The following is a 72089-nucleotide window of genomic DNA, read 5'->3' as shown; positions in this document are numbered from 1 at the left end:
TACATTTGCAGCATCTTAATAAAGCAAGCTAAATATTTGATCATTTCTCAAGATTTAAACATTTTTATTTTTTTTTTATCCCATAAATCTGTAACTTTAAAGAAACAAAAGTAAGAATTTACAAATTTTACTTTTTTGTTATTAGTCAGTACTGGTTTTACAATTACTTCTATTTAAAAATGAATTCCAAACTAGTAATTACGCTTAAGGACAAAATCCATTTAATTGATTATGAATGAACGACATATACAGGGACTGACCACAGCAAACTTTACGTGACAGGAGAATTAACTTGCACGGGATCCTTTCTCATTTGTCTTAATCTTGCAGTGTTAAAACTGAGATACCAATAATAAAAACTTACTCAGCTTTTCGTGTCTTGGCAATGTCAGCCTGTACAGTAATATACATGGTTTGCACATGAATGTTTCACTGTGCACTGCTGCTAAATTGCACCTTAATATAGCTGAAAAGTAGCAATATATGTATTTTAATAATTCAGTGGCTGGCTGAAAGACAGACTATTAATAGTGCCTGAAGGCATAATACCATCCACTCTGCAGGCTTATAATTGTAAAAATCAGTACTGAAACAATACCATTTCAAGTTCTAAAACAAAATATAGTGACATTTGAATGAAGAACTGAAAATTCTTTCCATAAATTGTTCAAAGAGTTTAAATCCCTCCCCACTTAGCCACTCCCACCCCAGCAGAGAGCAAGGTTAAATAGCTTGACTTCTATGGGAACAGATGTGACAGCGACAAGGCTAGTGTCACTCCTACCTTGTGATGTTGTTGCAGCTGAGGAGCAAATGCTGGAGGCCGGGCAGACAGTTGATATCTCTCTGCAGAGAAACAAAGAGAAAGTAAAATGCTCTGGCTCATGTCAGGAATCAGTAAAAAGCAAAAGGAGAGCTGCAGTGTCAGTTATGCTAATTCTGCTTGTATCAAAACCCTCCACACCTGGCAGTGTGAAGCCAGTACCATTTTCTAATTCATCACGTCTTTCGCAATCATTCCCGTTTAGCACACAGCCTTATCCTCTCTGGTGCTCTGTGATGCTGAGTAGGGAAAAAAAAGAATGGGGGGAGGGAGGAAATGTGAAATAATGCAGAAATACTCTCTGTAGGAGCTGTCCTCTGCTGTTTGCCAAATGAAATACAAAGACAAAAGGAAAGAAGCAATGAAGGAACTGAAAATTAAGGAGAAAATAAACACTAACAGGAGCGAGGTAAAGAAACATTCAACATAATATTATAAATTTAGTCAGAAAGAAAAAAGGACGAAAGGGAGTAGGATAAAAATAGCTTAGATGGATGAGCAATAAGATGAATAGTGGAAGAACTAAAGTAGTAAGCCATGAAAAATCACAACAAAATAAAATACAATAAGAAAATGTTTCAAAAAGTGGGAAACCAAACAAACATCTAAATCAACCTGAAAAAACAGGGACACTACAAAAATAAGATTTAATAATATTAGAAAGTAGGTGTACATGCATTTTCAGAAAGACCCAGTGTGGGCATGTGTATTAGTGAGCCCTGTGAAGGACTTGCATCCCTTTCAGTGTTGGTTCTTGTCTTACTCCCAACCTATCAGGATAGGCTCTGACATTCTACAGCCTAAAACTGGAATAAGTAGGTTAGATGATTGCTGGATTATTTTCCTAAACATTTAAACTTGGTAGCAGGTTATGCCCATAAACAACAGCAGATGTATACCCTACAAAAGTGTCCCTCCAGTTCAGTCCAGGGGGCCCAATGAAGTTGCAGGTTTTTCTTCCAACAAGTTTGACAATCAATGTGTCATTTTTACTTTCATTTTTTTTTTAACTTTACTTGAAGCTACTGTTTAATTAACTGTTCTTTTATTTATGTCTTCTCAGATAAATGCATTAGTGTTAGATTTATATTTATAAGTAAATAATATTTGTATATATTTTGCCATATGTTTTCATGCTTAACTTTGTCATTTTCTTTTTAATTCAAAGTTTCTATGCCATTCACTCCTTTAATTGTATGTGAATGCTGACAATTAATGACCAGTCTAGCTGACATGCCTAACAGCGGGCAGGGTGGCGACTCTGAGGCTAGGGATCTGCGAATCCTGTAAACGCCAGAAGTGACACTACTCTGTTGGGCAAGGCCTTTAACCTGTGATTGCAAGCATGTCTTCCAACTTAGAGGGAATACTTGGGGGTCAGTGGCAGGATTGGCATCCAAGCCTCCTGAGAGTGTTCCAGTGTGGTGCTGAGGTGTCACCCGCTGGTCCCAATCCAGGCGGTTCGACGTGTGGTGAGTGTGGCAAGTACTATCAGCGTATGCTCCCAACCTAGCAGACACCACGGCAAGCTATGCAGACTGCTAAAGGGCAGCTATTTTAATGTTACTCACTTGTGTGCTTATTACATAATATGATAAATAAAAAGAAAACTAAAAAGAACAAAATACCAAAAAGCAAAAAAAGAATTCTTGTACATTTGCATTCCTGCTTCACATAACCAGTTTGCGCATTTGGGATTGATACAAAAACACAAACTGGGAAGTAACCCCTTGCTTGATTAATGTGGCAGTTCAATTAAAAGAAGAAATTAGTTGGAATGAAAGCCTACGACCACAAGATGGATTTTCCAAGACTGAATTTGATAACCACTGTTGTAAAATAATGTTTTTGTTTATGCTGAGTAATGTAAAAAGATTTTATATAATTAAAAATCTCACTCTTCTTTGTACATATAACAATAATAACACTATAAGTGTATAACAGACTGCTGTATTTTTAATGTTGTTACAGCAACCATTGCTTAATTTTGTTTGTAGTGCCATTCAGTGCTAGTCAGTCTACATTTTATTACTGATTTTTACATTTTTATTCATGACCATGCAGGATTCCTGTTTAAAATCCCACGATTTCAGTGATCATTCCATTAAAATTTAATCAACCAACTTTCACAAACGTAAGACGGCAAATATATTTGTTTTGATGTCAGGAATTTGCTTTATCACTACTTAGATTAAACATAAACAAATCAAATAACCCAGAGGGAGTAAGCAGAAGTCCAATGACATGCAGAAAAGAGGACTAAGAAACTGCTGCTGTTTTTAATGATAACAAGAACAGAGGAAAAAAGAATACATTCATCCATCCATCCATTTTCCAACCCGCTGAATCCGAACACAGGGTCACGGGGGTCTGCTGGAGCCAATCCCAGCCAACACAGAGCACAAGGCAGGAACCAATCCTGGGCAGGGTGCCAATCCACTGCAGGACACACACAAACACACCCACACACCAAGCACACACTAGGGCCAATTTAGAATCGCCAATCCACCTAACCTGCATGTCTTTGGACTGTGGGAGGAAACTGGAGCGCCCGGAGGAAACCCACGCAGACACGGGGAGAACATGCAAACTCCACGTAGGGAGGACCCGGAAGGCGAACCCAGGTCTCCTAACTGCGAGGCAACAGCGCTACCACTGCGCCACCGTGCCGCCCAAAAGAGAATACAGTACATCCAAAAGGTCTATTTGGATATTCAATCCAATTCAATGTACCCTGATAATCAAATATTTGAAAAACATCTCACTTTTAAAAAACAGCCAGTGTTGATTTCATGTTTATCTGCATTAACAATCTAGTGATCAACAGGTGAAATCATCTGAAAACATGGTCAATATAGTCAATTAGGTTTGAAGCACTATATAGGGAACAAAGCACCAACCTTTCCAAACGTTACATGAGTAGATCATTTAAGATAAATGGGATCTCTACTGTGCACTGGAGCATTTCACAGCTGGCGATGGTGCAGTAGAAGTGAGGATTAGAGGTTATTGTTCTTTCTAAAGAAAGAGTAGCTTTCAGCTTTGTGTAGTCGAAATCACATATAAGAAGTAGCAACTGTTTTGCTGTAATTGTACTCCAGACAGTAGTGGTGTAACGGGAGCTAAGCCCTTGAACAAATCTCTTCTCTTGATTTACTGACTAGTCAATACCCACATCTTCACTTATGGTCACAAACTCTGATATTATGAGTACAAGTGGCCAAAATTATGTACCCATGAACACTCTCCAATGAAGACGGGAGGTCAATGCAACAAAGCACGAATGGACTGAGCTACCTACAGCAGAAAAAGACACATCTGCCATCAAAAGCTTGATTATACAGTACATTTAAAAGTTCTTCTTTTGTTTGACTACCTAATATGGTTGTTAGCTGCTGTTTGCACAGAGGGCAGAACCTTTGTTTACATTCCTGGTGCCCAGTGGGAGCAATTTGTGACATTACAGTACAAAGCAAGCCTGAGTACATCAGCAGTACATGGGGACCTTAGATTAGAACCTGGTGCTTCTCCGTATTGAGATGAGTCATTTAAGGCAGTTTAGGCATGTAGTTAGTATGTCTCTGGAGTACTTATCAAGGAGGAGTGGGATATACTAGACACAGCCCAAAGAGGAAAGACATAGTGGAAGATCAAGGACTTGCTCTAGGAATTATGCTGTATATAGAGTGCCCTGATCTCTTTAGCTCAATATTTTCTCATTGCAACTCATGACAGAAACAGTGTAGTAAAGGTGAAGCCATAAGTTTTTTCCCCCAACTAGGCTTAATTTTATTGTAATATTAAAAAACAAAACTCGATTTTTAGCACATCAGTAAAGTCAGGTTACACACTAATGTTAGTTAATTATATATACACATCTGAGGTGGTCAAGTTTGTCAAACTTAGCATCAAGATCAAGAAGAATGAAAAGTGAAGCTGTTCTAGATGTTCTAGCTGTTTTAGTCACTGCTTAGCAGAAGGCACTGCAAGGACAGGATCCTCCAGTTCCCACCATTTTTGAAATATAGAAAATGAACAGAGAAGTGGATGGTTGGTATTGTAAATTGTTACAGGTGCAAAGCTAAGGGCTTAGAACCCATAAAAAAAGATTTGACAGACATGTATTAAATATTGGACAGTCTGACAGAACTAATTAATTACAAGAATTAAAAAAAAAAGTATTTTGAGATGGGACAGATTATATCCATAACTAAAAAAAAAACTTTGGAGGTGGTCTTTTGAGTATAATTTCTTTTTCATTCTTTCAAGTTGGAGTATGGCAAGAACTGAGTCAGAGTAAAGGGACAGATTGAGAGGTTTTACAATGAAGACATGACAGGTCTAATGTAGCAAAAGGATACAGAATGCAGAAAGTAGGTGAACAATGAGAAAGAAAGGAAAGGGACATCATGTAGACTTAAAAATGTAATAGTGACAGAGGCCAAAGATATCAGATAAAATGTCTTTCAGATTTTTTTCAGCTTTTCTTGCGGTACAATACTTAGAAATGGAAATTTCTAAAATGGAAGACGTGCAAAATCATGTGACAGATTGCAAGAAGCTGTGGGTTCTGTGGGGAATTGTAAAAGATGTCTCAGCAGCTAACTTAATGGCAGGAAACAAGCAATTTGATTTGATTTGATTTCTAGGAAGGAGACCTTTTGCAACATCTATCATGGTGGTGTGGTAGGGTCTGAGTTAGAATCTAGAGGTATGAATTTAAGTAAGTGACCTAGTAAAGCCTAAAAGGTAGATAGGCAATTATTTCCATAAAAACAGCACAAAACCTAGGCAAGCTTCTATTTGGAAAGAAACAGCATGAGTGCAGACAGCACAGTATAAGCAACTTAATGCAATATTCCTAAAATATATAAAATTAACTTTTCATTAAAAGTAGAACATTCTACAGGATCAAATTGAATGAACCTAGAACTTGTAGAATGCTAATCCTTTATTTGTTATTATGTTGGCATTAAGAAGACAAATAGTATAACACTATGTAACTTACACAGAAGTTTAAAGTCCATTACGGTCATTTCATTATCTAGTTGTCACAGTTATCTCATCAACCTAGTGTTTAAATGCTAGCAATTCATCTACCCTGAATAGACTACAGTGAGGTCCAGGCTTTTTTGTTTCTTCTCTTAATTCAATCTGTATTTCTGAGTATGTTTCGTTTATTTTCTATTTTTTACCATTGAACAGGAAACAACAAGATTTTGTAGCACACATCCAATGTTCATAGTTTCTGAAGTCCAGAAAAGAGTAATGCAGATTTTATCTGAGTTACCACAAACAGGCTTAATTCAAAGGCTAAGTAGGACATACTGAATGTATGAACCTTGCAAAAAACAAGGGTGTGGTGAGACCTTAAAGGCGACATTAGAGTCTAACTACCACTGCTATATAAGCAAAAAACAGAACATGAAACAGAATTTAAAAAGGAATTGCAATTCAGGCAGTGAAAAAGGGACAACCTCTTTAACCACATTGTTTTGCATTTTTATATTGTCCATCTATTTCCTAAACTCCACTTATTCCAAAGCCAAAAGCAGTCACAGCCTATCACACATACTTATGGTGGGTCATCTTAGATTTGCAAACAACCTAACATGTAGGACATGGGGTGTCAGAAAAAAGTAGAGCACCCTGGGGGAAAAAAGAAGACAAAACTCCTGTCTGGGATCTGGACCCAGACTCTTGGAGGCAGCAGTTCTAATCACTGCTGCAATGTGCTGCCCACCTCTTTAATAAACCTGTTGAACTAACAAGCTATGGAAGTGAAAACATATTATGGTCTGGACTACTCCCTTATACCAAGTCATGTTTGGTCGCCTGATAAATTAATCCTGGGTAGCTGAAAAAGAATTCTCTGCAAAGTGACACATGCAGGATATATTATTTTTCTCTTTCTTTTTATGAGTATGCAACAGTAATCATATGAAGACAAAATTATTCTTTTATAAACATGTAAAACAGGATCTTGTTCACTCAGGAATAAGAGTGACAGTCAAACTGGACAAAATTTGAAAGGAGGCACATAATAAAGCAGACAGTCATTAACACAGGTTTAAAGTGTCTTCATTTATACTGTCTAGAAAAACTGGTCATAATCCACATTAGCCACAACATCCCTGCTACCCTGGATGCTCTACAGTTTGCATAGCGGTGCAACAGCTCAATGGAAGGACGCCATCTCCCTCACCCTGATAAATGAAGAACACTCATCCGATGCGTTTGCCTTTTACACCACTGTGCCCACCAGCAAGCTGGGTATTTGAGTTTGTGATGAATAGGCCCCAGTCAGTAAGGAATGGCAACAGGAACTCCTCCACACTGTTCACCAACATCGGCGTTCCACAGAGTCACTACCTTTGCTTACTGCTATATAGTCTTCTCACTTATGACTGTGTAGCAAAGCACAAGAACAACAGCATTACCAAATGTGTGAAAGACACCACTGTGATTGCTGCCTGCAGTAAAAGACCTGACTGTATGGTGCCATGACTACACCGAGAAAACAAACAAGGTCAGTGTTGACTTCAGAAAGAACAAAGGAAGCCACGCTCCAGCCCATATCAGTGGCTCCCGTATCCAAAAAGTTAGCAGCTTCAGGTTCCTGGGTGTCCAATTTACTGACTGTCTTTTGTGGTCTATCAAGACCACCTGCATCCTAAAAAAGGATCAGTAAAGGCTCTTTTTCTAAAACAAACTAAAGAGCAAAACCCTGGTGAACTTCTACCACTGCACTATTGAACGTATTCTGACCGTATGCATCACAGTGAGGTTTGGTGACCTAACAAGCTCCCCCAAGGGAATTTATGTACTGTTTCTAAAATAACTTGGGCTAACCTTCACAAGCTCCATACCATTTACTTTACCCAATATCTGACAAGGGCTTAATCCATAATCTCTGATGGCAGTCGTCCAGCTCATCCCCTGTTTTCATTTCTTAGCACATCGTTCACCTGCTTCAAGGGAAGTTTCATCCCTCAGGCCATAAGCTCACTAAATTCTTGGTAACCTGATCCTTCCTGCCCTGTACTGAATCCATCTGCTGGTTTATGTCTAATTCTACTGTACGTTACATATGTAGTGCCATCTGTACTGTTAAACTGTGCAAACTATATGTCTTTACAGTTCTGTTTTGTACTATGTACAGAACATTAGGCCATTCTTCTGTGGCCTTTATTTTTTATATATTTATTTATATATCATCTTATTGCTTCTATATGGTTCCCTGCACCACCCATATATATGGTTTCTACAAAAGCATACTAAAAAATAAAATTAAACCTACAGTATATGATAAATACACATATTTTAGGCAAAAATAATCATTAAACTGTTGAAGAAGTTTTTTTTGAAGAAAACAGTGCAACTCTAAAAACAAATCCCTGATACCATGTTTCAAACCAAGTTACAGTAAGGGATGTGGTTACAGCTTTTCATCTTTTGTCACAAATGACAAACATGAACATCAAAATTTGTATTCAAAATTACATTCCAGTGTATAAACACTGAATTCCTCACACTCTACCCTGATTAACATACATTTACCATGTACACCGATCAGCCACAACAATAAAACCACCTGCCTAATATTGTGTAGGCCACCCTTGTACCACCAAAACAGCTCGGACCCATTGCAGCTTGACTTGACAAGACCTCTCAAGGTGTTCTGTGGTATCTGACAACAAGATGTTAGCAGCACGTCCTTTAAGTCCTTTGAGTTCCGGGGTGGGGCCAAGTCAGCGCCCTGAACTAACTCTTTGTTATGTTCTTCAAACCATTCCTGAAGAATATTTGCATTGTGGCAATGTGCACTATCGCATGAAAGAGGCCACTGCTATCAGGGAATATCATTGCCATGAAGGAATGCATGTGATCTGCAACAATCTTTCGGTAGGTGTAATGTGCCAAAGTAACATCAGCATGAATGCCATGACCCAAGGTTTTCCAGCAGAACATTGACCAGAGCATAACACTGTGTCAGCTGGCTTGCCTTCTTCCCATAGTGTATCCTGCTGCCATCTCTTCTCCAGGTAAACGCTACACCTGGCCATCTACATGATCTAAAAGAAAACATGATTCATCAGACCAAGCCACCTTCTTTCATTGCTCCATGGTCTAGTTCTGACGCACACATACCCCCCGTACTCATTTTTGGTGGTGGACGGGGATCAGCATGGGCACTCTAACCGGTAAGCGGTTAATCAGCCCCATAAGCAGCAAGCTGAGATGCACGGAGTGTTCTGAAACCTTTCTCTCATGGCCAGCATTACATTTTTCAGCAACTTATGTAACAGTAGCTCTGCTGTTGGATCGGACCAGATGGTATGTATACCCTTTGCTCCCCACATGTAGCAATGAAACATGGGCACACATAACCCTATTGCCAGTTGACTGGTTGTACCTCCATAGACAGTTTTGGTAGGCCCTAACCACCACATATCTGGAACAAACCACAAGACCTGCCGTTTTGGAAATGCCCTGACCCAGTCGTCTTGCCGTCATAATTTGGTCCCTGTCAAAGTCGCTCAGATCTTTACATTTGCTCATTGTTCCTGCTTTCAACACATCTCCTTTAATACCTGGTTGTTCACTTGGCTGCTTAATGTTTCCCACTACTTGACAGATGCCATTTTAACAAGATAATCCATGTTAGTCCTGTCAGTGGCCGATCGATGTATATAATCCTGTGTATTTCATCCATCCATTATCCAACCCGCTATATCCTAACTACAGGGTCACGGGGGTATGTTGGAGCCAATTCCAACCAACACAGGGCGCAAGGCAGGAAACAAACCCACCCACACACTCACACACTAGGGACCTAACCTGCATGTCTTTGGACTGTGGGAGGAAACCCACGCAGACATGGGGAGAACATGCAAACTCCATGCAGGGAGGACCCGGGAAGTGAACCCAGGTCTCCTAACTGCGAGGCAGCAGCGCTACCCACTGCACCATCGTGCCTCCCCCTGTGTATTTCATCTGCATAAATTTCTCTATGATGCCAAAAGAAAAGAAGACAAAACCTCCAGAGTTTTTATATATTGTTTGCAACAAAATACTAAAATATATAGATTTTAAGCATTCATCCCATTTCTGCCATGACCTCTCTACGGTGTTTGTCCCCCTTTCGCCTTCAGAACTGCCTTAATTCTACGTGGCATTGATTTAACAAGGTGCTGAAAGCATTCTTTAGAAATATTGGCCCATATTGATAGGATAGCATCTTACAGTTGATGGAGATTTGTGTAATGCACATCCAGGGTACAAAGCTCCCGTTCCACCACATCCCAAAGATGCTCTATTGGGTTGAGATCTGGTGGCTGTGGGGGCCATTTTAGTACAGTGAACTCATTGTCATGTTCAAGAAACCAATTTGAAATGATTCGAGCTTTGTGACATGGTGCATTATCCTGCTGGAAGTAGCCATCAGAGGATGGGTACATGGTGGTCATGAAGGGATAGACATGGTCAGAAACAATGCTCAGGTAGCCCGTGGCATTTAAACGATGCCCAATTGGCACTAAGAGGCTTAAAGTGTGCCAAGAAAACATCCCCCACACCATTACTACACCACTACCACCAGCCTGCACAGTGGTAACAAGGCATGATGGATCCATGTTCTCATTCTGTTTACGCCAAATTCTGACTCTACCATTTGAATGTCTCAACAGAAATCGAGACTCATCAGACCAGACAACATTTTTCCAGTCTTCAACTGTCCAATTTTGGTGAGCTCGTGCAAATTGTAGCCTCTTTTTCCTATTTGTAGTGGAGATGAGTGGTACCTGGTGGGGTCTTCTGCTGTTGTAGCCCATCCGCCTCAAGGTTGTGGGTGTTGTGGCTTCACAATGCTTTGCTGCATACCTCGGTTGTAACGAGTGGTTATTTCAGTCAAAGTTGCTCTTCTATCAGCTTGAATCAGTCGGCCCATTCTCCTCTGACCTCTAGCATCAACAAGGCATTTTCGCCCACAGGACTGCCGCATACTGGAAGTTTTTCCCTTTTCACACCATTCTTTGTAAACCCTAGAAATGGTTGTGCGTGAAAATCCCAGTAACTGAGCAGATTGTGAAATACTCAGACCGGCCCGTCTGGCACCAACAACCACGCCACGCTCAAAATTGCTTAAATCACCTTTCTTTCCCATTCTGACATTCAGTTTGGAGTTCAGGAGATTGTCTTGACCAGGACCACACCCCTAAATGCATTGAAGCAACTGCCATGTGATTGGTTGATTAGATAATTGCATTAATGAGAAATTGAACAGGTGTTCCTAATAATCCTTTAGGTGAGTGTATACTGTAACTCTAAAATATGAATAAAGTCAACCTGTGGGCAAGTTAATTGACTGACAAGATTGAAAAAGAAGTGTGCCTATCTATTGAAGATCCCAGATTTAAAAATGAATTTCAGAGATAAGTGGTTAACAGATAAAGCTGCTACCTGTGCAACCCTGTAACATAACTGCATGAAGGGATACATTTAAGCACAAATAAACCAGATGATCAGACAGTTACTTCATTTGAAAATGAAAAGAATTCAGAATCAGCCAGGCCACACAGCCACACTGAACAACCAACCAAGAAGGAACTTTGTGACAAAGTTCTGAAACTGTAATGTAAAACACTCTACGATATGCATCAATAAAAACCAACTTTTTACCTACATGCAAAGAGTCATGCTAATTACCAGGTAAAGTCTACTACTTTGGAACACCAGAACAATTGGGAAGCATGATGGTGGAAACCTTTTTGACAACATGATTATTTTCAAGGACAGTCAGAGCATCTAAACACAGCCAGATCCTCAAGGAGAAACATCTTGAGTCCAAAGAACAGGACAACACTTCACATTCCAGTAAGGCAATGACCCCTAGGAACCAGTGGAGTGGTTTCAGAATGCGATGGTCACTGACTGTCGAGTTGGACAGAAAAACACACTATTGAAAAGTCTGCTCAATCATATGAATAAAGCAATTTATTAAACAATTATTGTTAAAAACATCAATAATAGTGATGAGTACTTGTTCATATTTAACAAAGGAGGGTGTATAGGAAGATTACTCAACATTGCATCCAGGTCTCCTTGACCACTTTGGGATGAGATGATAGTCCTTATGTAATTTGTCATTTAAGAGATACACTGCTGTTACCATTTACCTTTGTATATAACTTGCACATTCCATTGATCCAAACATAAGATTAACTGTCAAAAGAAACTTTAATTTCAATAAAATTAAATGAACCTGTGAAACTGTAATATACATTTATTCGATTTTTAACATTTGGTGTGTTGATAGAAGTATCAATATGAACACTGATGTTGAGATCTTTGACTCAATATATGAAAAAAAATTAAGATGCCTAGATTAGCTTTTTAAGGTAAAAGGTAGAGATGGTACAGTAGACATGAATGCACTGATGCATTCCCTGCACCATATAGGTGACGTCTTCACTTCTGTCATATTCGAGCTTGTTACACCACTAAACTACCAAGGCAATATCACATATATAGCAACTGGGAATAAATATTTTAATTTTCTCTCCTGAAATCTCAGATATTCTACATCCACCCCTTTATAACCTAGTTATCTATTTTACTGTACAGCATGAAAATATTCAAGGCTGAATAATCTTTTGAGATATATTCAGAGGCCCACAACACAACTAAAATGCCAAATAAGCTAAAATAGTATTAAAGCGGGTGTTACAAATACAGGATGTGATCTCCTCTTTTAAATTTCCATTTCATTTATTTTACGTAGACCTTGCCACATTCTGAAAGGAATTTATTATTTATGTGGCTTATATTTTATATTATACTCCAATTCTAGCAATTGCTAATGTTTTTATATTGCCATATGAACTGACAGAAATGCAAGTGCGGTGGTTTTGTAAATATTTTTAACTTAGCTAATGCAATCCTGGCTAAGCTAGTGTTAAATTTAAATAAGAACATTCAGAACATGCACGGAGGTATTGACCACTCAGTAACTGTTTTTAATTGTTAGTTGGCTGAGGCCTTTATCCAATGTGACTTACAACATTTGAGAGATACAATTGGTTACATTTTTTTTTTTTTTTAAAGTTGGAGCACAGGCAGGAAAAGTGACTTTTTCATACAACCCACAACCCCAGGGTTTAAACTCTTAACCACTCTTTATGATAAATAAACGTTTCTTCAAAACTAAAATGATACTGTAACTAGAATTTGAGTCTAGTTTTCCTTTCATAGTCCAAACAGAGGTGGACAGATTAGATTGAATGAAAAATTTGCTTTCTACTATTTGTGGTGACATTTTGCACGTTGAATAGCCCATGCAGGTTAGAATTTCACTATACTTGACTAGAATGACCCTATTAACCTATTTGTGAGTGTAGGCGTGTGCACAAATGTGTGCTCCGGCACTCTTTGGGGAATGGCAGGTAAATTTGGAGCAGTCACAGAAAATCTCACACAAATACAAGGAGAATATGTCAACTGTAATGAAAGAGCAACTGGGCCAGAGGTTCACTAGCCCTGGCTACTGGCTCAGTGAGGCAGAACTGCTATCTAATACATCGATTGCAATGCCACCCAAAAAGGACAGTTATCACATAAAACAACAAGAAAGGCTGAAGCATTTTCTGATAGCTGTCACTTCTTACTTAGTCATGTTTTCTCACATTTTAGACTGGCTCTGCTCGTGTTTATTTTATTCTCTGATTCTGTGATTTCTTTACTCTGGTTCATACAACTTGTACTACTTGTCTGTTCCAGTCTACTATCATGTTCACTTCAGTAGGTCATAACATTTTTCTGCATTATTTGGTTTTGCATTATGCTATCTTCTCCCACATCTATCTATCTATCTCAAAGACATGCAGGTTAGTTTAAATGGCCCCTACAAATTGAAACTGTCTGAGTAACTGTTGGGCTGGCACCCTGTCCAGGGCTATTTCCTGACTTGCACCTGATTTTGCTAAGGTAGTCTCAAGAACAGGTAGGATACCAATAATGGATAGAGGGATGGCCTATGCTATACATAATTCTATGTTTTGAAAATCTCCTTTGATAACATATTTTATGAAATGCACAAATAAAAATAAAGCTTGTCCTGAATGACTGATGGAGGTGTATCAGATTTCACTACTGTCTCACTACGGACCCTGGTTCAATATTCAAACTAGTGTGTGCCTGTATACTGTTTGGACATTTACTCCACAGGTGCTCTGCTTCCATTGTGATTGCACAGGGATGCAACTTGTAACTATACAACTGACCCAGCAGGCCAGGCTCTGATTGTTAGTATTAGTGTACCTGGCCGTGGACTTGCAACATCCCTATCAAAAATAATCCCTTTCATCGACGTACAGCTGCATGGCCGGGGTTTGAACCCCTGTGACTGTGTGACGGACAAATCACATTCAGAAGGTTAATAGATGGTTCGATGATTAGTTTATTCATTTATTTAACAAAAGTACACGGAAAGCAAATGTTTAGGTGTTCATTAGAATCAATATCTATTGAAAAAAGACTTTCCTTTAACAACTGCCTGTAAAAACAGCAAAAATACGACCGACTAAAGCACAAACGTGTAATGTAAACGTTACATTAATTAAACTTACCCGGTGAGCGACCACTTTACCTCTGCTGTACTTGCCCTGCAACATGCCAGCAGATTAAGTGACGAAGGAGTTATGTGGTTAAGTCAATGCCTTCGTGTAATTCCAACAGATATATCATACCACATAAAATAATTATGTATTTTGCAAATGCTGATTCAGATCAGATCCATTTGATGAATGCTATTTATTTTCGCTCTGCATACATTTTTGATTTAGTCTTTATCCAATAATTCCGATTTTGCTGAATTAATGTTAACCAGCGTCTACCATATCGTAGTTCAGCATTGTATCCACCAACACTATCGTACGTTTAGAACACATTGTACATTACTCAGCGCTCGTAACCTGCTTTCTAGCACTGCTCTCATTTCCTTGGCAACCGCGTACAATTTTTCTTAGAAGCAGCAACTTCCGGTGCAGCACAGTAATCCCTGCCGAATTACCACTAGAACAAAACGACATAGTACCGGAATGAAACGCTCTGAAAAATTTACGTGGCGATCAGTGTGCTCCCAATTAAGTGCTACATAATTTAAAATATAGTATTTGAATTACAGGAAAAAAATAATGCGCCCCCTTCAAAACATAGTTAGGATGACTAAAATGCTACTCCATCTGCTCCGGTATGTAATTCCGTGTTTTTGGATTTATACTTTTATTTTAGCAGACGAAATTACTGGCTTGATTGGGTATAAAGAAAAGAACAGAGTGATTAATGTAAAATTACACACTCTAAAATGCCGTACGTACCTGTGATAATACAACCTTAAAATACCGACCATTTAAGTTAAATAGTTTGCATTCGAAAGTAACAGATAATGTGTGTGTTTGTTTTTTCTAGTTAAGTATGGTAGTTTACACAGATTTTATCACTTTGTGTGCATAAATGTCGTTTTGGTATCCTGGAGGAGTAACTACTCAAGTGTAACTAAACTTACATTTTACTAGCTCTGAGAACACTGCAGCATCACCATGTCATTTAAAAACCTATATAATGTCTTGATCTTTGGTGTTTTATTAAATCATAAATGTTACCTTAGTTTAACTGGGCCTCCAGGTTAAGGCTGGCTGGTCTTCCAGTGTTCTTCCTGTCCTTGTACTGGCATTTACTTCTCCAACATTGTCTGATTTGTTTTGAGCTTAATTTGAAGTGTTAAATGGGAACCCTGTATAGACAATACGGTCAAAATTCTGTGATTTCTGTAAAAAATGAGTAATTTACACGCTTAAAAAATGGAACACTATCTAAAAAGAGGTTTTGACACTTGTGCAAGTAAATGATGTTGCCGGAGTGAGTTGTTAAACTAGATACATTTTATTCTAACATATTTGTAATAATTATGATGATAAATTCTTTCAAACTTTCAATGTGCATTCCTGAATGTATTCTTTAATAATATTACTTTCTTATCGGATGTAAATCTCTCGTAGAAAACACCACTCTAAACAGATACAGGTAGTGCTACTTGTTCTCTTATGTGACATTATATTTTAAAATGGAATAACCCAAGATATATAATCACAGTTTCATCAAAAGCCAAAACATTTAGAAAAGCAGAAGTAATCATTGAAATAACAAAGTCACTGATTATACATTATATTTCACTTCTGTACTCCTGCTGAATGTCTGTCTGTGTCTGGATGTATGGGAAGTCATTTAAAACAGTAATTATTATACTGAAATATAATCAAAAGATTCAATTCTAATCTTGCAAAGCTAAGCAGACAACTTCTTAGAACACCAAAAGTGCTAAGAGTCAAAGATTTGCTGCTGTCAATACTAAACCACTGAGACCACAAATTAATTGTATACGAGATTTAAGAAGAGTGGGCAGACAAATTGCAGGTGGCTACCATAATATGCAGTACATTTATGATTGCCAGATGATGCTTTCCTCAGGCATTTGGGGTGGGAAAAATGTGGGAAGGTATGGGAGATGGTTTCCATAAAAAGGTAATTTACTGAAAAGAAACCCACCTTATTTTTTGGACCCCCATTTTGTCCTTCCATGTTTCTGATTTCTCAGATGGATAGATAGATAGATAGATACTTTATTAATCCCAAGGGGAAATTTCACATAATCCAGCAGCAGTATATTGATACAAAGAAACAATATTAAATAGTAATAAAAATGAAAATAAAATTAATGTTAGCATTTACTCATTCGGGTGGAATTGAAGAGTCGCATAGTGTGGGGGAGGAACGATCTCTTTAGTCTGTCACTGAAGCTGCTCCTCTGCCTGGAGATGATCCTGTTCAGTGGATGCAGTGGATTATTCATGATTGACAAGAGTTTGCTTAGTGCCCGCCTCTCTGCCACTCTCAGAAATGGTGGGATTCCCACTGACCTGGCAACCCTGGTAGCTTTCTAGTGAAAGACAAATTTGAAAAGGGATTGATCTACATATAACAAAATATTGTTATAGGATAGCTAGTTTGACCCCGGGATGGGAATAATACTTTTATACAGTAAACCGGATTTTCACTGGGTCAAATAAGTTGGTCATCTTACTAGTCTTTCATCAGATCTGGATAAGATTGTGTGCCCCTGTTACATCATATTCCTTAATATCAGACTGACTTTTTGCAAGGAATCACTTGGCATTGATTTTTCTGATCATTTTCATGACAGATGGTATGCATTCTAGGCCACAGTATTTTACTTGTCTTGTTCTCTGATCTCTTTCTTCTCTTATTGCATCTTTTTCTCTCCAGGACATTAGCCCACTATGTTAATGTACATGACATCATAGAGGCAAACCATGATAAGGGGGCGGCCTATTTTACTGCTAGATCTGTCCTTTGGCTCAGCACCTTTTCTTCTACCCAGCATTGGTTTGACAGTGAATGGCACTGATATTCAGAAGTTAATTAAATATATATTATATAATGAGAACCAATAAAGATAAATCTATACAATAAGAGCAACTGTTAACAGTCTATGTCAGGAGCATTAATCAAACTGATTTGGTCTTCTGTAGCTCAATAGGCCTCCTGGGAGTTGAGCAATACATAAAAAATGCCCCAGGTATCTTGCTTTTCCTGTGAAATATAGCAATTTGCTGGATAAAGCAGGTTCAGAAAATGGACAGATGGCTGTTACCACATTGTAGACTGCCATGGTAAGACCTATGCAAGACAAACATTTTTGCTTCTTTTAAATGCACTTTATCAAGAAGGACATTGGAGCCTGATCAGCGAAGAAACTAATTTCAACACTGAAGTCAACCCAAGTAATCTCCCTACATGGTGTTTGATCCTTGTGTCAGTCCAATTCACTGTGAGACTGGCACAAGTCTGGAGGAAACAAATCTTTACATGAAGTATGTAGCAAATGCTATCTGGGATATGACAAATACCTAATTATACTATTTTGGAACTGCCGACACTATATTAAAAAAAACAACATTGATTCTCTTATATTGGAAGCTTATGATATTGTTCAAATGAATTGTGATGTACTATAAAGGACATTATTAAGTAATGTAGATTTTGTGAAACAGAAAAAAAAAGCTTGTATTTTAAGAAACCGTTCATCTGTTTACAACACACCACAGTTTATTTAAATTAGAGTCCCAATAAGAACAAGGAGGTGTTTCATTCTTGTGTATATTCTCATTTCCAATAGAATTCGTCACCATAACTAAACAGAATATTCTTAAAATTTAAGGACCCTAATAAAGAATTGCTTATTGATCTACTACTTTGAATTCTTCACATATTGATTGAACAATATAATCAGGAGGTACTATGGATACTAATCATTAAATTAACAATCACAAACAAGGACTTGCCCAGCTAGGGTTACTTGCCATTTACTCAAAAAACAACTCGAGCATTGTGGTACACAGTAATTAAGTTTTTTTTCTTTTCCAACACCCTCAGGTTACATTTTGAATGCCATCCATACGAAGTAACATAGTACGAGAAAAACAGTAATTCAATCGTGGAAGTCACATAAGGTGAGTCAAATTTACGTCATGCCATTCCCAGGGTGCCTATAAAATTGATATTATCCAGACTCTTATAAAAATGAGGAGATGCTGGCTGGATGATGCATTATACTTTGTGTATCACTCACTAGAACACTGTAGAGAAAATAGCATGCAGTCCTCTAAAAGGCAGGTATTACTAAAACCATTAACAGATAGTCCATGACTCAGATTGCTGAAGGAATATACTGTACATTCATTTACGGTTTGATTCAGTATTGTGCAATTTTTGAAAAAAAAAAATGCCATTACTACATACATTTTGGTTTGCCATTAAGAAGCTATTAGGCTACTAAGTAGGTCAGATCTGGTTGCGTGTGAGTGAATGATGTTGTTTGTAGGTGTGATTTGGGCTGCTTAGATGTTGAACACACAGTTCCTGGGAATAAACTCTTGAAGCTCTGAGTCTATGACCTTGAAAAAAATATATATATATATATATACACAGTGGTGTGAAAAACTATTTGTCCCCTTCCTGATTTCTTATTCTTTTGCATGTTTGTCACACAAAATGTTTCTGATCATCAAACACATTTAACCATTAGTCAAACATAACACAAGTAAACACAAAATGCAGTTTTAAATGATGGTTTTTATTATTTAGGGAGAAAAAAATCCAAACCTACATGGCCCTGTGTGAAAAAGTAATTGCCCCTTGTTAAAAATAACCTAACTGTGGTGTATCACACCTGAGTTCAATTTCCGTAGCCACCCCAGGCCTGATTACTGCCACCCTGTTTCAATCAAGAAATCACTTAAATAGGAGCTGCCTGACACAGAGAAGTAGACCAAAAGCACTTCAAAAGCTAGACATCATGCCAAGATCCAAAGAAATTCAGGAACAAATGAGAACAGAAGTAATTGAGATCTATCAGTCTGGTAAAGGTTATAAAGCCATTTCTAAAGCTTTGGGACTCCAGCGAACCACAGTGAGAGCCATTATCCACAAATGGCAAAAACATGGAACAGTGGTGAACCTTCCCAGGAGTGGCCGGCTGACCAAAATTACCCCAAGAGCGCAGAGATGACTCATCCGAGAGGTCACAAAAGACCCCAGGACAACGTCTAAAGAACTGCAGGCCTCACTTGCCTCAATTAAGGTCAGTGTTCACAACTCCACCATAAGAAAGAGACTGGGCAAAACGGCCTGCATGGCAGATTTCCAAGACGCAAACCACTGTTAAGCAAAAAGAACATTAGGGCTCGTCTCAATTTTGCTAAGAAACATCTCAATGATTGCCAAGACTTTTGGGAAAATACCTTGTGGACTGATGAGACAAAAGTTGAACTTTTGGAAGGCAAATGTCCGTTACATCTGGCGTAAAAGGAACACAGCATTTCAGAAAAGAACATCATACCAACTGTAAAATATGGTGGTGGTAGTGTGATGGTCTGGGGTTGTTTTGCTGCTTCAGGACCTGGAAGGCTTGCTGTGATAGATGGAACCATGAATTCTACTGTCTACCAAAAATCCTAAAGGTGAATGTCCGCCATCTGTTCGTCAACTCAAGCTGAAGCGATCTTGGGTGCTGCAACAGGACAATGACCCAAAACACACCAGCAAATCCACCTCTGAATGGCTGAAGAAAAACAAAATGAAGACTTTGGAGTGGCCTAGTCAAAGTCCTGACCTGAATCCAATTGAGATGCTATGGCATGACCTTAAAAAGGCGGTTCATGCTAGAAAACCCTCAAATAAAGCTGAATTACAACAATTCTGCAAAGATGAGTGGGCCAAAATTCCTCCAGAGCGCTGTAAAAGACTCATTGCAAGTTATCGCAAAGCGCTTGATTGCAGTTATTGCTGCTAAGGGTGGCCTAACCAGTTATTAGGTTCAGGGGGCAATTACTTTTTCACACAGGGCCATGTAGGTTTGGATTTTTTCTCCTAAATAATAAAACCATCATTTAAAAACTGCATTTTGTGTTTACTTGTGTTATATTTGACTAATGGTTAAATGTGTTTGATGATCAGAAGCATTTTGTGTGACAAACATGCAAAAGAATAAGAAATCAGGAAGGGGCAAATAGTTTTCACACCACTGTATATATATATATATATATATATATATACACACTCGCCTAAAGGATTATTAGGAACACCATACTAATACGGTGTTTGACCCCCTTTCACCTTCAGAACTGCCTTAATTCTACGTGGCATTGATTTAACAAGGTGCTGAAAGCATTCTTTAGAAATGTTGGCCCATATTGATAGGATAGCATCTTGCAGTTGATGGATATTTGTGGGATGAACATCCAGAGCACGAAGCTCCTGTTCCACCACATCCCAAAGATGCTCTATTGGGTTGAGATCTGGTGACTGTGGGGGCCATTTTAGTACAGTGAACTCATTGTCATGTTCAAGAAACCAATTTGAAATGATTCGAGCTTTGCGACATGGTGCATTATCCTGCTGGAAGTAGCCATCAGATGATGGGTACATGGTGGTCATGAAGGGATGGACATGGTCATAAAAAATGTTCAGGTAGCCCGTGGCATTTAAACAATGCCCAATTGGCACTAAGGGGCTTAATGTGTGCCAAGAAAACATCCCCCACACCATTACACCACCACCACCAGCCTGCACAGTGGTAACAAGGCATGATGGATCCATGTTCTCATTCTGTTTATGCCAAATTCTGACTCTACCATTTGAATGTCTCAACAGAAATCGAGACTCATCAGACCAGGCAACATTTTTCCAGTCTTCAACTATCCAATTTTGGTGAGCTTGTGCAAATTGTAGCCTCTTTTTCCTATTTGTAGTGGAGATGAGTGGTACCCGGTGGGGTCTTCTGCTGTTGTAGCACATCCGCCTCAAGGTTGTGCGTGTTGTGGCTTCACAAATGCTTTGCTGCATACCTCGGTTGTAACGAGTGGTTATTTCAGTCAAAGTTGCTCTTCTATCAGCTTGAATCAGTCGGCCCATTCACCATAGAAATGGTTGTGCGTGAAAGTCCCAGTAACTGAGCAGATTGTGAAATACTCAGACCGGCCCGTCTGGCACCAACAACCATGCCACGCTCAAAATTGCTTAAATCACCTTTCTTTCCCATTCTGACATTCAGTTTGGAGTTCAGGAGATTGTCTTGACCAGGACCACACCCCTAAATGCATTGAAGCAACTGCCATGTGATTGGTTGATTAGATAATTGCATTAATGAGAAATTGAACAGGTGTTCCTAATAATCCTTTAGGTGAGTGTATGTATGTGTATATATATATATATATATATATATATATATATATATATATATATATATATATATATATATATATATATATATCAGAAATGTAAACTGCTGTGTCATTAATTTTGTGTCCATCTTAATGTTATTAATTCATTTTCTAAATCAATTAGAAATTAGGGTAGTAAGGAAACGAGCTAGCATTGGCAACATCAGGCACTAACCCTAACCCTGCAAGATCCTAAATTTATAAAGTGTGAATTTATTTGTAAATGTGTCAGATTATACTAGATGTACTTAAAATTGTATATTTACAGTATTTAATATCAACAATACTATAACACAATTAGCTTTGCAATCTGATGAAGTATAATAACTGAATTTAACAATTTCACTAACAAGTTTGGGGCAGTGGTTAGCTTTTAATCAATGCTACGTGACACATGGTGCAAACCTCAGCCTAGTTATTATTTCTGTAAAGTGTCAGTGTTCTTTTGGTATCTATGGTGGCTTTTAATGTTATTCCTGTTTCCCAGAGACATTTAGGTTAGGCTAAATTCCGACTGTAATTTGACCCAGTATGGGTGTGTGGCATGAGTGTACCCTGTGCATCCCATTTAGAGCAGGTTTCGGCTTTTCTCCCAGTGCTGCCAGAAAGGACTTCCTTTCCTCATGAAAAAAATAAGTAAATGGATGGCTTTTCATGTATCCATTAATGGTATTTGTTTGTTTAACAAACCTGTAATCTGAAAACTTTAACATTCAGAAATATATTTTTATATAAATAACTCCACAAACAGCAACACAGAATTTGCTTTCTTAAGGGTTTAAAATTAAAATGGAAAGCAAATGCTATCTCTGATATAACAGATAACTAATTAAGCCTTTGTCCTGAAGGATAAAAATCTTCATTTTGAAACTACAGACAATATTTAAAAAAAAAGATTCCATCTACCTGTATTGTGAGTTTTTAATTTTGGTCAAACAAAACATGAACAACTACAAAGGACAATTTACAAAGGTAATTTTCCTAACTACATCTGCATTCTTTCTTTGTCACTAATAATTTATGAACTAACTACACTTGTACAAAATATTCTTCTTTCTAGTGCATTTGTATATTCTTCCTTTCTTGTTTACCTGACTACATCTGTACATTATTTCTTTCAATTTTACTTTAAAATGATTGCACAATGTACATTTTAATAGTAAAAGAACTGGAGACTGCAAGAAATTATACAGATAAGTACAAGAATCAAAGCTTTTAGGCAGAGCCATCCATCACCAGGATAGCCAGACAGTCATAGAGTATATGTGTAATGTCATGAGGTCCAGAATCCCACAATAAAGGCCCGTCCAAGCCGCCTTAGACATCTATAACAGGCAGTTTCTGATGCTGCAACATTTCCTAATTAATTTCCATCTTTCAATCGACAAACCACACTCCTTGCTGCCATCACTGGAGTTATACTTGAGAATAACCTTAGAAACACATTGCCCTTTCTGCTGAAAATGTCTTTCCACCATATACAGGCCTTCCCCAGTGTCAGGATGTTACTTTAAGATATCTGGACATGTATGTATAAACATCTTAAAATGTATTTTAGATATCTTCATATTGATTCAAATTTCAGTTATCTAAAATACATTTTAGATACCTCAGCTTCATTTCATGATATCTTCAAATACAGTATTTCTCTGAACCATTTCAGATCTGTGTATTTCAAGATATCTCAAATATATTTTAAGATATCTTTAAAACAACATGATCTTGTCTGAAAATATCTGAATAGCATATTTACAATGATATGTCAAATACATTTCCAGATGTCATAAAATAGGTTTGTGTCCATTTTCAGAAACATGAAATAAATTTCAAGGTGTCTCAGAAATAACTTCCTGCTCAATGTGAGATATCTCAAATACTTTTTAATATATATTAAGAGACAGGAAGTCTCATTGAAAGAATAGGAAATTTTTCAGGGAGTGATTTAAAGATATCTCAAAATGGATTTCAGAAATCTTAAAATAAATTGAAGGTTGATTTGAGATATGTAAAAATATTTTTGAGGTACCTTGAAAATGGACACAGTTTTTCAGATATTTCTGAAAATGTATTTGAGATATCCTGAACTGAATTTCAAAAATCACATAATGTATTGAAAATATCATAAAATATAATGGAACATATTTTGAGATACCTGTAAATGAGTTTCAGATATCTTAAAAAGTGAACTTTTTTCATATTAATTTTATTTCAAGAAAATAACATTGCATACAATCAAGTCAAACTTATAAAGTTAAAAAAGGTAGGGAGGAACAAAAAAAAAGGCTGAAACCTAAAAAAACAGAATTCAAGGATCAGAGCTCATGACCTGCATTTTAGGAAATCTGAAATTGTTTTGAGATCTCTCTAAATGTTAATTTGGCCTGCCACTGGACTGTATGAGTTTGCTGTAGTTTGGTTGTTTTGTCTTCACTGTGTGTGACCCTAAGCAAGTCACCTAATTTGCCTTTGTTTCAGTTATATAGGTATGGAGACAACTTTTCCTTATTGCACCAGTAAGATGTTTTGAGGTTGTGTTCACTATAGAAAACCCTGTAAATGTAGGCTATGGATTTGAAGCATTCCATACCCTATGTTCAGCACCTCAACTCTGGATAATTTCAGTTCTTCTTGAAGAGGTATGCATTTTAAGACTATAACTGTCATACAATCTATCTGCTGCATTAAGAACAATAAAAGACACAAATACAAAACACTGGGGCTAAAAGAAGGCAATAAAGGGATCCCAGCGGCAGAAAATCAAATGTCCAGTAATATTAGTGCAGCTGTAGAGATGCTCTGCGGTGGCTGCACTACTACATTGGGTTAATCTTAAATCACCTTCCAGCTGCTCATTTCAACTATCTCCTATCTACAAATATCCTTGTCTTTTGATACTCCAATATAAACTTAAAACCCTGCTTAATTTTCTAAAAAATTAGTATTGCTAATCTGCAGAATTCAATTTCTGGTTCTTATATTATCTGTACTATACATGGACACTCCATTTGCACATCGTGTTTATAAATTGCTTTATTTTGCAACTCTGGATATAATGTGTTCTGTTACAAGTAGCTACAATGTTCAATTCCTGTACATTAAATACACACGAATAAAAGTGACTGATTCCGAGCCTTGAACTCAATATCTGTTCTTTTGAGAATTTACATACATTCCAACTGCGTGCATTTATGTTTTATTCCATTTTCTAACTTCTTGTAAATTTCAACAAGAGTTTTACTTTCTTTCTAGAGTCAAAGTGGTCCTTAATAATGGCAGATTCTGCGTAGGTGAAATCACTTGTCTGTATTCTCCATAAAATTCTAATGCTATTTACTGTAGCTGAGCAAGTTTAAATACATCTTAATGTTCAAATTATTTTCCCTGTGATTTATCATTTTTTCCTTCACTTACATGCTTTGTGTAGTGCACATACATGAACACCTAAACTAATTAGAAGTTACACACTGAATACGTTTACAAAACGAGTAAAAAATCTTTTCACAATTACACAATATTGTCTGATACTGCAGTTTGAATCGAGATATTTGAAACTTAAAAAAAAGAAATCATTCATTTAAATAACCACTTGACGATTAAAGTAGCTAATTGAGAACAAAAAGAAAACACGCCATTGCGAGCGAGTGTTATTTAATATAAAAGGAAGCGGTAGTGGGTTGCACTCCGCTACGGCATTAAGAAATGCTTAATTCGATGCCACACTTAAAGCCTATTATGTAATTTCAAGCGCTAATCAAAATTAAACTGTTTAATTGGGGCACTTTGGAAGACGCATCGTGCGACCTCTTTCACGAATTGCGGCTTTACAAAAATATGCAGCTTCGCCAAGTGCTTCATATATTACTCAGCTACTAGGACCCCCGGAGACACAAAGCCTCCGAGATGTACGCTCTCGTCAACGCCTTCCTGCGATGTCTTGCTCTGCTTCTACCTCCCCCTTGGCTGCAACTCGGAATTTGGTGGTGGGTTGGGGATGAGCACGGAAAGATGACATGGCCCAATCCCAGCGCTCGTGTGCGAGGACGAAAGCGGCTTACAGATCAGGAAGTAAAGAGAGGAGCGCCCCGCAGCTTCTCGTCCCCTGTTGCTCACGGTTACATCTGCCCAGTAGCAAGCCCGCCGGCCCCGGGAGCTCTCCTGGGCAGAGTTTGGCAGCTCTGGCAGACCTGGATCTGCTATCTCGGGACTCCCTCGGTCCTTCGCAGACACGTGTGTGATAATCAACCCTCTCTGCCGAACTTCTCTCCTCTTCCCTACGATTGTGCCAGTGCGGAGGGAACCAGCGTTTGGTCTGAAACGGCACTAGCAGCAAACGAGGAAGCGACGGATCAAACCTTCGGTGAGAACACAATGTGCGCTGCGGTGGAGACTCAAAGCCAATCTGCTAACCCAATGGAAAGCATGCGGCTCAGCAATACAGAAGAGGACGGGGAGCAACACCACGAGATGGGGACCCAGGTGAAGATCACGGTGGCCATTCAGGCCGCCGAAGACGAAGAGCCCGACGGAGACGCGATCCTGCAGTTTACTGACACGCGAGGAGGGAGCTGCAGCGAAGATGACGCAGGCAGACACGATAAGTCAAGGTAAATCGGGGAAGCGATAGTGTTAGTGGGCGTAACGCGAAATTCTAACGTGCATGGTAACTTTACAGATTTTATAGTATGAGCCTTCCCAATCACGACCTTTGAGGTCTGCAGCGTCCAAGTTGCCCGACCAGTACAGTCGTATGTATTTATTTTTGAATATGCGAAACGTGAGGATGACCGTTTGTTGCTTGGGTCAGACGCTGTTTAGGAAGTGGAGATAATGTCCTTCGAGATTGCGGCATGCTGGTCGGACCGCCTTCACCAATTTCGAAAAATTTCTGACCGATTCCGTTTTCTTTATGATTGCATATGGGCGAGCGAAGATAACAAACCGGTCCTTCCACAACCCACAAATGTTACTTAGAACGTGTACCTGTAAGATACGAGAAGCTTTGTTGCAAATGTTCTGCTTGTGCTTTGGTAGTAAAATTCAAAAGTGGAAACTGTTAAAAGTATACTGTATTTGGCATCCGCCTCATTTACCCCTTCGATGATTTACACGCAGTTCGTGATCGTGCAGACGATCACATTTACAGAAAGACAGACACGTCACGCCTGCACGTCTCGCTTCAAGATCAGATAATCTTATTCTAGACACGATTAGAGTGACTTTCCCGTGTCACGGATTGCATCAGAATGAGCTGCTGACGCAGGTCGGACCTGCAGGAATCCCTGAAAGGACAGCAGTAAGGCGGAGAAGGGCGACTTATGGCATGATAACGTGCAGGTCCACCTCGGTCCTACTTTTAACCTGTGCTTTTTACGATTCCTATAAATATCCCATTTTACTTTCGTACATAACAAGTACTGACAACTCAATTGGTTTTTACTTGGTGGGTAACACATACCAAGATTTCTGGACCAGACATGTAGCCCGGCATGCTGTATTGCGCTATGAACGGCATTGATACGTATTTGGAGCACACAATGTGGGTCTATGCGGAACAAGCTTTCTACACAACAGCCAGCACCGAGTGCGAGCCCCCTAAAGGGTCCAGCCGCAGATAGACACTCTTGGCACTCATTCGAACGCTGAAACAGTTTAGAGTCGCACGGTAACCAACCAGCATGTCATTGGGAGGTGATATGGGTTTCAAGGGCCATTTCGGGTTTGAGACCCACCGTGTGGTGTTCTTTTTTTAAAATTTCTTTTTATCCATTTTGTTTGTTTGAATACACCTGCAGCCTTTATTTTTATTTATTTTTTATTTACTACTGTGACCTCCAGTCTTTTTTCATCTTCAATAGGTTCAATCTTAAATTTGGTCTCATTTGTTCATTTTAAATGTAAAGAGCTGAGCAAACTTTATTTTCAAAAAGGTTCTCACTGCTGTGCAAAGTAACAGGTAAGTTATTGTCAATAAAATGCAAACCCCTGAGTTGTATAATGAAACACTCATGATCTGCTCTCCATGAGGTGTTTAGGTAAAGGTTCATCAGTACATTTAAAAATCTGTAGTATAAATTAAGTGCACCAAAAGCCAGCAGTTCATCGTACTGGACATCAGACCACATCAGCACCCTGTATTTTGGGTATTATGGCATCATAGTTTACCATTCATGCAACATCTTCATATGCTTCACTATCACTAGAATCTATAATGCTGTCCACTACCTATTGTTCAGTGACTGATAGTGTTAATACAAGGTAAACTGCTTTTTTCTCAACACATTTTCCATTCCCACCACACATTTTCAGGTTTTCTACTGCAGCAGATGCTGTCTAACAGTCATTCTCTGTCAGTCTGCAGTTCTCAGAGTTTAAACGTCTCCTGTGATTATGTTATGCAGCCAACTATCAGTGGATAAGTTATTTTGGGGATAATGGCAAAGGGGTTAAAGAGGTTAGGATCAGTCAGTGTAACAGTAAGAATTTTTTTTTTTTTTGGTAAAATAATGAACAAATCTTCTTTTCTTTTCATACATGTTGATTAATTTTGGGTCCCCTGTAGCAGACTGGGCCCTGGGCTGCAGCCCAGGTTAGCCTATGTGGGAGTCCGGCTGTACGTAAAGTAAAAATTAAGTTTAAAAACTGAAGGCCTTAAAGCCTTAAGCAGACATTTTTGGAATGATTTCTTCACAAGGGAACTTTAAATCTGTGTGTATAATAAAATCTTTTCTTCTTCTTTTGCGATATCTCAGTGTTGTAATTACACGTCGACGTGGGCTTTAGCATGAGGAGACATCAAACGCCACAGATCTCTGTCTTGGGCCGTCCGCGTTATATCTTGCAGTCCCATGTCATATCTTGAGAGTGCCGTCGACACCCATGTCATTCTTGGGCGCCCTCTCTTGTTGGTTCCATCCACTCTTCCATGTAGTGTGATGTTAGCAATCCTGTTCTTGTCCATCCGGAGTACATGACCTAGCCACTTATGTTGTCGTTCGTGCACTCGTTGCACTATCGTTTCTGTCTAGTTGAGGGCTTTCCTGGTGTCTTCGTTTCTCATCTTGTCTATGATGCGTACTCCAAGTATCTTTCTGAGCGCTGTCATCTCGAACACGAGCAGTTGTCTTTCTTCAGCACTTCTAAGAGTCCACGTTTCGCATCCGTACAGGGCAATCGGTACTATAAGCGAGTTGTATAGTCTCATTTTGGTTATCTTATTGATGTTCTTGTTCTTCCAGATACTGTCCAGGTCACTCATTGAACTTAAGGCTATGGCTATTCTCGTTCTGATATCTTTCGAGCTGTCGCACGTTGTGGATAAGGTTGATCCTAAATACTTAAAACTGTCTTCATGCTGCAGTTTCTTTCCTCTGAGCAACATGCCCTCTTCAACTCTTTTCTTCGTTTCTTGCTCAGGCTTTGAGCTCAGCAGCATCCATACTGTCTTGGTGTCACTTATCTCTTGTCCGTATCTAGAACTGACGCTTTCCACCTTATTTAGCAGGAGTTGTGCGTGACTGCGGAGTTCAGTTATAAGACCGATGTCATCAGCAAAATGAAGATTAATTGTTCTGCCATTCACGCATGCTCCTTTGCTTTCTAGTCCGTCGAGTGCCTCCTGCATAATGTGCTCTAGATAGATGTTAGAGAGATCCGGTGACAGTATGCAGCCTTGGCGTACTCCGATTGCTAGTTTGAACCACTCTGTCACCTCTCTTCCGACTCTTATGGCACTCTGCGTTCGCTTGTACAGGTTCTCCATCAGACTGATCAGCTTTGAGTGTATGTCGTAATGATGTAATACTTTCCAGAGGCCTTGGTGCCACACTCGGTCAAATGCTTTCTTGAAGTCAATGAAAATCAAGTGAAGCTCTTTATCCTGTAATGAGAGATACTTTTCACATAACAGTCTGAGTGAGAAGATCTGCTCAATTGTACCACGTCCTGACCTGAATCCGGCTTGCTCCTCCGCCATTTGCAGTTCTATCGCATTCTTCATCTGGCTCCTGATAATCTCCAAGATGATCTTACTTGCGTGACAGATAGGGCTTATCATGCGCTAGTTCTCGCATTTAGTGGTGTGCCCTTTTTTTGGAATAGTAACTAAGAGACTTAGTCCACAGCATCGGAAATTTTTCTGTGTCCCATATCTTGTGCAATGTTTTGAACCATTGTTCTTCCGCCGCTTTTGATTAGCTCTCCTTCAATGTCGTCGATACCAGGAGCATTCCGTATCTTGATCTTCATAATGGCTGCTCTTACTTCGCTTTCAAAAAGGTCTGGCTCTTCTTCCTCTCTCTTGCAATTAGGCCATAATTGTTCAAGAACATCCCCATCCGTTTCAATGTTTGCATTGTAGAGGCCTCTACTATATTCATACCATCGCTTAAGAATGTCGATGTCCTTGGTGAGCAGGTTGCCATCCTTGTTTCTGATGTTGTTGCACCTTTCATTCAGCTTAACTCCTTTCTTGAGCGTTTTGACCTTTTGAAAGAGAGTGCGCATATCATTTTTTCGGCTTGCTTCCTCAGCCTCGCAGCACTGTCTGTTAAACCAATCCTCTCCGCACTCCTCAATCTTTTTGTCTATGATGATCCTGAGCTGTGAGTATAGTTGTTTCAAATTCTCGTCCTGTGGATTATTGTTCTTCATTGCCTTCACAGCTCGTCGTTGGTCAGACAGGTCAAGCACTTCGTCACTAATCCATGGGGCCTTTCTGTATCTCTTAAGGCCAATTACCTCCTCTGCTGTTCTCTTAATCGTGTCGTTGACGGCCTCCAGTGCTTTGTCCACATTCGTTTCTTCAACTAGACCGCCAAGCGCTTCAAAACGATTTTTTAGTTCAATCTTATAACTTTCTTTGACTTCGGGTATTCGCAGTCGTTTGATATCCACCTTCTTTGTGACTGTTCGTTCTTTTTTGGATATTGAATCTTAACTTGAAGTTGCCCATCACGAGGTTATGATCGTTGTGCACATTCGGCACTATTGCGCTTGGGAAGCTGCGTGTGTTATGGGCAAAGCTACACCATCTCTGATCGATCATGATGTAGTCGATCATCTGCTGGGTTCGATCTCCGGGTGAGCTCCATGTCCGTTTCCTTGATGGCTTATGGTTGAACCAGGTGTTCATGATGTTCAGTTCATTGAGCCTGCAGAATTGGAGAAGTCGTTCCCCTCTTTCGTTCATGGATCGTAGCCAAAGTGTCCCAGCACGCCTTTCCATGTGTCGTGATCGATACCGACTTGCGCATTGAAGTCGCCCATTATAATCTTGACGTCCCTTCTTGGCACCTTGTCGATGACTTGCTGTAAGGTCTGATAGAAGTGATTGACAGCCTCATCACTATGTCTTGTAGTTGGTGCATACACTTGAATGATGGTGATGTTATGGCCTCGTCCAGTGAACCGTGCACTGATGATTCTTGGCGACGCCGGGTTCCAGTCGATTAAGCTCTTAACTTCCTTTTTTGAAAGTAACAAACCAACACCTCCTTGATGTACTTTCTCTTCGCCTGAGTACAGAAGTTTGTGTCCATCGTGTTCCACTAAGCCCTGTTTCATTCTTCTCATCTCTGACAGCCAATGACATCCCATCTGAACCCCTTGTTAAGATGGTCGACAAGTAGTTCAAGGCTCTTGTCCTTCCAGAGTGTCCTCACGTTCCATGTTCCGATTGATGCATAATGTTTTGCATCAATCAGCTTCTCTGTTTGTCTGGTCCTTCCCTGTAACTCATTTAACAAAGTAAACCCCAGGGTTGCCCTAAGTCTACGACGGGAAGCTTGTTTATCCAGGCGACCTCCCAGCTGGCATTCTGTTTTGTTAAGTCGTCCTCATGTTTTGTTTCTTGTGGATTGATTCACGAGACGGTTCCACAGTCCCCTCCTCGCTAAGCTAGTTCTCTAGCATAGGTAGACGCCGTTTACCTCTCTGTTAGGTTCATCCGCCGTTTTGGTAGCTTTTAACTACCAAGGGTATCACCACACCCTGCTCGCAACTAGCGAGTTAGACCAGTTATTTGACCGGCGCCAGTCGTTCGCCGTTGTTATTCAGCTAGGTTTAACGTCATGAGCTGGACAAATAATAAAATATATTCAATGAATTACCAAGTAGCGTAGCTTATTGGTGGACATTGAACATTTAGGTGAATCGTGAATGGCCCATTTAACACTGGATACTTTAGTGCATGTAGTAATGTATTTTTAACAGGAATTACACATACACTGTCATACTTCATCCTTCTTTTTTCAAACTGCAAAGGGCCTTATAAAGCCAGTGCCCTTTCTCCAAGCAGTAGTAGGTGCAAGATAGGAAATGGCCCAGAAAATAATGGGGCACCACTCCAACACAGAGAAGCAGCCACTCAGATAAGTTTTTTGCTCCCTGAATGAGCTTTAACTTTAACAAGTATGTTCAGGAAAACCAAATATGCTCACATGATACAAATACTTCACAAACTGCTTTGGAAGGTGAAAAAAAACTGTCATGGTTTTTAGACTGATACAATAAAATGGCACTTTATCATTTATACAACTGCTTGTTCATTGTAGATTTACTGTTTCCTACAAACTACAAAAAGACTTTAAAACCGAGGATACTAAAATTTAATGCAGTGACCTAAAGATACATATTTAAAGAAAACGTTTTAGTCTCTGTCTTGTAGAATACTATAAAGCAGAATAATTTACGTGGAGCCGATTCTTTATAATGCATACTTTTCACTGTTAATCTGTAATGCACATTACTGGCCAAATTCCTTTTCTGGGGATGACCGTTCTCCTTGAATGTAGCCACCAGTTACCCAAACCAGCATGTGTTTGGGATATGACCGGAAAATTGGAGTAGCGGGAGGAAAAACTCGTGGTGAGAACATATAAAATGTTTATAGAGAATCACATGCCTGGGACTTCGAAGTAACAATATTAATGACCATGGCATCCATGTTTTCAGTATTTATTTAGTAAATGTCATTCGTACATATATCTGCTCCAAACAACATAGCTTTCTTTTTAAAATGTGTAATTCAGTCCAAAAAGTTAGATTAAATGTTATCTTGTGGTGGTAATACTAAGGTAAGCCTGCAATAGAATTAGGCAGCAGGTAGAATTTGATTCATTGCATGATGTTTTATGCTGTGTTGTTCAAATGTATAATGAAAACATTTTAGAAATTAAGTGCATTTAATTCTTTGATGATCCTGTATGTTTTCAGTGTGTATGATGAACTTGATCTGGAAATTCTTTGCTTGAACTCTTAACATTTGCGGAGATAAAAATTGTTACTGCCATCTAGTGGGGAAAAATAAAGCAGCTGAAAAAACAGTTGTGCTTGCAAGAAAGACCGTGTGAATGTTGTATTTCATTATATTAACTGGATAAAGCAAAGAAAAAAAATAGCTTTGTTTTTCATTTGGGCCAGTTATTCTGCTGACCACCATACCTGTGAGATCTGAGCAGCAGGTGGAATTTTTTGGCAAACTATGTTTCAAGTTTTATAATAAGCAGCATTTTTTTATTGGCCGTGTAAATGTTCCAGTTGGTTTACTACATCTGCATTCCAATTACTTTTCAAGTTTAGTTTGGGTTAATCTTGTTCCTTTTGCATAGTATGATTATTTGTTGATTGTTTGTTTGTTTTTTTTTCTTTTGCAGTTCTCAAATCAAAGTAAATTTGATACCAAAGGCTATAAGCCTTAAGCCTGAATATGAGAACTGTTAATTACAGAAAATAAATCCACCAACAAATATATGTGCACAATATACATTAGAGCAGTTTAAATATTGTACATTTGCAATTTTTATTTATTACCCTCTCCAGTAGTTGTTTTTATAGTATACTATAATTGTTTTAGCCATATCGAGCAGCCCATGATGGTTCATGCTGTTAATAGTGTGAGTGTACACACATATTGTACATTTAGAAAGTATTCAAACCCATCTTTTTGTCTCATTTTATGTTGCAGCCTTATGCTAAAATAACTTTTTTTTTCCCCACATCAAGTAATGCTCTGTACTTCTAAATGACAAAGTGAACACAAGATTTTAGCAATTTTTGTAGATCTATTGTACAAATAAAATCTGACATATCACATTGATACAAGTACTGAGACTTTTTCCCCAGTACGTACTGTAGCTGAAGCGTCTATAGCTCGGAGTCTTTTTGGGTATGACACAAAAAGCTCCACACAACTGGGGCCTCCTTTATAAAACTTTGTGTACTGTAGATTCATGCATGAACATGTGCACACACCAGAAAAAAGAGGAAAATGCTCATGGCAAGGGAGAAAAAAAAAATCATGTTTATAAAACCAGGCATATGCAAATTTCTACTCGACTTCCCCATTATAAATCCCACTCGCCGTGTAAATGTGCGTTTTGTGAACATGCTTAGATGCTAATGAACCTCGTAGCTGCTATTATCTGGCACATCTTAATAACACAATTGCTGATACAACAAATCTCTCTCTCTCTCTCTCTCTCTCTCTCTCTCTCTCTCTCTCTCTCTCTCTCTCTCTCTCTCTCTATATATATATATATATATATATATATATATATATATATATATATATATCTATATATATATATATATATATATATATATATATATATTTATTCACTAAGGGCATGCAAGACAGAGAGCCACGCTCACCAACTCTAACACCATGGCATATGCACGATAGAGCCCCGCCCACCAACTTTAACCCTCCTCCCGCGTCATGGGATATGCACGACAGAGCCCCGCCCACCAACTAACTCTCCTGCCATGTCCACCCTCGCTCTCGAGGCATGTGTACTGCCTGCTCATGTGCCCGCACGGAACACCTCACCAAACACAGCCTCCGTCGCTTTCGTCTCTGCTACAGTCCATATGAACCTCAGAGCCACGTTGACTTTGCATTGTTCTTTTCGATACCGGCTGCTTTTCTATATATATAATATATATATATTAATAAAAGGCAAAGCCCTCACTCACTGACTCATCAATAATTCTCCAACTTCCCGTGTGGGTGGAAGGCTGAAATTTGGCAGGTTCATTCCTTACAGCTTCCTTACAAAAGTTGGGCAGGTTTCATTTCGAAATTCTACGTGTAATGGTCATAACTGGAAGCTGTTTTTCTCCATTTACTGTAATGGAGATGAGCTTCAACGCCGTGGGGGCGGAGTTTCGTGTGACATCATCACGCCTCCCACGTAATCACGCAGTACATAGAAAACCAGGAAGAGGCCCAAAAAGCGCTGAAGAAAACATGCATTATATAATTGAGAAGGCAGCGAAACAACAATAAGAAGCGAGCGAGTGACATATACAACCATATTCATGAGTTCTGCTACTTCGGAAACAAAGCACGATGTAAACCTACACTTTAAATTAAGTTCATAGACAGGCTGCCGCTGGCGTTTGTACTTTAGTGCCTGCCCATATAAGGCCGTCCGTCAGCGGCAGTCCAATAGCAAACTGCCACAGGTAAATATTCACGGGTGAAGGACTGTGCTTATGCAGAGGAAGATGAGATGGTCAGGGTGGTGTTTGGCACAAACTCAGCGAAACTGCGAGAGAAAGTTTTAAGTGCCGGGACTTCGGTAACATTAGATACAGCTATGGACATAGCACGACATGGCACCAGCACAGCTGGGAACCTTCGATGCATGTACACCGAGCGGCTCACGTGAACTGACGCAGTGCACAGACAAAAAGCAACAGTTCCAAAGAGCGCTGAATAAAAACACAATTGAAAAGGCAGCAAAAAATATGAAGCGTCTGATACATACAAGCATATTCATAAATGCATCTACTGTGGAAACAAAGCACACAGTGGAAAAAGTCAATGTCCCGCTAAAGGAAGACGGTGTAAAAAAAAAAAAAACCCGTGCAAGCAGTGTGTCACGTCTCAGATAAAGAAGACGAGCTGTTTGATGCAGTAAGAAACGAATCGATGAATGAAAACTGTTATCTTTACAACGATTGACAAACACGGAATGTAACTTGAACACAACACATTCTACAAATACGAACCTGATTGAAAGAAATAATGATAATCAAATCCTTGATGACAGCAACACTCACAAAACAAATACTGTATATTGACAGTCATGTTACGTTATTTTTAAAATGTTCCCTTTTTTTTTTTTTTCATAGCTTTTTTAACACACTACTTCTCCGCTGCGATACGCGGAGATATATATATATATATATATATATATATATATATATATATATATATATATATATATATATATATATACTCGAATAATATATACTTTATTCGTCATCAATGATTGTTTTGGTAAAGCCATACTCAGTGTATTCATTAGATGAACGGTAAAAAAGTAAGAGCGAGGGGAGGATGACTTATTGAGGCATGCAGGCAAAACCACAATAGCACGCGGGCTCGATGTACGAAAAAATATATTTTCAAGTTCTATTTAGTCCATATGAGTCAAACTCAAGGGCCGCGGGCCACATCCAGCCTGGCGTGTAATTATATCCGGCCCGCGAGATCATTTTATATACTGTATTATTGTTATTAATGGCCCGGGGATATGAAGCGCTGGTAACACAATAAACTACAGATCCCATAATGCAGCGCTTCAGCTGCCTTGCAACACTTACGCGTTAATCAAGTCTAGCTTATGATACTGCAAGTTATTGTGAAGCTAGCTCACACGATGCTGAAGAAAAAAGTTGATTCTGAAAATAGAGCCTTTAAAAACCGATGGGAGGCTGAGTATATGTTTACTGAACCCGTGTGTCTCATTTGTGGAGCTAATGTGGCTGTAATTACAGAATTTAATCTTTACAACGACTAACAAACACAGAATGTAACTTGAACACAACACATCGTACAAATATGACCCTGATTGAAACAAATAATGATAATCGAATCCTTGATCACAGCAACACTCACAAAACAATTACTGTATATTGACAATCATGTTACGTTATTTTTAAAATGTTCCCTTTTCTTTTTCATAGCTTCTTTAACACACTATGTCTCTGCTGCGAATATATATATATATATATATATATATATATATATATATATATACCCCGATCTACATACTCTCAAATAGATAAGCCACACACCGTGGTGCAATTGTAGAGGCTTCGCCTCTATCGCCTACATCCGAGGTTTGATTCCCGAGAGGGGATGTACTGAGTATGTACGCATGCTTCCCGATTCATTTTACCCTCGCATCTCCTTGGTTTGAGACGTATGAAAAAATATGCGGTTAATGCAGAATCATGTTAGGTTATTTTTAAAATCTTTCCTATTCTTAGCACAAGCACAGCTGAGAAGCTTCGATGCATGTACTCCATAACAAAAAATAACGCATTTAATTACACTTTCAATTCCAAGCAAAGGGGAACTTTTGTCAATGCATGATTTCCTGGTACATCGATTACACTGATGCACACATCACAGCTACAACAATGTTACAGTCGAAATGAAGCACGTTCCTACGACTGATCGGAGGAAAAATTAATTTCAAAAAACTACCCGAGCGAAGCCTTGATAAAAGCATGGTTTTGTGCACACTGAAAAGCAAGCAAAATTAGATGCATTACAGAAAGCGGACTTTGTGGCTCTTACTGGGGATCATTGGACTTCCGTGACCGTTAGTAATTCTGATTACATCTAATTACAAAATGTTCAATGATCACACTGTTTTAGCCTAATGTACAAAATAATTTTGGCTAATGTTACTCAGAGTTTAAAGAGTAAGATGGTCAAATTACCTTTTATGTTTCTGACTTATTTTTTTAAGAAGAAAACTGCACTTTATGTTGAAATTTTGGTGGTTATTATTTAAAGACAATACCATTCTGAAAATGTACTTAAAGTACTTAAACTACCACTTTATTTTTAAGTCTGCCCAATTTTAACCAGGGATGATATTTTTGTTTCTGTTTTGAATTCAAATGCATTTTTTTTTTTCAGAAATTAAAAGAGCTTGAGTTTACAATATTCATGTCCATGTCTATTATTTGATTCTGTCGCCCACTAAAACCCTTTTAAATTAAAAAACACATTTGCGATTTGGGGCAAATTTACATGTGCGATTACATACGATTAATCAAGATTAATTATTACACAGCCTCTAATTAATTGGATTATTTTTTTAATCGAGTCCCACCCCTAATATATACATGTACATACATATATGTAGATTTGTGTATATACAATATATATGTAGATATGTATATGTGTATATATGTATATATATGTGTTTGTGTGTGTATATATATGTGTATATTTCCTTTTCTTTTTCATAACTTCTTTAACACACTACTTCTCCGCTGCGAAGCGCGGGTATTCTGCTAGTATATATATGACCAAGTCGCCCAACCATGGGGTACGCACGACAGAGCCCTGCCCGCCATCTCTAATCCTTCTTCCGCGTCCACCATCGCTCTCGAGGCTAAAGAGAAGGCTAAATCAAACGGCAATAATTAGCAAACAAACACAAAGATACCTGGCAGTAACAGTGCAAAATTCACAATTGGTATGCCAGTTTGAAAAGAGAAGTTTTGAGGGTAGTTTTAAAATGTGTTATTGAATTGAGCTGACGTACATGAGACAGAAGAGAATTCCCGAGTTGAGGAGCACTATGAGAGACGCTCCAGCTCCTATGGCACAGAGTCTGATGTGTGGTACAGAAAGTAGAACTGCAGATGAGGATGTGAGAGAGCGAGAGGAGTGTCAGTCTGTAGGAGATCAGTGAGGCTGTGGAGAGCGTTAAATGTTCAGAGCGGTATTTAGTATTGTATTCTGTAGTTAACAGGGAGCCAGTGAAGTTGAGAGAGAATAGGTGTAGTATGTTCAGTGGATTTAGAACAGCAGGTTCTTATCCTGGCAGCAGAATTTTGAATAAATTGTAAGCGATGGATACGTTTTTGTGGGATGACAGATAAAATAGCATTACAGTAATCTATACGTGAGGTGACTCGGGCATTAACCAATACTTTAGTACTGTGTTGCGTAAGAACAGGACAAAGTCTAGAAATGTTTCGGAGATGGAAAAAAGCACTCCAAGAAATGTTACTTATACAGGAGGAATTATTTAATAATAATTATTCTTATTTAGTAATTGGATATAAGTAATTGAATGTAAACGATTCGCCAAAATCTGTTGTATGTAAACGATACTGTTTAAAACGTTATTGTTTTTTCATCAGAAAACCCAGTTTCCACATCTACCTGTATTAGTTTATATGGCACTTTTACCACTCGCAATATGGACGACTGAGCAACACAGTGAATGCGGCGTCTACCTATATATGTCTGTTTTCCATAGCCTGCTACAGAAAGGTACTCTCTCGACCATTGGCCTTGGTTTCGCTTCTTGCTATTTTCGTTATACTGCGACGGTGGTTTCCTAAGTCTTTGTTATACTGAATTCCTTTCTCACCGTTTTCCGTTCCTATTCTTACACCGGCGGGCTTCGGCTAGTAGTATTATAGAAGATATGAAAAACTGGAGTCTACCGAAGCCAGTTTGCCTAAAAAATAATGAGCTATCGGGTTCTTAGTTACCTCTCTTACTGTGGCGCTTCTCACACAATTGCTTAGTTTGGCCAGATGGCCAGCTCTAGGAAGAGTTGTAGTTGTTCCAAATTTCCATTTAAGAATTATGGTGGCCACTGTGCTCTTGCGAACTTTCAGTGCTACAGGAATTTTCTTTGTGGCCTTCTGCAGATTTTTGCCTTGATGCAATCCTGTCTCTAAGCTGTAGGCTGTTCCTTCAACATCACGGCTTGGTTTTTGTTCTGATACTTCACTTTGTCAGCAGTGAGACCTTCTATAGGGAGGTTTAGGCCTTTTCTAATCCTGTCCAATCCAAATGAACGGACTACAGGTAGATTCCAAACAACTCATTGATGGTCTGTTTGAAATTGATGCCTCTGGTCATATTTCAAGCATCACAGCAAATGATCTGAATTTTTGTGTCAATGTTATTTAATTTTTATTTTGCAAAAAGTTTCTAAAATAGTTTTTTTTTTCATTCTGAGATATTGAATGTTGCTTGATTGGGGCAGTGGTGAGGGGTGAATCTTTAAGTGATTTGAAAGGCTGCAAAATAACAATGTGAAAAAACTGAAAGGGTCTGAATCTATTTTTTTATATATATAATGTTTTATTTGTCCAGGTTTGTTTTGTATGGCTGTCCACCATCTACTCAGTTCGATCTACTATTGAACTGAGTCTTGCTCTTACTCCTCAAGGTTTTATAAGGCTCTTATCTCTTATGAAGAAACATTGTTGCATTTAGTTGGAACAGAGTTCTAAAAGTAAACTTAAGAGAACTGAGAATAGTTAAACAAAGTAAGTTCTGTCCTCTGGTTCAACTGCAAGAGAACCGAATTCCCCAGAGTTGTTTTGACTTTAGTCTGTGAGAGAATATATTAAGATCACTGCTGGGGTTACTCGGGTACATGCACAGTGCAGCTTTAGAGTGTGGGCTGCATATGGCTATAAGTCCCTGGAGTCGTTTTAGTATTACTAGAACAGATTGATTTTTTTTTTTCCCTGGCAAATATTCTTCATAATGAGATGATGGATTTGGAAGTAACTGGCTTGTTAGAAAATGTTACTTTGCCAGTCTGCTGTTATGTTCAGAAAGCAGTGTATTCTGCTCCTTTCGATGTGTGTGTGTGTGTGTGTGTGTGTGTGTGTGTGTGTGGTGTGTTTGTTTTAGAAATGTATGTTAGGATAACTGACAACAATAAACTAGTCAAGTATGAGTGAATGCGCCTTGTGATTGAATGGTGGTCAGTCTAGGGTTGAATCCTTCCTTGCTCTTGATAAAGGTCAGGAAAGGCCCCATCTCCCTGAATAATCCTGAAATTATGGTAAAGCAGTTTCAGTAATGGATGAAAGTTTTCTCCTCCAGCAGTTATGAAGTGTGTTTAAGTTTAGGAATGTAGGTTTCCAGACAGATTGCTTAAAAAGCAGGTGCCATTTTTGCATGTTATTAGAAGAAAAGCAGCCATTTTTGTTTGGGGTAATAACTTTGCTAAAAAGTGAAAGATCAATTATAAAATATTGATGAGCTGTGTAAAGCCAGTAGCACATTTCATGACTCCAAAGTCCAGAAATTGCAGGGCATGACAAGTTAGATGCCTCCGTGATGACCTTACAGCACAGTTTCACATTTCCAAAGTATCGAACTTTCCCTTTTTTCTGACAGCCAGTAACTTGCTTGTTGACAGAGCTGGTGCTGTATGAATGCTTTCCAGGTGTACAACGTTCAGCCACAATTTTGTCATTTTCTTTTTGCCAGTCTGTTTTAGTATTTGAAACACAAGACATCAGATGAGGCTTTCTTCTGTTTACACAGTAAAAAACGGAAATGCTTCATATTCCTCATAGCTGCATTAAATGTACTGCACTTCTGGTTGAGTGCTTATTGGTTGTCCGCTCTCACAAGCCCACTTTTTTGAGTTAGGACAAGGTGAAAGCAAGTCAAAGACTGGTTCAGCTGTGACTTGGGGTATGTCAGACTACATGATTTGTGGTCACCGGAGTGTGAGGCAACCTCCCTGATCTGCTAAAATTATGTAAATGAAATTTGCAACTGAAAATTGCTTGAAAAGTCATGCAATATGATAGAGGCATAAATGGAACCGAAATAGACTGTTTAGCCTCCATTATTAATGAATGTTAGGTTACCTGAATGCTCTAAGCTGGGTCATTGAGTACATGAGTGTGTCCTGTGATGGACTTGCACTCTATGCAGAGTGGTCTCCAAAATACTGTGAATAGAGCCGGGAAAGTCTCCAACTTCTCCTGTTCTTGGATAAATAGATCAGAAAAATGTGTCTATTTTTATAAATTCTGATACTCTTAATTACCCCTTCACAAATCCACTATCATAGAAGCTTAAATGATTTCTTAAACTACTGATAAGGTGAGCATTTTGTGCAATGGAAGTCAGATTTTTGTCATACTGATTGAAGGTCACTTTTTTTGCATCAAATTCTCTCTAACTGGCTCCCATGTATCAAATAGTATGAATCCTGATCAGCTAGTAAAGAAATCTGCTTAAATCATCATTGAATAATAAATAACAACCTGCTCCTGTGCTTGCTAACTGTCCAACTCCTCTGGTCATAAAATGCTGTTAACTTCTATACCCAACGTCATTTTTATTGTTCTACATCTGATTACACCAAATGTATTACTCCCACTGCATAAACCACCATAAGCATACAAAGCCACTCCTGCAGTTTATACACATGGTAGCTTAAATGTTTTCGGTTCCTTGGTATGGTACGGACTAAATAAGTGTGTTGTGTGTTTTTTTTTTTTTGGGGGTTTTTTTTTTAAATATATAAACACATTTTATTTTTATAAAATAAACTTTAATTTACCCACTTCCTTTCTTGTCCAAGCAAGAACATTTTCTTCAAATATACTTTGTATTTCTAAGTATTGGGATAGGACTTGAAGAAAACTTTCTGAAGTCCCTTTTCAAAATCGAACAGCATTTGCAACTTTTTTTTTTTTTCCTCTTTTCTCTAGCAAGACTCGGTTTCAGGTACTAATATGGAGAGTGTCCAGTGTACTGTTGCATCACACCTCACATACTTGTAAATACACAAGAAAAGAGTGTGTCTGATGCACCTCATAAATGAAGAGAGGAACTAAAAGTAAATTAAGGGTGTGAGTTTTGATCAAGTTTCTTAACCAGTAATCGACTCCTTTTTACCTTTATTTTTCTTTCATATAACGTTTAATAATCATTAATCAAAACACACAGAATAAAGCAAGGGTACGTTTTTGCAGAAAAAATGTTCACATTAAGTGAAAGTGTGTCTGACTGTCCCATAACATTTATTGAACAGCATTTTATACACTTTATTTAGGACTAGCATAATGGTGTACAGCCTGTTAATCGTTCGCAGTGAGGCTAAGAAAAATCTGCTGTCATAGGACCAATGTTCCAGAGATGTCCATGTAACCTATTTGCAGTGTTCAAAATGCACATTAAATCAGTCCACGACCACAAGTTGAAGTGTATGAGCAAAATTTGCTACCAAGGTTTATTTTACGGAGGTGGGTGAATCTGTGGGCACAGTATTTTTTTGTGTAATCAAACACCTAGAGCCTCAGGCATACTCTACTTGAGTAGAACTCTCACTAAAATGTGGCGTACGGGGAAAAAAAATGTGGAAATGTGCGTATGCAGAAAAAAATTTGGATGCACAAAACCATTCGTAAGCCAACTTCATGCTCTTCAGCTTTATAAATCCCGGTCAGTGTGAAAAGTAACACACATATACACACCTGCAGTGCCCCCTCGACTCCTCCCAGAATGTTGCATATCTTAATATGCAAATTAATATAAATATCACCTTCCATGTTCAGTGTTGGGCAGCACGGTGGGGCAGTGGTAGCGCTGCTGCCTCGCAGTTAGGAGACCCAGGTTCGCTTCCCGGGTCCTCCCTGCGTGGAGTTTGCATGTTCTCCCTGTGTCTGCGTGGGTTTCCTCCAGGCGCTCCGGTTTCCTCCCACAATCCAAAGACATGCAGGTTAGGTGGATTGGCGATTCTAAATTGGCCCTAGTGTGTGCTTGGTGTGTGGGTGTGTTTGTGTGTGTCCTGTGGTGGGTTGGCTGGGATTGGCTCCGGCAGACCCCCGTGACCCTGTGTTCGGATTCAGCGGGTTAGACAATGGATGGATGGATGTTCAGTGTTTGGTTAAAAGACAATGGCAAAAGCACGTGAAAAAACAGAATATCGGCTAATGCGAAGTGGAGGCAAGGAAAAACATGCTATTTGTTGGCTTAAGCAGTGGTGTAAAAAACAAAAGGAAGCTGATCGAGTGATTCAGAAAGTGTAACAGTGCTTGAAATTATTAAAAAAGTGGTCAGATATCAGTCGCTAAAAAAGGTGACTCATAGCCCACCGTCTTAGTATCATGTGGAAGAGCATTAGGTTAAAGAGAAAAGAAGAAGAAAATGGGGACACGGAAGAAAAAATGTTGAAACGTCGACTGTAATTTCGAAATTTCCACTTTAATGACAAAATAAACTACAAGATTAAAGTAGAATGTTGTAAACTTCATCCTAAAATCCATGTTTGATTTACTAGAGTTTCTCAAACCACATTGTAAATAAAGTAGCATGTTAAATGCTTCGTATTCTATGTGTGTGAATCACTCTGTGCTTCTTAAACAAGCTTTCTCTTAACAACATTGATCTCCACTTGTAATACATTACATTCCTGAAATTACAGCTCTCTGAACATTTTAAAATACTAAGATGTATATTTGATATTTTCATGATGAAATGCATTAAAGGATATATTAAACATGAAGGCATAGTGGCACAATGCTAGCGATGAGCTGGCGCCCCTTCCAGGGATTGTTCTTGCCTCCTGCAAGATGCTAGCTGGAACGTGCGTGATCCTCGATGAAATAATTTATTGCAGCAGTACAGTGTGTGTCAAACATACCTTCCCCAATTCCTGTCCTTCCTTTTCCTTCTCCACATAACCAATTGCCACAATAAGCTCTGAAATGTCAAACCAGCAGTAAGCTTAGAACGCCGATTCTTCAAAACTTTTAAAGAACATAGAAAAATCATCGTAATACATGTTTAACTGTCCCATCCATCTGTCCATCCAGGATCGCGCCAGGACCAGTCCCTGGCACCCCGTGCACAACCCAAGTCAATATTACAACTGTAGTGCAAGTTTACAGTGAGGTAATTGTAATTCTAAGTAGAAACAGATCTACCGGGAGCACTTGATGGACTGATTGAGTGCATATTATAGCTCTATTGGGATGAAACTCTTTGTGAACCTTGAGGTTTGTGCAGGATTGGCTCTGACGCATTTGCCGAATAGGAAAGTTCAAATAGATTGCGCATATGCTGAGGCAGAGTGTGCTGGATGCTGTATCCCGACAATCCTCTGTGCTCGCGACACAGCCCACCATAGAGCTATCCGATCAGCTACTGTACAGCTGTGATTCCAAACTCCGATGTAGTGGGTTAAAATACTCCGAGTGGTGCAGTGAGAGTAACAAGACTAATGGAATAGTTGGTCCATTTCGTGGACCATTATAATGTTACAGGTTGATTATAATCGGATGCCTTAAATTTATAAATGATATGAGGTTAATTTCAGTGTATTAATTTCAGTGTATTTGATAGCTCCGCATCAGGTATGTGAATCTAAAAAAGAATGAGAAACCACACAGGAACAGTGGCACTGTTTTGACGCTGGGTGCCACCAGTTTGCAAAACAGAATGTAAACTTGTGTACGCACAGGGTAAGGCTGGCGTGAGAATGTGCGTGGCTTTACACCAAGTTTTAGTTTTTATACATCTCAAAGTCCGCGTGGAAACGGGCATACACAACATTTTTGTGCGTATGCACTGTTTATACATGAGGTCCCTGGACGTACTTTTCGTGGAAGTTCCTATGTCTATAAACAGCAACAGTTTGCTGAAGAACAGACTTGCCAGTGGTAAGTCTTGTTGGAGGATGTATCTGTAGTACAACTGATTTGTTCGGTCAATCTTCATCTATATAGTAGCATGTTTTTGTGAGATATAATTCTCTTCGCTTTTGTGTGAGCTTACAGGCTTTTTTTTTTTTTTTCCTTGTCATATACAGCCTTACTGTAATTATGCCATTTATCAGTCCCCAGCCATGCTAATGCTACTGATATGGTACAGTAGGGATGCAGTCCAACCTTGTGTGTGTCATGTTTTGTTTTGTATATGGTAATACATTGTTGATGCACGGCATTTTCTTTTTTTGCCACAATATTACACATTTTGAAGCATTTCACCCTTCAAAAATGTTCCCAAAACAAAAAGTCTACTGTTCCACCACTAAAAAAGCAAACTATGTTGTCTCTTTCTAAATGAAAAACATACCTCGCATAGTTCTGTTAGGTTTAACAATGCAGGAAGTCAATGTAAAATTGCATTGGGAAATTCATATACTCTGCAAGATTAGTAGGTTCAAGATCTTAATAAAGCTATCAATCTTTAATGCATTTTCTGTTTTTTTGTTTTTTTTTATGGGCTACCTGTAATTGTAGTTTGGGTACAAGGAAAATAATCCACTCTATAAATTGTCTGGTTATTTGTGTTACTTAAGCATTCTTGTTGTGGGTAGCTAGCCTGTCACACTGTCTTTTGATGTGCTGTTTAATTATCCGGTAAACCTTTCATGATCCTAATTGACTCCGTTTAGTGTAGTCCCAGAATCCATGACAGCTGGATAAGAAGAAGCCAGAAAAGGTAAATTTCCAATGAAACCTACTTGCTGTAGCCGTATGTAAGCAATCATTATCTACACACATTAAAGAGGTACAATCTTGTATAGTGGCTGCTTGCACAAAATAAGCACCATGTTTATTTTTCATTTCCAAAACTTTTAAACTTGGCCTTCTAGGCCCTTGTCAGCATACAGCATATATAGTGGAACCTCAGTTCGCGAATGTCTCGGAACACGTACAAATCAGTTTATGACCAAAAAGTTTGCCAAACTTTTGCATCTGTTCACGACCACATACTCGGTATACGAACAAGCCAGTTTCCCTTTTGGTTTGTGCGCGCCGATTTCCGCACGTGTTCAGTTTCTCCCTGTGCATTCCCTGTGGAGAGAGAGACACACACACACACACGCGTGTGTGAGAGGGAGGGCTGGACGAATAATGCCAAGAAGGCAGTTAAAGAATGCACTGGGCTTGTTTTTAAAGAGACAGATTCGAGCATTGTTTTAACCTCGTATTTAATGAAGACTTTTTTCTATTGGATTTTTAACCTCCACTTCACTTCTGTTTACAGCAATCGGTTCGTAGCCTGCATTGTTGCAATGCTACTTTTTCTTGAATGTTTATTAAATTAGGGATTTTTCAAATGTTCATTTTTTTCCCCTGTGCTTAAAACTCATTAAAAAGAGTGTTTTTAGCGAGCGGTTCATAGTGCTGTAGCGCAAACTCTTGCAGTGTTAGTTTTCTCTGTTGTTCAAGGTATTCTCCGTGTTATTCAATGTTTTTACATTTAGTTTACTATTACGCTGTGCATTCTATGGTATAATTATATTTCTGCTTAAAAATCTTTTAAAAAAAATATATATTTACATACAGTTTGTACAGTCTGGAACGGATTAATTGTATTTGTATACAATCCTATGGAGGAAATTACTTCGGTTCACGACCAAATCGGGTTACAATTTTGGAACAAATTATGGCCGTGAACCAAGGTTCCACTGTATATACAATAGCTTTAGTCTCCCAGTCCTTACTCAGAATAAATCTGATTTGGAAACCTTAAGACAGCAAATAGTCAACTCGAGTATTTGCTCAAATAATGCTCATTTGGGTTTTCATCCTGATTGTCCAATAGTACATGTACAGGAAAAATCTTTCTTGCTTGTCAAACCAACAAGCAACACCATAGTCACTCGGCAGTTCCAAGATACACAAGTGTATTAAAATACACAACTTCATTTCATTTAAGAAAATACACAAATCAGCTTACCTGATATACAGTACCTCTTATTCTTGTTTCCACTTGTTTGTTTGGTTTTTTTTTTCTAATTTTCAGAGGGAAAGGAAAAACCAAAGACACTTCAAAGATTGAAACAATTGATACAGTTAGCTAAACTTGTAGTCTTGTAGTGCCCATATGCCCGCTGCATTCATTAGGTATGTGGCCAAAAATAGATTCCAGGGCCATGGGAAATGTTTTTTTCTTGGTGGTCTAATCCAGCAGCTGCAAATATTTTGGGAGTGTTGAGTCCATTTGTGTTAATTTACAGTGTTTGAACAAAAAGCAAGTGTCAATGTGGAGTATTGATTAGGATGGGTTGAAGTGCTACTCTTTGTTGGGTGTGGCTACTTACAGGGACACGCTCTTCAGTCATTGGTACCAAGCTTGCTGTACAATTATATATTTGGTGAGTACTTTTTCTAAATGTTAAAAACGTATTTGTTTGGTAATACCTATTCCAGGTTTTTAGTTTGTAAGAATTGTACAGCACCAATTCTAAAGAAGTGTGTAAGCAGATAATGTTAAAGGTGTGTATGCCATACTTTGCATTATAAATGCCATCTGTTAACAGTTTCTGGCTGCTTTAGTTTGTATAGTCTGTCAGTTGGAATAATTGTTGCCTGATTTGAGGCAATATTCACATAAAGCAAGCAACAATGAAGTAATTAAGGAGGACTATTGTGTGTGTATATTTATAGGGTCCTGGTAAATATTCTGTTCTGTGCTGATATTTAGATTCCCCACTCTGATCTCTGAAGAGCTGAAAAAATGCCTACTGTGGTCCCATCTGTCTCAGCCCACTCACTACTGCATCACTGGAACGAATGCTTTTCAAGATGCTCCTCAAACTCTTGTGACATATGGCCCAACAAATCTTTTCTTGTTATTGCCAAGCTACAGTGGTGAGCAGTTTCCAAAATATGTAGGCCCCAAGAGATTTTGCAGGAGGTATGTCTTTTGCATTCATTAATTTGAAACAGAAAAAACGGACCCTATTCCAGCATTTTTGAAAAGCTGTTTGATCTCAAAATTACTGAACTGGTTGGTTGTTTGTCTCTGATACTGGTGGGGGATTAAAAGGAAGCCTCCATATGTGATTACAAAAAGGAACTGAACCTAGAGATCTGTGCCGCCACCACCTGATCAAGGCACCATGCAGTCCTTACATTGATGTATCGAAGGCCAAATGTCTACATGACTAGGGCCCACAATTTACCTCGGCAAGAAATGGTAAATTCCGCGGCATGTGTTTTTTTTTTTTTTTTTTTTATTCCACAGCGTAACGCGGCGCGGCAAATGCAGTACCAGAACTCCGTAAGACTAATTCATTACCCAAGCAAAATAAATGCAATTTTTCTTATTCTTGATCCCTAATAATAATCAATCATAATTCATAATACTAATCAAATGGGTATATCTAAGCGTTCACATCCGTATATTTTAATCCACAGATTTGTTTTAGGCAAATGATGCTGAAACATATGTAGGCATAATATTATTCTCAACAAACGATCGAATAATGATCGAACGCAACGTAAACTTTAGCAAGAGCAGCTTAGCAAGGCAGTCTGTCCTCTACGACATGCCAAAAAGCAGGGATATCAGCTGGAATTACTTCGAGATGCTATGTCCAGATAAGCTTGCCATTCATCTGCTGCAGCCATCATTGTTGACACTGATGGCGCATGATCAGCAAAATTCTTCGATAAGAGTGGTAGCTGTCTTGGATCTAATATTCTCACAGGTCTGAATAGGTCTATTGCTGGCTGTTTGGTTCCCACAAAATATTCTTCAAGTTTAGCGCCAGCATTGTGCTTTGCATCTTCACTGCTGCTGGTTGCAATTGGAAATCCGGACGATTTCGGGCAGGACACTAAGTCAGACACTTTGTTGTAGACATCGACAGCCATGAATGACTGTGCCTGAAAAGAAGCCCGAGTGTTCATAATGGGCTGGCAGTGAACAGATACAAATTCAAGTTCAGCTCTCAGCTCATTAAGTTTATCAGTACTTTGCAGCAACACCGACAGCTTCTTTAACTGGACTGTAGCTCCACTGTGTTCGATTTCAGTAGCAACGAACGAGATATTAATGAGATGATGCAATAGGCTAAAGAAAGAACTTAAAGAAGTAATCGAAACTAATCATACTAATATCAATATGCCTCAATTAGTGAGATTTCATTCAGATTTGGTATTTTCCATGGCAGTTAAGTTAATTCTGCGTCATGGCATTTTACCACTGCAAAACCCTAAATTCCGCGACGTGACATTAAATTCGTAAATCATGGGCCCTACACATGACCACCATCGTCTAATTCTTCCATGTAAAGCTTGACAACCGTGAGGAGTGATTTAGATCATTTGTTAGTTAGAATGCTCAGCTGGAGCTAGGTGGTCTCGTGGCATCGGAACCTCTGCAGATGTATATTTTTTTTTTTTCTCCAGTCCTCTGGAGTTTGTTTTTTCTGCCCACCTGGCCATCAGACCTTGCTTTATTCTTTGTTACTAAGTATTGCCTGATGATGTTTTTATATTTTTGGTTTTTCTTTCTTCATCTTGTAAAGCACTTTGAGCTATCTAGTTTGTATGAAAACGTGCTATGGAAATAAATGTTGTTATAGAGCGAGTCGAAAGCCCAAAAAAACAAAATCAAAGTTTGAAGAGGAAGTGTCATTGAAAAGAGGTCTTTTATGCTAATTGTGGAATTCAGTGAGTAAGCCGGTTATAGGCTCGACAGTGGATTTCCTGGATGATCTGTATTTTTAGGGGTTCACTGTAGGCTGGAATCTTCCTGTGCACTCTTCTGTGAGATACTAGGGATTGCTATTTTGTGTTAGGTATTCAGAAGTTTAAAAGAAAAACCAAAACATTTGACACAGTAGACTGAGAATCTCTCTTTCGAAAAAGGGAGGTACAATACTTCAATAGAGGACTAATTTCTTCTACCCTGAGAAGATTTGGTTCTCTCCTGGCTGAGTCCCATCTTATAAATTTCATTATGATAATCTATAATAATAAAAGGCAAAGCCCTCACTGACTCACTCACTCACTGACTCATCACTAATTCTCCAACTTCCCATGTAGGTAGAAGGCTAAAATTTGGCAGGCTCAATCCTTGCAGCTTACTTACAAAAGTTAAGCAGGTTTCATTTCGAAATTCTACACGTAACGGTCGACAACGTCTGCCATGTTGAACTTTCTTATTTATGGCCCCATCTTCACGAAATTTGGTAGGCGGCTTCCCTGCGCTAACCAAAACCGATGTACGTACTTATTTCGGTGGTATGACGCCACTGTCGGCCGCCATATTGAATTTTCCAAACGTCGCTAATTCTCCAACTTCCCGTGTAGGTAGAAGGCTGAAATTTGGCAGGCCCATTCCTTACAGCTTACTTACAAAAGTTAAGCAGGTTTCATTTTGAAATTCTACGGGTAATGGTCATAACGGTCAACAACGTCCACCATGTTGAACTTTCTTATTCATGGCCCCATCTTCACGAAATTTGGTAGGCGGCTTCCCTGAACTAACCGAAACCAATGTACGTACTTGTTTCGGTGGTATAATGCCACTGTCGGCCGCCATATTGAACTTTTCAACAGTCTTTGTTACTTATGGGCCCATCTTCAAGAAATTTGGTACACGGGTTCCCAACGCTAACTGAATCCTACTTAAGTACATATATACGTCCACAGCCTGCACCTCGGTCACCGTGTAAGGTGGCGTTGGGTCCCCCATCCCAACGCCGCCCACATTGTTGGCTGCCTGCCTATATAAGGCCGTCCGTCCGCTCCAGTCTCTACATTCCCTTCCTTGCTTCGCCACGGGATTCACGTCTCCCTACTGACAACTACAGCCGCCCTTTTTGTTTAATCCACGGCTTCCCCGCTGTTTTATTGTTTGTTTATTACAATTATAGTTATTGTGTAGGTATTTTATACTTACTTTACATTGATCACGTACCCATTTCCTTTATCGTTCCAACCCCCATTATCATGTCTATCGAGGTGATCACCATTGATCAAAGAACTGTCACTTACCGAGTGGTTTCCATGCCCGGAGATGGCACCTACCTTTTCCATTCTCTTTGTTACATATTGCACGGCCATATCAGGCTCACTCTTGATATCCGGAGGAACATTGTGTCTTATGTATTGAATGACTGGGACAGGTTCAAGGTGTGGACTGATGATGGTACAAGAGATCATTATACTACACAGGAGCACTAGAAGAGTGAAATGCTTAAGCCCTTCACCTATGCATCTGCATGTGAGTTGATGGCTGCCGATGAATTGTTCGGTTGTCGCTTTCAAGTGTACCAAAATGGCCAAATATTTTACACCTTTCGACAACCGCCAATGCCTCTTAAACATCTTAGATTGACAGGTGACGATTTCAGTAGTGGACACTTTGATGTTTATGAATGTTTAAACTCTCAAAAGCTGGATGTGATTTTATCGATGAAACCGGTTGTGTGCTTACAACGCTTGACAGATGCCGATTGTCTCTTCAACACAAGTCCTGCAAATGCTGTCGTAATTGAAACAAACCATGAAACTCAAACCGATTATGACAGCAGCAATCCAAGCTGTGAGATTTGACACAAGATTACTGTTCACATGGCCAACTGTAAGTTACATGCACAAGAGTAAGCTCAGTGCACAGCTTGGTCATATTACAACCGGAGGGCCGAACTGACAATGTGGTATACAAAGAGATCCTTAACAAATAATTATTGGCATATTTTCCCTCAGTTTAAAAAGGTTTAATTTTCTTCTTATTAAAAATTTTAATGTAGTACTTCGCCGCTGGGAAGTGCAGGTATTTTGCTAGTTTTAATTTAACAGCCACGTCTATATACTCTTTCTTTCATCAATAAAAACAATACCTGTATTTCCCATTTAGCTAAAAAGTTTAAATTTGGTGGGAGGATACATTGAGGTCACTAGGTGTCCACTAAGAAAGGACATTTTTGAAGTTATCAATATTTGGGGGTAAAAGCACACCCCATAACAGAACAACTAAAAAAAAGAAATTTTGGCCAATAGGTGTGGGTTATTTTATTTATTTTTTTTTAAGGTTGATATCTGTTGTTAATTATAGCGAGTGGAAAATTCTAATGCACTACGTCCCCATGTAAAAACATCACTGACTGCAATTGTACAGAGAAATGGGGCATGCCGGTTTATGCAATGAAGGCCATCTGCAGGAACAAAGTACAATGAACAAAATGCAGTTGAGAAGTACTTGCCACACGAGGGGCTGTGAGAGTAGTCCATTTCATGCAACTGATCCAGCAAGAAAGGTACTTTAATGTTTTACACCCCCTCAATCTTATCTGCACCCTTGTGCAAATGCTGAAGTGGACACAAAAATTCCCATCAGCCAGTGCTGTGCTCTGGACGATTTCATCACCACTTACAAAATTTAAATAAGGGTATCAACCCAAGATGGTTAGCCTCAAACACTTTGGGGTAACCATTTTATTTTCTTGCTGGAGTTCTTTGATGAACCATAAACGGCTTTTGAAGACCTGGAGTGGTGGTTTTCCCCCTTCATGAATCAACTACAATTAAAATAGCAGAGAGAAGGAGTGTACCCTTGGTGAAACGAGCACAGTTTGAAACTTGTATGGCACAGAACTGTCAGTCGCTTTGGTGTACAGGGGTGTGTCACATGTGACAATAAATCTGACAAACTGGTTACACCTCTTTTAATTTGTGGATAGCCTTGCTTTTTCAAAAAAGTCAGCCTGCATATCATCAGGTTCACAAATTTCACATTAAGCCATTTTCTTTAGCTGATGGATGGCTGTTTTTCAGATTGTAATAAGAATAATTAGTAACTTTTATTCAAACATACTGTATACTGATGCATTACTAATTTTAGGCTTTGATGCTCACAGAGCATGGAGATTTTTAGCAGTTTTACAACTTTAAATCATCCATGTACCATTACTGAAGACCCCTTTAATACGGAGTTCTACTGCAGTATCTTTCACAACCCCTCCACCAAGGGCTGCAGCAGTAAGCAGCCCAAGTAAACTAATAATATTGTATACAGATAGTTATCGTATTGACACACTTAAGCACGAGGTCTCGGCCTCTCTTTTTTTTGTGCCAGTTTCAAGCCCGAATAAATGGGAAGGATTAGCGTCAGGAAAGGCATCCAGCCATAGAAATCCTGCCAAAACCTCTATTGAAGAAGTCTGGTCAAAGAACTAACAACCCCATATAAAAATGGGAATAGCGAAAGAAAAAGAAAACCGTGTGGTATAATATTTAGATTCATTCAGCATTCTTGTATTGCAACATTTAAGTGCAGATGACGTTAGAAATGGACCTTGTGCTCAAGTGTGCCAATACGTTTACTATCTGTATACAATATTTATTAGTTCAAACAAAGGCCCTTTTGTTTTAAATTTCAGATACGAGCCTTGAACCATTATTTGACATATCCCTGCAGCACAGATGCTTTCCGATTCTCTATCTTTGCTGGACTAGTGCTGTTTTCCATCTTTAACAGTTGTTCTGGTGTGGACAGCTGAGAGGAGGGTTTACAGCAATTCTGCGTTGGTGGAGGGAAATGAATTTTAGCTCCTCTGCAGTCTGTTTTGTGGGTGTTTTTTGGAAACCTTAGCAGTAAGTATTTGCAAACTGTCATTTGTTCTTTTGATGGCAGGGCATTGTAGTGTTACGGTGAGAATATAAATATCGTAGACTGATAGATATATGGATAAATCTATTAATATATTCCTACATCTATTTGTTGATGCATATAGCACATGGAAACGTGGGCAGAAAGGTCAAAAAAAAAAAAAGTCCACAGACTAGGCAAAGCAGATATACAAGTCGGTCATAAACCAAGTGGCAGCAAGTCAAGTAACAAATGTTGAACCTTGAAATGATAAAGGCAGAGCATTTTAAATAAGCTTCCTTATTACGCATTCACATTTGTAAGTGTTGTTAAAACACCACAAAGGCTTTCATCTGTCTGTCTGTCTAATTATACAGTAAGATGGGGCCTGACAAAAGTGTGCTAAACTTGAAGAGCAAGCTGAATCACCTAATTTGGGCACTAAAGCATTGATTCCTACTATACACCCAAGCCTGAGGGCATGTAGCTTTTAAAAATGTGAGGAGTTTCAACTTCGTAATTATTGTATTGGGCCACATCTAAATTGAGTCTGTGGAGCCTCCCCAGAATATTACAGGTTTCTTTAAATTGTCCTTTTGATACTTTTTGATGTGGCATATTAGGTCAACACTCTCTGAAACTATTCATCCCTGCCCAGCCAGCTGCGACTCAAGAATTTAGTCGTGCCCAACTGGTTGCCACTCAAGGATTGGTCCATCCAGCCTCCTGCATTACTAATGGCCCTAATCCTCGTAATTTACCTGTACTTCATGACTAATGTTGTGAGATTTTTTTTTGAGTTGGAAGTGACAAGATACAGTGGGTACGGAAATTATTCAGACCCCCTTCAATTTTTCACTCTGTTATATTGCAGCCATTTGCTAAAATCATAATTTTTTTCCCTCATTAATGTACACACAGCACCCTATATTGACAGACAAAAAAAAGAATTTTTGAAATTGTTGCAGATTTATTAAAAAAGAATAACTGAAATATCACATGGTCCCAAGTATTTAGACCCTTTGCTCAGTATTTAGTAGAAGCACCCTTTTGAGCTAATACAGTCATGAGTCTTCTTGGGAAAGATGCAACAAGTTTTTCACACCTGGATTTGGGGATCCTCTGCCATTCCTCCTTGCAGATCCTCTCCAGTTCTGTCAGGTTGGATGGTAAACGTTGGTGGACAGCCATTTTAGGTCTCTCCAGAGATGCTCAATTGGGTTTAAGTCAGGGCTCTGAGTGGGCCATTCAAGAACAGTCACAGAGTTGTTGTGAAGCCACTCCTTCGTTATTTTAGCTGTGTGCTTAGGGTCATTGTCTTGTTGGAAGGTAGACCTTCGACCCAGTCTGAGGTCCTTAGCACTCTGGAGAAGGTTTTTGTCCAGGATATCACTTGGCCGCATTCATCTTTCCCTCGATTGCAACCAGTCGTCAACCAGTCGTCCTGTCCCTGGAGCTGAAAAACACCCCCACAGCATGATGCTGCCACCGCCATGCTTCACTGTGGGGACTGTATTGGACAAGTGATGAGCAGTGCCTGGTTGTCTCCACACATACCGCTTAGAATTAAGGCCAAAAAGTTCTATCTTGGAGTTTGCTAAGAGACACCTGAAGGACTCTGAGATGGTGAGAAATAAGATTTTCTGTTCTGATGAGACCAAGATAGAACTTTTACGTTTACCATCCAACCTGACAGAACTGGAGAGGATCTGCAAGGAGGAATGGCAGAGGATCCCCAAGTCCAGGTGTGAAAAACTTGTTGCATCTTTCCCAAGAAGACTCATGGCTGTATTAGCTCAAAAGGGTGCTTCTACTAAATACTGAGCAAAGGGTCTGAATACTTGGGACCATGTGATATTTCAGTTTTTCTTTTTTAATAAATCTGCAACAATTTCAAAAATTATTTTTTTTGTCTGTCAATATGGGGTGCTGTGTGTACATTAATGAGGGAAAAAATTAATTTAAATTTCTTTTTCCCTTGTTGAAATTTGTCTTAATTTGAATTTTTTGCTTTTATGTAACACTGGTTAGTATGTGGGTGGCATGGTGGTGCGATGGTAGTGCTTGCTGGCTGATAGTAAGAAGACTGGGGTTCATTGCGCGGAGTGTTTCCTGTGTGGAGTTTGCATGTTCCCTCATGTTCATGCGAGTTTCCTCTCGCACACCAAAGACCTACAGGTTAGTTGAACTGACATGGCTAAACTGGCCTGTGTGTATTCACCCCCAGTGCTCTGTCCAGGTGGTGGTCCTGCCTTGTGCCTGATGATTGCTGGGATAGACTCCAGCTGCCCTGTGACCCTGCCCTGGATAAGCTGGTTAAGAAATTGGATGGATAGATGGATGTTTTCACTTGAGCTTCAAATCTTTAGGGTTTTGACAACTCGTGTCTGTTTTAGCTTTGGATTGTTTTTAGTTTTCTTTCAGTACCTACATCTATCATGTAAGCCTGAAGGCAGCAGCCCCACTGAAAGTGCAAAGTTGGCCTCCCTGCACTGCCTTGTGGTGTACAATTTGCAGTGATTACAGCCACCTTCATTTTTGTAATAAACAGGAATGCAGTCAAGTGGGTGCCATAATAAATAAACTGCCATCTAGCAGACCTGCAGATTTTCATCGGCACCAACTGAGAGTTCACTTGAAGTTACTTCTGAGTTGCCACTAATATTTGAGTTTTGTAAGAAAGCAGTAAGCAGAGTCGCCGGGTTTTCTGAAAAGAAGAAGCAAACAAAATTTTAAAAAATTGGGGAAAGTCCCAATGCCATTATTTTACAAAGTCCTCATACTAATCACACATACCACTGAGATGTAAGACGTATCATATTGTGTGTCGGGTATTCTTTGGCCGGTTGACTAAAACCACCAAAATTTCCTCTTCACATACTGCTTCGGTTAACTGGTTGTTTTCAGAACCTTCTACTGCAGTATCACTGTATGCTACATTCAGCACCCATGGTTACTTTTGATGGCTTGGTCATGGTGGCCATCCACAGGGAATGCCTGGTGCAGGTAACCTGTTCAATTTCAGTGCAAGTGCCAGTCCTCTTGCTTTTATTGTACATGTTCTTATTCATTTATTTTTTAATCCATTCAATACAAAGGAACATTAACTTGTAAAATATGGCAAGCAAATATCATGACTAAATGAATTTCATTTGCAGTTTTATATTTGATAGTGTTTGCCATATTATTTCTTGGTAGTGTGACAGATTAGGGCTTTGTCATTGCCTTGAACCCTCAGACCACTCGTCAGACACCAGGTAAAAGTCCAATAATAATATTTATTATAATAATAAAGTGCACAAAGCACGCTCCTCTCCACAATTCTCAATAAACCAATCACAATAATCGAAATCTCAACCCTCCACTCCCATACGCTTAGCCACCCTGCCTCCCAACTCGCCTCGTCTGTCTGGGATTTCCCAGAGTCCTTTATAGTCCTTGACCCGGAAGTGTTTGTCCCTCAGTCCATGTGACTTTCTATCACTTCCGGGTCAGGTGAAAACTTCTTTCAAATTTCTTCTGTTCATGTGACTGGGACGTACTTCTGGGGTGTAGGAAAAATAGTCCCTGGGCCTCCCTACAGCGACTCCTGGTGGCACCCATGATATCCAGCAGGGTTGTGCATTAAAAGTCCACTGTCCATAATTCCCTGCTTGCATTCGGGGCTCCTCCATGCTGCAAGGAGGGCTCCATCTGGCGGCCTGGGGGTATAGGCCGGAATGAACGGCCGGTCATGTACCACAGTAGTTTTGCAATTTTATACTGCTTTTCAGTAAAAGGACCTTTATTGTTATGTGAACAAGATGAGAGTTCAAGGCAGTTTCCATCAATTACAAGATTGATACAGTCTGAGGTGGTGTGCTGACATGGTGTTGCAGCTAAACTCTGTACCATAGATAGACCGAACTTATTTGCTCCTGGGGAAGGTCTGGGCCTATATGGGGTGTGTAGTGAGAGCTGGCGAACATCAAAGTTGGTTCTTGGGTACTGACTGCCTGCACACAGCCAGTTTTTTGGCATTTCTTAGAATTCAATCAAACGAGGGACTGCAGATTTGAGTTGCAACATTTGGTGTTTTTTGTTAGTGGCTTTCTATGTGCAAGTCACTCACTAGTGGAGCATTGTGATGGATTGCTGCTTGTGCCAGCCTATCTTGACAGATCCTGCCAACAAAGACTTTTATATTTGAGACTGTGAGACTGAAACCATGACAAATGATAGCTTTGGAAAACCACACTTATAGAGTATATACATTTACTGCCTAATTGTGAGTACTGTAGTCACTTAACATTAGCAGCATTCTGCACTCTTCCAGACTGCTATCAATTTTGACAAGCTGCTTTTTCCTTTTTTCTTTTTTTATTTTCTGCCATATTGATCGACATATTAATTAAAAATGGCAGCAGGTTTAAGTGGTCCAAATCCTAAGTTAAACCTTCCTGCTCTGGTCTGATTAATGAGCCTGGCAAGGCATGGTATTTGCATTTCAGTGTCCTGTGTCTTATGCCACAGCTTTAACAGCACACATACATTTCTCTTCATCTGCATTTTGGTGCTAATGCACTGTATTATAAAGGGGAGAGATTATAAGTTGAAGTTCTGTATTCGGGGGGTGGGATTCTAAGCATTTAACATATTTAGTAATTTTTTCATTTATTTCTTACAGTGGTGCTGGAACAAGTGGAGGGGAACAAGAAGAGGAAAGCTGGCAGCCCCCTGACAATGAACTGACATCAAAGCTAGTTGCCCAAATAGAATTCTACCTCTCTGATGAGAACTTGGAGAAAGATGCTTTCCTGCTCAAACATGTCCGCCGTAACAAGCTTGGTTATGTCAGTGTCAAGCTGCTCACCTCCTTCAAGAAGGTACATATTTACAAAAAAAAAAAATGTTAACAAGCATGAGGTGTCTTTGCACTCTTGGTACAATAATGTGCTTAAGTGTTGAGATCCAGGAGTGTTGGCCTTGGAAGTTATCCATCCATCCATCCATTATCCAACCCGCTATATCCTAACACAGGGTCATGGGGGTTCTGCTGCAGCCAATCCCAGCCAACACCGGGCGTAAGGCAGAAAACGAACCCCGTGCAGGGTGCCAGCCCAATGCAGCCGTGGAACTTAGTACTACTGAAATTTTTGGCTGATGCAATAATAGCCATTTGACTAAGCATTAATATTGTTAGTTCAGAATAATTTTTGATATGATATATAATTTTTATTTTTTTAATTTTTTTTTTGGGACCTGACTGCAACAATGCCCTGTTCCCAGTAACACCCTGCTACCACAGTATTTATACATGTACTAAATAACAAGGCAAGCAAACACTGACCGAACATTGTCATCACCCACAGTATCTCAAAGGTCTGCTCTCCGCACAGGATAATTTAGATTTTTCCCCCCTGGTTATTTACAGTCAAAGTTTATCAAAGGGGTCATCAATCATATTTGTTCTTATCGTGGAAATTAGAATGGGGTGTAGTTTTTCCACAATCACAGGAATCATTGTTTATATATTCAAAAAATGCTTTAGTGCTGTCCAGTTAACTCCAAAAATCAAATAATCAGGCACTTAAGTAGCCATTTGGCATACATCTATTGTATTTGTAGTCTTTCAGCTGACTGCAGTGGCAACATTTGTAGAGTAGATGTTGTCTTATTGGTGTCAGATGTTTCATCTCTTTATTCCAGCCAGTCACTTTATTCCAGCTGGACACTTAATAACAAAAAACAAAGAGCAACAGACCTGCATTGTTAATCTCTCCTCATACACACCAAATGAAGCAGAGATTTCAGTACTCACAAAGGGACTCTCATATTGTCCTGCAAAGCCCATTGACAACATCAGACTCTGCAGTGATATGGAAGAATTCTTCAGAAAACTCAGACTAAAAGAATTTTTCCACAACAAAGAGAACGGTAACACACAGGAACCAACAACAAGCAGTTACAACAACCCCACCAGTAAATCCACATGGACACCAGAAGCTGGCAGAAACCCCTCCCTGGATAATTATATAGACTGCTTCCGACAGAGAGTAAAAACAGGGATCTTAAACAGGCAGCAAAATCGGATAGAAAACATCACTGGGGAAGAGCGGAGAGCCATACATTCACTAAGAGATAATACAGAAATCATTATCAAACCAGCAGACAAAGGGGGTGCTTTAGTCATCATGAACACATCAGACTATATACAGGAGGCACAAAGACAATTGTCGAATACTATGCATTATTATAAACTGCAAGAAGACCCAACAGATCTCTACAAAAAGGAACTAAAAAAGATAGTAAGTAGCTTTCCTCTTGACATCAGGGATCAGGTAAACAGTTTAATTCCTGAGAACCCCAAAATGGGTTACTTCTACATGCTTCCTAAAATCCACAAAGAAGGGAACCCAGGAAGGCCCATCATCTCAGGAATTGGCTCCCTGACAGAAAAGGTTTCAGGTTGGGTGGAACACATTCTTAAACCTCTCGCCCGCAACACAACCAACTACATCCAGGACACCACTGACTTCTTAAAAAACTGTCTGCTTTGGGCCCTTACCTGAGGGAACCTTACTGGCCACAATGGATGTTGAGGCCCTGTATACAAACATCCCCCATGATGATGGCATACTGGCATGTGAAACGTACCTCGGACAACATGATTTACCCACAAAGTCAGTAATAGAAATGATAAAATTCACTCTGACACATAATCTATTCTCTTTTGGACAAGATTGCTACTTGCAACAAATGGGGACTGCAATGGGCTGTCGGTTTGCACCTCACTATGCAAACCTATTTATGGCAAAATTGGAGGAAGATTTCATGTCAATGTGCATCTTAAAACCAATGTTATATCTCCGTTACATAGATGACATCTTCATAATCTGGACTGCCAGTGAGAAGGACCTCCTCCATTTTCATAATGAATACAATTCTTTTCACCCCAACATAAAGCTGAAGCTGAATTACTCAGAAACAGAAGTCAGCTTCCTTGACACCACAGTTCAACTGAAAAACAACACCCTTGTAACTTCTGTTTTTCACAAACCAACAGACAGACGGACCTACCTAAGAAGTGATAGCTTTCACCCCAAACATATAAGGCGTCCATTATTTTTAGCCAAGCCATGCAGTACAATCGTATTTGCTCAGACCCGACAGACCGGGATCAACAACTGCAGGAGCTCAGACAAGAATTCATCAAACAAGGTTATACCCCCAAAACAACAGACACTCGAATACGAAGAGCTACTGCCATACCCAGAGAGAACCTTCTAGAATATAAAAACAAAGACAACAAGAACCGCATCCCCCTTGTTGTCACCTACAACCCACATCTTGAAACACTTCGAAAAACTATAAAGGAACTTCAGCCAATACTAAACAAAGACCAAACACTAAAAAATGTATTTCCTGAACCTCCTCTCCTGGCATACAGAAAACCACCAAACCTTCAGCAACTTATTGTCCGAAGCTCCCTAAATGAACTGACAGCAAATGGCACATCTCCCTGCCTACAGAAAAGATGTAAAACGTGTGCCCACATCTACAATACAGACCGTATAGTTATACCACACTGCCGACTTGAACATCACATAAAGGTATCATTTTCCTGCAGATCATCCAATGTTGTCTACCTAATTCTCTGCATGAAATGTCCTGACACTGCACTCTATGTGGGAGAAACTGGACAAACACTCCGCCAGAGAATGAATTTGCACAGATTCCACATTAAACATGGCAACACAGATGTTCCTGTAGCGGCCCACTTCAACAGCCATGGATACTGTGAGAGGGACTTTAAAGTCACAGTGCTTATGGGCAACTTCAAAACACAGCAAGAGAGAAAAGAATGGGAAGTTAAGCTCATGTTAAAATGTAATACATTACAGCATGGCTTGAACAGAGACAAGAGTTTTATAGCCAGGTATGAAGACTGTTTGCATCTCTCAGACTGACACAGATAACCCGACTACAGATCTGCATTGTTTTGAAAAACTTCACAAACTTCAAAGGACTTTATTGGACAGTTATCTTATCTAAAGATCTTGACCATACATTGTTCTTCTATCCCCTGTTAAATTAATCTTAGCCTGAAAGAACCTATTAATTTTTTACATTTAAGAGTTTTCATTCAAAAATTTACCATTGTTGTTTCTTGTCCTAGTGTGTGGATATAAACACAGGAAAATTCAGTTTCTGTATTGCATCTTGCCTGAAGGGGCCTGAGTTGCCTAGAAAGCTTGCATATTGTAATCTTTTTAGTTAGCCAATAAAAGGTGTCATTTTGCTTGGCTTTTCTCTACTTCCAGCCAGTCAATAACTGTAATATATTTAATATAGTAATTGAGTGAATCCAATAGGCAACTGTTCTTAACCAGAATGATGCCAAAAAGACACAAATGTTAATAGCAGTATGTGTGTGTATGTGTAGTGCTCAAAGTACAGTGTATTTAAGTGGATCACAAAGAACAATCGAAAGAAAAACAAAACTCTATTTTAGCTCGTCCATCGATGCAGGTTGCTGAACCTCCCTGGCGCTCACACTTGCCAACTTTTCCAGTTACGTAAAGACATTGAATCCCCCTTCCCCAACACACTTCCTCCTTCTGCAATATGAACCTTGGCCTCCTCATTCACCTAGTGAACCTTAGTCTCAGATAATCGCCCTAAACTACTACTCCCTCTGGCTTAAGGCAGCTTTAAACTTGCTGCTACTCCAGAGGTTGCCTTCAACCAAGCCTCAGAACTGTTTCATTGGCTGGAAGGCTCGATCTTAAAGGGCATCATATCAGGGATTTTGTCAGCTGCTCCTTGTCTTTTATAAAGTAACACAGCCAGGGCAGGGAACTCCACCAAGCACTATTCTTCCAGGGAACGCAGCTTACTTCTCACTACTGTTCTTTCTTCCATATTTACAGTATTGTTGGTGCCTTTTAACTATTCCACTTCTGGGGCGTCTTACCTAAAATGGTCTGAATGCCCACTGCCTTCCTACACTAGTCCCCTCTGCCAGTGGAGCTTATTTGCTTGCTCATTTTGTTTCTGCATTTATTTACTGTCCTATGCCACTTTAGATGTATTCTTTTTGTCATACTGGCACTGTTGTCTACTGCTTTATTGCTCCATTAATAAATCAGAATGAGCAAATGCAAAGCTGAAAGAGGAGATTAGGGCAAAAACAGTTTCACTTGCGTGACCTGCAGCGGACATGCTGCCATTGTTTCTTTTACTAGCCAAGTTGGATGTTTTGTTTTTTTTTTTCTATTTTATTCATTTTGGCATGTACTTGAGAGTTTTTTTTTTTTATTATTACGTATTTCTTGAACTTCTGTAAAAAGCTACATTTTCTTGTTGGAACAGACACCGTAATTTCTGTCTATACTCCCCGTATATGCATTGGTCTCCTGTGATCCTGAGTTGGATTAAGTAGATTTGGTCATTTTGTGTAGAACTTTCAATCTTTTTTTGTTCAGTTTAATGTTTTGTTTCTTTTTCCCCTTATTTGTTAAAGAAGTGTATTCATATTTAATATAAAAAAACTAATTCATTGCTGTACTGCATGGTGCTTAAAAGGTATACATATTTTGTTGTCACAACTTTTGTGCAAATTTACATTACAACTAGGGGGTTTGCCCCCTGCTCACTTCGATCGCCAACAACCCCAAGGCCTGCGCTACGTTCCAGCCACTTCGTGACTCTCCTCCGAAAACACCTCTTAAAAGGTGATACAATGGGAAACAAATACAGTGTGGTTTTTGAAAACCTCCTCTTTGCTCGATCAGCTACTGGCTTGCATCTCGCATTGCACTTGAAACATTCAAAAGCCTGAACAGCAGCTGTCCTACTCTTTTTTTGTCTTTTATTTCCAGCCTCGGGGCTCATGGTTAAATATCTTGGCACAAAGTCTCATCTCACGGGATGCGAGTTCTTGATATTTTTTAGTTTATAATTTTAAAAAACGGAATATGAATCTGAAAATCTAATGCATTAAAGTTCAATAAAATCTGAAAAGAATGATCCCAAACATTATATATTTAGGTTTTAAAATAAGCCCGATCTAAAAACGTCGTATCAAATCTTTGCGGTTTTAGGGGGAAAAAAAAAAATATATATATATATGTGTGTGTGTGTGTGTGTGTGTGTGTGTGTGTGTGTGTGTGTGTGTGTGTGTGTGTGTGTATATATATATATATATATGTGTGTATATATACTGTATATATAATATTAGAGAGAGAGTTGGTAGGACATATAACTGCTTAAGTATACATTTATTTTACCTTTGCAAAACTCAAAAGGGAACATACAATATAGTGGCCATTATAATCTTCTCATTTTTGGTCACACTGTTACAGGATTAAACCCATTGAAATTGGGAGTGTTTGCCTCAGAGACCCTGGGCGTCCTTTTATTGCATGTCGGTCTCTTATGGTTTATTTGGCATTTGCCATTACACAAGGTGACTTCCAACATTCCTCTCTTATTCGCGAATTCACATTTATTTTACAGGCAGATTTTTTTTTTATTATTATTTTTTTTTTTTTTTTTAAACGCATGATAACTGTCCAGATATGGATTGAGCCAGCAACTTTGAGGCACCACATTGTCTGCCTCCATTTAACTTACATGGCATGAATGACAAACAGTGGTAAGAAAGTAGACAGAGAAAGTTAGAGTTGGGGCACCACCCTGTGACCCCATATTGACAGACAAAAAAAAAAAAGAATTTTTGAGATTGTTGCAGATTTATTAAAAAAGAAAAACTGAAATATCACATGGTCCTAAGTATTCAGACCCTTTGCTCAGTATTTAGTAGAAGCACCCTTTTGAGCCAATACATCCATGAGTCTTCTTGGGAAAGATGCAACAAGTTTTTCACACCTGGATTTGGGGATCCTCTGCCATTCCTCCTTGCAGATACTCTCCAGCTCTGTCAGGTTGGATGGTAAACGTTGGTGGACAGCCATTTTTAGGTCTCTCCAGAGATGCTCAAATGGGTTTAAGTCAGGGCTCTGGCTGGGCCATTCAAGAACAGTCACAGAGTTGTTGTGAAGCCACTCCTTCGTTATTTTAGCTGTGTGCTTAGGGTTATTGTCTTGTTGGAATGTAAACCTTCGGCCCAGTCTAAGGTCCTTAGCACTCTGGAGAAGGTTTTTGTCCAGGATATCCCTGTACTTGGCCGCATTCATCTTTCCCTCGATTGCAACCAGTCGTCCTGTCCCTGCAGCTGAAAAACACCCCCACAGCATGATGCTACCACCGCCATGCTTCACTGTGGGGACTGTATTGGACAAGTGATGAGCAGTGCCTGGTTGTCTCCACACATACCGCTTAGAATTAAAGCCAAAAAGTTCTATCTTGGTCTCATCAGACCAAAGAATCTTATTTCTCACCATCTCAGAGTCCTTCAGGTGTCTTTTAGCAAACTCCATGCGGGCTGTCATGCGTCTTGCACTGAGGAGAGGCTTCCGACAGGCCACTCTGCCATAAAGCCCTGACTGGTGGAGCCTGGACTTCTCTAGCTCTAGGAAGGATTCTGGTCGTCCAAACGTCTTCCATTTAAGGATTATGGAGGCCACTGTGGTCTTGGGAACCTTAAGTGCAGCAGAAGTTTTTTTTTTTTTTTTTTGTAACCTTGGCCAGATCTGTGCCTTGCCACAATTCTGTCTCTAAACTCTTCAGGCAGTTCCTTTGACCTCATGATTCTCATTTGCTCTGACATGCATTGTGAGCTGTAAGGTCTTATATAGACAGGTGTGTGGCTTTCCTAATCAAGTCCAATCAGTATAATCAAACACAGCTGGACTCAAATGAAGGTGATCTCAAGGATGAGCAGAAGAAATGGAAAGCACCTGCGTTAAATATATGAGTGTCACAGCAAAAGGTCTGAATACTTGGGACCATGTGATATTTCAGTTTTTCTTTTTTAATAAATCTGCAACAATTTCAAAAATTCTTTTTTTTGTCTGTCAATATGGGGTGCTGTGTGTACATTAATGAGGAAAAAAAATAATTTAAATGATTTCAGCAAATGGCTGCAATATAACAGAGTGAAATTGAAGGGGGTCTGAATACTTTCCGTACCCACTGTAGTTCGTCCTTCTCCATTGTGCTACAGTTAATTTTCTGAAGCTGAATCAAATGCACTCCTTTATTTAGTACGCCAATTTTTGTCCTTGTCAGTGCTTTGAATATTGAATGGTCTTTGTGTCAATACTAGAAAGAAACGGCTAATCGTTTTTTCCCTTTCTGTTTCTTCGCCAGGTTAAACATCTGACAAGAGACTGGAGAACAACAGCTTTTGCTTTGCGACACTCTCAGCTGCTGGAGCTAAATGAGGAGGGGCGCAAGGTGCGACGTAAAACACCAGTGCCAATATTTGCCAGTGAGAATTTGCCTAGCCGCATGCTGCTGGTGACCGATCTGCATTTATGGCCAGAGCTGGGAGTGGTTGTGGTTGAGAACAACACCGGGCCAACGCAGCAGGAGAAGATCATGGAGCACCTGCTGAAGGTGTTTGGAGCGTATGGTGTTATTTCTTCTGTACGCATCCTCAGGCCTGGAAAAGAGCTGCCACCTGATCTCAAGAAGCTTAGTGGCCGCTACACCCAGCTGGGTACCAGCGAGTGTGCCATTGTGGAGTTTGAAGAAGTTGATGCCGCTATTAAAGCTCATGAAGCTATGGGTGAGAAAGAGGCAGCAGTTGGTGCAGGAGAGGATGAGAACACTACAGTTATAACCACAACAGGACCTAAGGTGGTCCTCATCGGAACGAAGCCCCCTAAGAAGAAAGTTTTAAAGGAACGTCAAAAGGAAGATGGTCCTAAAAAGAACCGTTCCCTCAATAGCCGTGTTCGAGAATTGCAGTACCTGGGAGATGACTCTGCCTGCAGTTCTTCTGAGACAGAAAGCAACCCTAACTCCCCAAGGCAGACTCGCAAAGATCAGCTCAATAACAAGTTGAGCCCACCAGTGGGTGGCTTCCATCAGAATAATCATTTGAGCCCCAGTGTATCTCCCCGCTCCAGTCCCTGGAATAGCCCCAGAACGAGCCCCTCTGTTCAGCGCAAGACTCCTCCGTCCCGTAAGTCGCCACTAGCATGCGAGGGCAAACTGAGCCCTGAGCCCGGACGGAAGTGGGCAGACTATTCCTCGGACAGTAGCCTGACTCCTTCAGGAAGCCCATGGGTGCAACGCCGGAAGCAAGTTGCTTCTCAGGAAAGTAGTCCTGTTGGTAGTCCAATGCTAAACCGTAAGATTCAAAATGCAGATGGTCTACCCCCGGGGGTCGTGCGGCTTCCACGGGGGCCCGATGGAACAAAGGGCTTCCACAATTCTGCCTCGGGGGCAGACAAGAGCAGAACAATCCCACAAGAGTAGCAAGTCACTCCTGTGCAAACCTTGGGAAACCTGCATCCAGCCTCGAAAAGCTAACATTCCATATTCTCTGTAACTTTTTTTTTTTTTTCTTTTCCCCATGGCTGTTTATTGGTAATGAGAAGTCATAAGCTGTATTTTTATTTGTCTTTGTTTAATATTATGCACAGACTGTGCGCTAAAGTATTTTTGTTTTAGAGAGGTATTTTTTTTATGTATGTACAGTATATATAACATGGGAGCAGTGTTGGGATTGCTCAAAAAATCCTTGGGTTGTAAGTAATGTGGAATATCGCAGCTTGTGCGGACTTTAATGTATTTAGTTTCCTTTTTATATTTTTTACTAGCCATGAATTTTTTTGTTTTTTTGTTTTTTTTTTTAAATGGGTGGGTTAATTGCATAAAGCTGTCTTGGCATCCCCAGGGTGTGGGATATTCAATCACTTGATAAACCAGTTTGGTTTAATGGAGTGCATGTCGTCTTCGTAGGCTTGTCCACCTTGGTGATCTTCTAAGTTCAGGAGCAGAGGTGACCCGTGTGTCTGTTTGGAAGCAAAATGAAAAGAATGTGAAGTGCTTGTGCCGTCTCTGTCCAGGTGTTCATCAAAGCGGTAATGCAGCCAGAAGGGTTTATGTTGTTTGTTTGTTTGTTTGTTTTTTATTCTGTTTACATGTTGACTACAAATCGTATGTTGCAATGATGGTTTATGCAAGAGAAGATGAACAGTAGACACTTAATTTTTGAAGTTTTGATATCTTTCCTTTTTTGGACAATGGAGATTATATCAGTTGGGTGGGCTTTTTTTTTTGTTAAACAGGAAATGGGCGGCTGGGAGAGAGAAGGAACATTCAGGACTTTGTAGGGAGAACAAGTGCGTGCAGGTTTCACTTCAATATGAAACCCCTGTTCTGCCATCTGAATCATTCTATGCTGTACAAATGTGAGCTAAAACATTGGACAAATAAATGAGTCAAATTGCACTGACGGCTAATCATTTCTGAAATGTCCTCCTTTGGCGTTCACGTTGGTATTCTATCTATATCATCAGAAAGTGCCCACCTAGTTTGAAGATTAAACATGCTTAGTGGACTGAGCTGCTTTCCTGTGTGTGGAAGTTAACTTGACAGCATAGTTCACATTCTACAACACTTTGTCAGATTGTCTTTCAGTTTTCAGTCCACAACAGCCAAACCCTATACCACCTTATTAAAAGGGCAAGTGTCTGTGTGTCCATCCGCAGGCTGTGTTTCTGTCATTCCAGCAGATGGCACATCAGACATTTTTAGTAATAAAGTGCATTGCATTTGTCATTCCAACGGATGGTGCGTCACAAATATTAGCACTGCTTTTACGAATCCCATACCAAGTGGCGTAAAAATGGAGACATGCATTGCATGGTTACTTTGATTTTAACCTGTCTTAGAGTGGTAGCACAGCTAGGTACTGTATATTTTGCTAATTTCTTTATCTAAATGACTTGCTCAGGGTTACATAGCAAGTCAGAACCAGAAAGTGTATTTATTTATTTTATTTTTTTATTTTTAAAGCCCCTGCACCCTCCTCCCTGCCTTCTTAGCCTCAGGTGAGAGGTATCAAGAAGGCACAAGCTCACACTGGCCTGGATTAGAGTTGTGAGTTTACCTTCACATCTAAGGCTGTAAAAGGAAAACCTTAATACCTACACAAACAAGTGAAAATATGGCCACTGGACGGAGATGGTGGCCATGTTGTGACTCGTAAACTGGCCACAGACCAAACCGCTTACTGATCTCAAACTTTACTGCCAGTAAGAACAACAGAACTTGGTGGTAGGATTGGCACTCCAGCCACCATAAAATAAAAATGACTTCACACTGTTCCGTTCCATCTGAACTAGCGTGGGGCTGAGGTGTCGCCCATTGCATGGCTACACTCCGGTCCTAATCTGGGATCCTGAGGTGTTTTGTTGTGGTGGGCAAAGGTCTTTTGAAAATGTATAAATAGTCGACAAGTGCTCATAAAGCCAGAGTGGCAATGTGTTGCATTTGTTGATTCACACTGACAATAATTTCACTGTATTCTGTACCTGCAGCAATAAGAACCCTATAAGTAAATTACAGTATATACTCGGGTATAAGTCGGGGTCTTCAAACCTGAAAAACCGATCATAAAATCAGACCCCAGCTTATATGCCCATTCAAAAATATGACACTTATCTAATAGAATTTAATATACTGCAGTGGGTTTGTTTCCTGCCTTGCGCCCTGTGTTGGTTGGGATTGGCTCCAGCAGACCCCCGTGACCCTGTTTTTAGGATATAGCAGGCTGGATAATGGATGGATGGATATATATATAAATTTTTATTTATTTTTTTTTTGTAACATCTTCTTGCCTCCTCCAATCTTGCACCAGTTTCTTAGACACGTCAAATTTTGTTGCAGCAGCACAGTTACCAATTTTTTTCGTCACTTTGAGTTTTAATTTAAAATCGGCTTCATATTTTCTTCTGATCGAATTCTCCATGGTAGATAAGGGTTGGTCTTACAATAAAGGTGTATGAGGATGTGAGATACACAAAGCAGTGCAAACGTCGCTTCAGAATAGTTTGGGTATTACTGTGTGGTCGTGTAGACACAACACATAGGAAAAAAATGGCAGTGTGCTCCGTGGCTACTGTCTCAGATGGACGCTAGCATACAGTATCAATCTCTTGGACCAATAGCGTGAGTTTTTTTGCATTCGACTTGTATGACCGACATTATAAAACACCAGAAATTATACATTAAAATCAAGTCCCGACTTCTACACGGGAGAACTTAAACACTATCGTATATGGTAAATGGTTACCAGAGTTTATGATGAGGTACAGAGTGCACAGTTTCACCCTTCCAGAACCTTGGTGGTTGATTTTTTTTTTTTTAACATTGTGAAGCCTCGTTAGGACATGAAAAGCTCTCTGTGTTAGTAATTAGTATTATATTTTTTTTTTATTATTATTATTCTAATCCAAGTCACAAGTAGGCCGGTTCTTTTAGCCACACAAGTATTTGGAAGTGAAGGACCATTTCCTTTTATTTAAGCTCTTTACATCAATGTGGACACACGTGTCCTGTTCCCCTGTGCGTTTCTGTGTGACAGTTTCTGCTTTAAGCGCAGTCCTTTCCGGGTTCTGTTCTATGTCCTATGAAATCCCTTGCTCTGGGAGGATACACACACTTGGATGAGGGTTCACCCAGGAAGGTCACACAAATTAGGTTGCACCCAAGCAGCAAAGGTTGGTATTTATTCAACTGACGATTTCAAACATTTACTTCCATTTCTTTTGTGTTTTGCATTTGGAGCACAGGCAGGTGAAGTGACTTGCTTGTGGGCACAAATCATCTTAATATTTAGAAGTCCAAAGCCTTAACCACCATGCCATACTGCCTGTGGAACCCACACTCTCTTTTATCAGATTATCAGTTTAGTTTTATAAAGGGGACTTAAACTTGTAAGACTGTGTGTTGTGCAGTACTGATTACCTTCAAGCCCACTTGGTCAAACTATAAAGCTGGATTGGAAAGAGTGATGAGCGAACCGCCACTGAAACAAGGAAATCGTGGGAATGTTGGCAAGCTACGCTGAACTCCATGGAACGCGTTGAAGTCAATCAGGAAGGAGAAATTAGTGTGGAGTGGATTAGAATAGTGCAGTGGCCTTTCAAATGTCATTAAAGGAGAGAGAGAAGTCATCTGCCAACTGTGCCAGACTGATTTTTGTGGCCAAAGGTGTGCTCAGAGCTGTAATGCAGCAGTGCTTATCACTACACCACCCTGCCTCAAACAACAAAAGGGGCAGAATAATCCACAAGCAAAACACAACAACTGGCCACAAACCAGCAATAAATAAATAGGTCATTGTTCTCACAGACTTCAGCTTGGGACTGGCCCTTGGTATTGATTCAAGTTGCAGCCCTGAGCACAGAGGAGTGTCTTTTTTTTGCTTCCCATGTATCTATGGCGATGCATCACATTCTGTTTTTCCATCAAGAAGTAAAAAATGCCTGGCAAATAGTAAAATGCATGTCCTGTGTTTTCTGATGAGCGGGCAGAGTGGTGACTCTGAGGCTAGGGATGTGCACTGGCAATTGGAAGGTTGCCGGTTCGAATCCCGTAAATGCCAAAAGGGCCTCTGCTCTGTTGGGCCCTTGAGCAAGACCCTTAACCTGCCATTGCTGAGCACTTTGAGTAGTGAGAAAAGCGCCATATAAATGCAAAGAATTATTATGAGGGGATGGCTGCTTTTAAGGCCTGTTTTATGATTGCGGCTAATTTGCGTGCATAATTAGCCATGTGGTGGTGGTGCACAAGCATCAGCCAAACTCCTAATACTGCAAGCTTTTTGTTTTTTTTTTTTATATATGTGGGATGGAAATATGGCAATGTTGCTGAGCCTTTGTGGATTTGAGGCCCATTTATACCTTTTAAAGCTTAACTGCCCACATAGAAAAATCAGATTTGACCGCAAATGGAAGAAAGTAGTGTTGTTGGAGACATGAGAGATATCGCATAGCCCTATCAAGTGCTTTGGTGGATGGGGTTGTAGGGGAGGCTTTGGTTTCAATGTATTGAAAGCCATTTTTGGCTCTCTCTTTCTCTCTCTAGTGCTTGCAATGGCTATAAGTCAGCAACGATTAGGCATTCGTGAAAGTTCTGCACGGGGCTGCTAGCATAGACATATATAGGTAGACGCCGCATTCACTGTGTTGCTCAGTCGACACGATACGTCAGCGCATCCGCCATATTGCAAGTGGCAAAAGTGCCATTTAAACTAATACAGGTAGACGTGGAGACCGGGTTTTCTGATGAAAAACCAATAACATTTAAAACAGTATCATTTACATACAGCAGATTTTGGCGAATCGTTTAA

At 39.5% G+C, this 72089-nt stretch overlaps 2 protein-coding genes across 4 annotated transcripts in view; one reads left to right on the top strand and one right to left on the bottom strand.

Moving 5' to 3' along the window:
* Positions 1-14816, bottom strand: part of LOC120541497 (leucine-rich repeat-containing protein 49-like) — a 64908-nt gene extending 50092 nt beyond the window's left edge. For 2 of the 3 annotated variants that reach the window (XM_039773193.1, XM_039773194.1), the window contains exons 1-2: positions 14449-14816; positions 785-846 (exon numbers count right to left, since the gene is read on the bottom strand). In XM_039773193.1, the coding sequence (XP_039629127.1) occupies positions 785-846; positions 14449-14493 (107 nt within the window). In that variant the 5' untranslated portion in view covers positions 14494-14816. Of the gene's footprint in view, positions 1-784; positions 847-964; positions 1077-14448 lie in introns of those variants that run through there. The other variant, XM_039773195.1, reaches the window with a different exon arrangement.
* Positions 14817-25418: 10602 nt separating this feature from the next.
* On the top strand, positions 25419-68182 carry larp6a (La ribonucleoprotein 6, translational regulator a). Its single transcript, XM_039773192.1, has 3 exons — positions 25419-26285; positions 58500-58698; positions 66089-68182. Exons 1-3 carry the CDS (start codon positions 25582-25584, stop codon positions 67202-67204), a joined length of 2019 nt encoding a protein of 672 aa, XP_039629126.1. The 5' UTR covers positions 25419-25581; the 3' UTR covers positions 67205-68182.
* The last annotated feature ends 3907 nt before the right edge of the window (positions 68183-72089 follow it).

This window comes from Polypterus senegalus, chromosome 12 (genome assembly GCF_016835505.1).
Source record: "Polypterus senegalus isolate Bchr_013 chromosome 12, ASM1683550v1, whole genome shotgun sequence".
In the NCBI taxonomy this organism is placed as follows: domain Eukaryota; kingdom Metazoa; phylum Chordata; class Cladistia; order Polypteriformes; family Polypteridae; genus Polypterus; species Polypterus senegalus.
Note: the sequence above shows the minus strand (reverse complement) of the source record. Positions and strands in the feature narration are given on the sequence as shown.

What these genes read in the sequence shown, in the direction of transcription:
- larp6a (XM_039773192.1), top strand. Translation starts at nt 25,582, where the DNA reads ATGTACGCTCTCGTCAACGCCTTCCTGCGATGTCTTGCTCTGCTTCTA. An exon ending in GGCAGACACGATAAGTCAAG is followed by an intron (nt 26,286 to 58,499) that starts GTAAATCGGGGA and finishes TATTTCTTACAG; the next exon opens with TGGTGCTGGAACAAGTGGAG. An exon ending in TGCTCACCTCCTTCAAGAAG is followed by an intron (nt 58,699 to 66,088) that starts GTACATATTTAC and finishes TTTCTTCGCCAG; the next exon opens with GTTAAACATCTGACAAGAGA.